The 60948-nt window shown below is 37.1% G+C and overlaps 9 protein-coding genes across 12 annotated transcripts; 6 read left to right on the top strand and 3 right to left on the bottom strand.

Annotated features, from left to right (window-relative positions):
* Positions 1-282: 282 nt before the first annotated feature.
* On the top strand, positions 283-3788 carry LOC123864203. Its single transcript, XM_045904479.1, has 4 exons — positions 283-293; positions 444-875; positions 2681-2870; positions 3363-3788. The coding sequence occupies exons 2-4, from the start codon at positions 624-626 to the stop codon at positions 3659-3661; spliced, it is 741 nt and encodes a 246-aa protein (XP_045760435.1). The 5' UTR covers positions 283-293; positions 444-623; the 3' UTR covers positions 3662-3788.
* A 282-nt stretch (positions 3789-4070) lies between these two features.
* Positions 4071-6415, top strand: LOC123864202. 3 transcript variants are annotated; one of them, XM_045904478.1, is made up of 3 exons: positions 4071-4597; positions 4978-5242; positions 6098-6415. In XM_045904478.1, the coding sequence occupies exons 1-3, from the start codon at positions 4361-4363 to the stop codon at positions 6397-6399; spliced, it is 804 nt and encodes a 267-aa protein (XP_045760434.1). In that variant the 5' UTR covers positions 4071-4360; the 3' UTR covers positions 6400-6415. The 3 variants fall into 3 exon arrangements, with proteins under 3 accessions (XP_045760434.1, XP_045760433.1, XP_045760432.1); XM_045904477.1 differs by having other exon boundaries at positions 4073-4597; positions 4972-5236; XM_045904476.1 differs by having other exon boundaries at positions 4076-4597; positions 4972-5242.
* A 2571-nt stretch (positions 6416-8986) lies between these two features.
* LOC123864200 lies at positions 8987-19239 on the top strand. Of its 2 annotated transcripts, XM_045904474.1 has the most exons (4): positions 8987-9033; positions 9630-10284; positions 17668-17839; positions 18597-19239. In XM_045904474.1, exons 2-4 carry the CDS (start codon positions 9775-9777, stop codon positions 18914-18916), a joined length of 1002 nt encoding a protein of 333 aa, XP_045760430.1. In that variant the 5' UTR covers positions 8987-9033; positions 9630-9774; the 3' UTR covers positions 18917-19239. The 2 variants fall into 2 exon arrangements, with proteins under 2 accessions (XP_045760430.1, XP_045760431.1); XM_045904475.1 differs by lacking the exons at positions 8987-9033; positions 9630-10284 and adding an exon at positions 12073-12501 and having other exon boundaries at positions 18597-19233.
* A 4499-nt stretch (positions 19240-23738) lies between these two features.
* LOC123864703 (ommochrome-binding protein-like) lies at positions 23739-24915 on the bottom strand. Its single transcript, XM_045905326.1, has one exon. The coding sequence runs from the start codon at positions 24886-24888 to the stop codon at positions 23956-23958; it is 933 nt and encodes a 310-aa protein (XP_045761282.1). The 5' UTR covers positions 24889-24915; the 3' UTR covers positions 23739-23955.
* A 2518-nt stretch (positions 24916-27433) lies between these two features.
* Positions 27434-37719, bottom strand: LOC123864700 (MFS-type transporter SLC18B1-like). The gene is made up of 12 exons (XM_045905317.1): positions 37155-37719; positions 36246-36486; positions 35709-35782; positions 35134-35350; positions 34537-34627; positions 33854-34088; positions 31203-31301; positions 31016-31111; positions 30448-30619; positions 29689-29884; positions 28459-28967; positions 27434-27649 (listed from the first exon to the last, which is right to left on the bottom strand). The coding sequence occupies exons 1-12, from the start codon at positions 37445-37447 to the stop codon at positions 27569-27571; spliced, it is 2304 nt and encodes a 767-aa protein (XP_045761273.1). The 5' UTR covers positions 37448-37719; the 3' UTR covers positions 27434-27568.
* Positions 37720-41262: 3543 nt separating this feature from the next.
* Positions 41263-48343, bottom strand: LOC123864701 (eukaryotic translation initiation factor 2A). Its single transcript, XM_045905318.1, has 12 exons — positions 48173-48343; positions 47951-48092; positions 46881-47016; positions 46489-46568; positions 46201-46379; positions 45349-45503; positions 44909-44993; positions 44091-44264; positions 43362-43539; positions 42671-42924; positions 41991-42166; positions 41263-41510 (listed from the first exon to the last, which is right to left on the bottom strand). Exons 1-12 carry the CDS (start codon positions 48195-48197, stop codon positions 41385-41387), a joined length of 1710 nt encoding a protein of 569 aa, XP_045761274.1. The 5' UTR covers positions 48198-48343; the 3' UTR covers positions 41263-41384.
* Positions 48344-49106: 763 nt separating this feature from the next.
* On the top strand, positions 49107-50238 carry LOC123864704 (armadillo repeat-containing protein 7-like). The gene is made up of 4 exons (XM_045905327.1): positions 49107-49138; positions 49239-49407; positions 49522-49692; positions 49923-50238. Exons 2-4 carry the CDS (start codon positions 49299-49301, stop codon positions 50183-50185), a joined length of 543 nt encoding a protein of 180 aa, XP_045761283.1. The 5' UTR covers positions 49107-49138; positions 49239-49298; the 3' UTR covers positions 50186-50238.
* Positions 50223-52321, top strand: LOC123864707 (hydroxyacyl-thioester dehydratase type 2, mitochondrial-like). The gene has a single exon (XM_045905329.1). It carries the CDS (start codon positions 50223-50225, stop codon positions 50697-50699), a length of 477 nt encoding a protein of 158 aa, XP_045761285.1. The 3' UTR covers positions 50700-52321.
* Positions 52322-53618: 1297 nt separating this feature from the next.
* On the top strand, positions 53619-58756 carry LOC123864706 (follicle cell protein 3C-1). Its single transcript, XM_045905328.1, has 4 exons — positions 53619-53771; positions 54494-54655; positions 55456-55635; positions 58542-58756. Exons 2-4 carry the CDS (start codon positions 54509-54511, stop codon positions 58713-58715), a joined length of 501 nt encoding a protein of 166 aa, XP_045761284.1. The 5' UTR covers positions 53619-53771; positions 54494-54508; the 3' UTR covers positions 58716-58756.
* Positions 58757-60948: the final 2192 nt, after the last annotated feature.

The raw sequence follows: 60948 nt of genomic DNA, 5'->3' as shown, positions 1-60948 counted from the left end.
AGTATGACACTCACACAAGTGGCGGAAAATCAATAAAGTTTATACACTACACACAGCTAATCGCACGCGATCGATGACCACCCCTCGTGACGTCATTCGATAGTATTGATTTAATCCACCCATATTCTAAAGTTTCTATTGTCCTGGTATCTAAGTATGCCGAGGAAAGCTTTTGGATCTGGAAAACTTAAGGAGCGGGTTGGAAAATCTTAAGGAATCAAGTGTCCCGTTCTGCTTGATGTTTCCAAACCTTGTTGTTTGTGTTCACATAACTTGCATGATTAGATACTAGTGTAAAAGCAGGTATACAGTCTATCGTAGTACTAGCTAGTAGTAGGTATGCAGTTTTAAATTATAATGATAGGGGACTGTCAAACAGTTTGATAATAATGTTTATGAAGGAAGTATTCACGCGTAGCGAGCATTATCAGCGCAGCGGAGAGATCTTCAATTGAGTGAGTGCGGTTCACTTGGGAATCCGCCTACGCCTCCTAAGCACTTCGTTAACTTTGCCTGTGTTAATCTGTACGACACCTCCAGCAGTGCATAGTCGCCTAGTTGTCCCGGTTCTGTTTATCCGAAAGTTTATCCCATTTTGTCCGAGTTAGACCCGTCTTATCAAAATGGATTATCCGCTTTTCTGTTTATCGATTGCACTTTGTTTAGGATATATTCAATGTTACGGTCAAAATTATTATTACGAAAACCATAAGTATTGTGATGATTTGTCTCCGTATTTTGGTGATATAGATTTGGATACAATTTCTGGAGTTTGGTATGGAGTGGAAAAAATTCCACACGCGTCTAAGGGTGAATATAGAATAGAGCACACCAATGAGTGCTTCCACATCGAAATAAAGGAAACTGATGTCCAGGTAATTATTTGCATTATTAATTTTTACTGAGCGAGCTGTATTTATTTATCTATTTTGAGTCTAAGTAGTTACATTTTTGATTGCCGTTGTGAATTCACGTAGGTACGAGAAAGTATTATTTTACGATTCCAATTTCAACATTAACGATCGAAATTAGATAGGTATTTGAATAAGTTATTTGTCAACGTTGTTATTTCACGAGTGTAAATTAAAAATTTATAACACCCCCTACAAGTGAAGGTTACAGTAACTAGAAAAGAGCTGATAACTTTCAATCGGCTGAACCGATTTTCTTGGATTATTATAGCTAAGAACACTCTCGATTAAGCCACCTTTCAAAAAAAAAAACTAAATTAAAATCGGTTCATTAGTTTAGGAGCTACGATGCCACAGACAGATACACAGATGCACACATCAAACTTATAACACCCCTTTTTGGTCGGCGGGGGTTAAAAAGGACTATAATTTTTAACAAACACGTAACGGGTTAATTAATTCTAAAATATTTTTTTTAAATCGTAAATTTTGTCAATTTTTAGATCTGGAGAGTGACCTCGTACCCAATACTCGTAGGCTACCGACTTTTTCCTCTCGAAAATCAAAGAGTTCCCACACAATTTTTGAAACTTAAATTCACGCAGTTGAAGTCGCGATTATCAGCTAGTCTAGTAGCTATCAGATAAAAGAAAAAAATTGCAAATACCAACTAAGTAATATTTACAGTTACAGATTTAGCAACAAAATAATTTTACACAGAAATACGTCCAAAGTACGGAACCCTCGTACCCGAGCCCGACTTGCTCTTGACCAGTTTTCCTTTTTCGAAATCGAAATCGAACGTAATCGAAGGTTGTGAATTTTACTCTAGTTAAAGTGAGAATATGAAATTTAATTAGTCGTTAGTAAACAACCCATTTTAAATAAACCGAGCCAAGACATCCACCGTTGCCATATCCGGAATCTGAGGTCATGATGAGTTAATTGGAAGTTAAAAGAGCGATGTAATAGTGTCATAGTAATACAGCACCGTGCTGAGAACCTTCAATTAAACGGTTGACTCAGCGTCTCGTACAAAAATTAGAGATCAAATATAACGTAGTGTCAATTGGGCAGGAAAATGTTAACCTATTTAACAGGGCTCTCTCCGTCACTCGTTTCATACAATCGTAATTCCAATTTCATTGGAATATTAAGCAACCAAAGTCCATGAAATTTTGCAGACATATTCTAAAAACTAATATCTGTGTCTGTGGTGTTTTAGATTTTTCTAAAAATATGTAGTTTTAAAATTACAGGGGCTCAAAGATTTGTATGAAAATTTTAAAGACCTCGTAACTTTGAAACCGAATATTTTAACAGAAATCTAGAAAACCACAGACATAGATATTAGTTTCTAGAATATGTCTGCAAAATTTCATGTACTTTGGTTGCTTAATATTCAAATGAAATTGGAACTACGATTGTATGAAACGAGTGACGGAGAGAGCCCTCTTAAATACCCCTACTTACTTCGCTCTCTAAAGTTTATGGTACGAATGTGAATGTCCAAATCTGCATCCTTCGATGGGGACAATGCTCTTTTAGAGATGTCGTATTTGCATTAGTACATATTTCATAAGGACAAAGCAAATGTGATTAAGAGTACGTAAAATTCGTACTGTACGAAAGTTTATTTAAAGAAGTTTGAAGATTTATTTTATTTATTTATTTAATTAAAGACTTAATAAAAAATTTGATAGATATCTAATTTTTCTTCGAATATTATGTATAGTGTATATATCATAAATATTCTTAATTCATTTCAGCCTACACCACCAACGCCGTATCCACCTCTAACAAACTACCCTTATGTTGATCGAACGTATGGATTGCCGGAGCAATATAGGATAAGGCACTTTGTATTGGAATGGCGCGAGGGGCTTTGGCAGGATAACTATCACATTCGAGTGAACACGTCCCATAAGGGATTTTGGCCCACAGACGTACCAGATAAATGTAAGCTAATCTTGTTATTGCTAAGAAGTAAGAAAGTAAGAATGAAACCGATTTTTGATAAAGTCGCTTTGGGAAAATTACCATCGAGAAATGCCCCATTTTTTGTTGGCTCAGTTAGTTAGAGTTATACTTACTAGATAACTTTTGTACCTTCTGAGCTAACTTTAAAAGAGAAAGGGAATGTGAAGCCTCGCAGATGATCACCATGTTTCATTTTCAAAAGCGTTTACTAAGATACCTAATTCAAAGTCAAAATTATTATTCTGTGCACATTCAACACTTTTTGAATGTATTGTCATTGCAGTATGGTAATTCTTTACGCCAAAGTAACAAGGATTCCAATCATGCCCAGAAACCTCAAATTTTATATTATCTATATCTATGTAAGAAATACAGGAAATCAGAAAAATTTGGAGCTTTCTATGCTTTGATTTTGATTCTACTTATGAGAATTTGTGATAGTTAATAATTTTAATGCTTCAAAAATTTCAGCCGTCGACAAAAATTACCGCTTCTTTGGGGGCGTCATCCAAGTGCTGAAGGTGGCACACAATCATCTGGTACTCAACTTCTGCATGCGATTGCCCAACTCTCAACTCTACAGCGTCGTGTTGTCCAGAAATGAAAACCAGCTCACTCAGGAAGATCTCTCAAGCATACACAGAATCTTTTCTATGAAGAATCTATCAACATCTGCCCTGAAACGTGTGTGTGAAAGTTCTAGGGCTAACCTCAATATATCAAGCGTTATGCTTATCGTTGTGTGTATGCTTATTTGGAGATCTCGCTAGTATTCAATTACGTATAAGATTTTTAATGTCATGTACCTACTTAAGATTTATTAGTCTGAAAACTAGAATATATTATGGTCAGTAGGATATATGAAATATTTATTAATAAAGGTATTTTTCTATCATGCCATCGGGGTTTTATACATAGTTGTCATTAGGAGAATCCTACCCTTTATATAAGTAGCAAGCTTTTGCCTCCGACTTCGTTCGCATATTCTAACACAAAGCACGTGGGAATAATGTAGCAATCTTTCAGTGAAAATGTTAAATTTAGTGTTTGGTGGAATAAATTGGTAGGTAATTAATATAATTTTTCTCCGTAATACCTACTATTCAAGGGCTATTTTCTGGAAAAATAAACGTAAGAAATCTCGTATTTCAAGATATATTCTAGACTGTGTGCTAGTGGAATGGATCTCTCCTAGTAAGAAAGGAGAGCTCTGCCCAGTGCAGCGTGGCGTTAAATCTTTTTAGTTCTAGACAGTGGAAATACTTCTTTTGTACCTACTCATAAAGATTGAGAGGCATATGGGTGTCTTCCAGTTTTGCCCAATCTAAGGATTAAGCATACTGATTCATCTTTCATACCTACAGCAATTGCGTAGCTAAATGCGGAATATTACCTGAACCAATTTGCTAATTAAATACGCTGCGACCGACGCCTTGTACCATACTTCCTGTGGTACTCTAAGCGTCATCATGTTTACTTCGTTACTACCGTATATCTTACTAGCCCCAGTTTTCGTGAGTCGTACGCAATGTCTCTGTGGAGAGAGTATTACGTGGTCCCATAGAGTCAATATGGATGATGTCTTCGGGCTGTGGTACGGTGTTGGATATGCCCAGCATAGTCCTAACATACCAAGCGAAGTTGGGTGCATCTCTCTGTTTATAACTGATGTTAACAAATATGAAGACAATTGGTTCGACTGGTCCGTAAGTATATTTTGTGCTAGCAATTCTTGTATGACTACTCATTACTACCTCATTAGAATTATTCACAGATTTATCTTTAATTTCAAAATAAGTAGGTACCTGAATTTATTGAAGGTATTTGAATGTCAATAGAATAACAAGTAAGTGTAAATAAAACGTTATCATTTGCATAATAAGGTCAAATCTATCATAATATTATCATTAATTATGCAGAAAAGGTTAGGTATACAAAGGAAATAGGTATATAAAAGAAGATGAATGTGTGTGCCAAGAAGCTGTGTTTATATGCTGTGGCATTTGAATAATATAATGCAACTGGTTCAAGAGCTCGTAATTATGATTATGATAGGTACGCACCCGACATATTTTTACAGATTCAGCGAAGTGGCTATTCACCTAGAAATAATTGGCGGTCTTCTAAAAGCAATCCTTGGTCAGAAAATGACATGGCGGGATCGTGGTTGGACGGTCGGTTAAAAAGACAAGTTAAAAGGAGCGTCGAAGGGGAAAAGCGTATACGTGTGTTATGGGATGAGGATGGTAATACGTCGGAACAGGTCTACGTATATTATGAAGAAGAACCTGGTCTTTGGACGGCGGAGCAGATGCAGCCATCGGAAAAAGAATTAATATCTAGAGGTATCGGTTTGTTTGTTCCTGTGATTTTTATTTTTATACAATATGGCATATAAAAATTACCCGCATATTCTTAATTAGATAGGTACATTAATTTCCTCTATAGGCTTTGTATCAGTTATCAAAGTTTTTTATAAAATGACTCCCAGTAGAGTACGAGGAATTTACGATTGTCAGACTACGATCATTGCAATCGTTATTAGGTAATATCAATATCATCACGTGCCCTGTTCGAAACGGTCATCATACGGAAAGCTTCTCTATTTAAAACCGCCCCTTTTTAACCCCCGACCCAAAAAGAGAGGTGTTATAAGTTTGACGTGTGTGTCTGTGTATCTGTCTGTGGCATCGTAGCTCCTAAACGAATGAACCGATTTTAATTTAGTTTTTTTTTTGTTTGAACGGTGGCTTGATCGAGAGTGTTCTTAGTTGTAATCAAAGGAAATCGGTTGAGCCATTTGAAAGTTATGAGCTCTTTTCTAGTTTTCTTATAGAGGTTTTTGTGTCGGGGTTTTTTTCAAATTTTGAGTTATTATCAGTTCGAATAACTAAGCCCTTTCCATCCCATTGCATCATCTAATACTTTGAGTTTTTGGCGACCTGGGGCTCGATTACGGTAAAATGACAGCTACAGTGTGATGATGGCAATCACCTCTGAATCGCCGACACTTGCTCATTATTAGCTGCAATGTATTGTTGCGACAAGAATACCATAAATACCGCCAATCAGAACAATTGCGATTATAATAATGATTGATGCAAGTTTTCCGGAATTGACCTACTGGAATCCCTTTGCCTTTCTTCCAAAAGTTCACCATGAATACGTGGCTTAAGAGTATCCCTCTCGTTGTATTTTGTTTCCAGACGTATGGTATCCGGACGATCCACCTCGACATCCGGGTGTAATCAGAATAATAAAGCTCACCCCACACATGCTCATACTAAACCATTGCTCCGAGGTTGGGAACGGTGGTATATTTTCTTTAATCCTTCGAAGGTCATCGACAACTGTACAGAGATGGGAGTGGTACCAGTACCAACAGCAGTTCTATAAATTTTACTTGCCTAATATTTACAGATTCTACGCGATATGTGCGGCTGGTACAGAAATAGGCTCTTTTGTTATTGTTTTATTTTGTTTTATAAGTTTGTTTTTAATATCGTGAAGTAAATGATTTAAAAGCAAAATTCTGTGCTTTGTTTTATTTTCTCCACGAAATCAGCAAATACATAGTAAAATTCTATTACTCGAATACCAGTAGGTCTGTACTGATTTGTATCTCAAGCTTTATTTGGCATAGCGCTACAATCCTATGCTTATGAGTATAAACTGCTAAAAATTCCTGTTCTAATATCTTAAGGTTATCGGAAATGTTCAACATAATAAGATACTAATTGGTTATACCTACTTTAATATATGTACATGAAAGATAAATAATAATTATACACACCACACTACACTAAACTGAAAATGGAAGAACGTACCTAAGTTCTTGGACACAACGCACACCTGCGGAGAAGGGCGGAGCTGAGGCGCAGCATCTTTTTTGATAACAATTTTTAAATAGCCTAACGAGCCACGTCCGAAAAGGTGAGCAGACGATCCAAGGCGAAGTGGGATCAACAAAGTCCTGGCTAATATCACATTGGAGATCAATGATTCTGTACTGTGTTGATGAGGGTGGCATAGTCTCTATCTACTGAAAGCTGTCTTATAAATTCTGACTGAACAGGTTTTTTGAGTGGATGAGGAAGGCGGAGGATCGTTTATGGTGGCGCGCTCTTGGGAAAGCCTTAGATGTCCAGCAGTGGACGCAAACAGGCTGATTGATTGATTGGGGTTTTTATGGTAGCTAAAAGAGTGTTATCAGAAAGTTGTTATCAGAAGTCGGTTAGAAAAAGATAACCTCAGCACTATACTCTGTTCTCTGTAGATATATGCGTCAATAGAGAAAAGTGCAAGTTGATTTATAAACTCACTAGATTTATTTATGACTAGCTTATGCCTACAACTTCATCCGCGTGGCCTACACAAATTTCAAACCTCTATTTTACCCCATTATTGGTTGAATTTTCAAAAATTCTTTCTTAGCGGATAGTCATAATAGCTAAGTATCTGCATGCCTTTCAGCCCGATCTAATAATACATAGGATCGGGCTGAAATTTGATTGATGTAGTCCAAATCAAAATCCTTTTTTCTGCAATTTGATATTGCATAGCAGAAAAACGTAACACGCAGTCAGTATAGGTAAATGATAAAAAATATAAATATCAAATACACGGTTATAGGTACACGGGTACTCACGACTTTTGCCGCTCTTCCCCACTACCAGCTTTCACTAGACGGGCTCTACCATTAATGTCTTCAAATTATCTAATTGATGCGCTAATGTTGTTTTTGAGGATGTAGTGCTTGACTTGCAACCTTTGATCTATGACAAGGAGGCTGGGTTATGCCTCTGTATTTCGGACAGGAACTCCCAGATGAGCAAATTATACCAATTAACCTAGTAGGTAATTATGACTTCAGATAATAAGAGTATTAAGTCGCTTCATCCGGTTTATGACTGTTAATTATTGTGCTTTATATTATGGGTTGGTTCCTACTTGTCCTTGTAGTTATCTAAAAGTCATCGGATTATTTTAAGTCTTATAGTGTCAGAAAGTAGACACCTATATGATCCTATGGCTGCGGTCCTTCAAAAGCCTCAGTTGTACTGGTAGAGTTTTTTACAAAACCGATTTCATACTTGACTTTTTTGCTATGAAGTCCGATTGTGGAACTCGAGATGCTCTGAAATTCTTCTTGAAGAGGCAAACAAAAGAAAAAAGCTCCTGATAGGTAGTATTTGCTTACAGCAATTATTTTATTTTATTTTCTAGTTATTCCTTTTACTTACACTAGCATTTATTTAGTATCACTTATTAATATAAGTATTTAATACCGTTTTTTTTGTTGTGTTCGTAATAATTGCCAGGTTAAGGTTTCTAAACGACATTTTTTGAAAGCTACAGAAAAGCGATTTAAAGTTTTGTTTTTCTATAAACAAATCATTGTAAAAACTACTGAGTACGTTTGAGTAAAATTTATAATATGAAGTGGCATTGTCTGCCAACTACCAATCTGCAGCCCGCGATTGGCCAGCGTGGTGGACTAAAGTCAAACCACGGTAATATTATCTATATATTACCGTGGTCAAACCCTTCTCAGACCCGTGCTCAGTAGTGAGCAGGCGATGAGTTGATGATGATGATGATGGATTAGCATTTGGATACAACACGGACCACGGTCTCTCTGTGGTCCAGTGGTACAACTTTGATTTGAGCATTTTGTAGGAACTCACGAGAGCCCCGCAGATTTAAACGGGACTTTACAAAAGCTTATAATTTTATTGTAAACTAAATGATACCCACGTCTTTGTTCGTGCAATTTCGGGTATTCGATTTTTCCGGGATAGTAATAACCTATACTTACTATTTATTGGGATGCAAGTTGTCTCTGTACCAAATAAATAATGCCAGACTCTTAAATATGGTTATCCAAAATTCCATGGGAACTCTTTGATTTTTCGAGACAAAAGTAGCTTAATATGTTCTTTCCCGGGCTCCAAACTATTTCTGTGGTACCTCTCTTCAAATTCTTAAATTCGGTTAAACGGATGGACCGTGAAAAGCTAGCAGACATACAGCTGCACTTTCGCTAATAATGTTTGTTAGTGTAGATTATTCTAGTGTGTTCTATTTTTTCTCAGATCGAACTAGATCTGCAAGCCGGACGGGTGGCGCGTGATAGAGTCGGGTAAGTATTGATACTCGTATAATTTATAAGTTAGATTTTTCTAAAAATTTGTAGTTTTAAAATGACAGGGGCTCAAAGATTTGTATGAAATTTTTTAAGACCGCGGAACTTTGAAACCGAATATTTTAACAGAAATCTGGGAAACCACAGACATAGATATTAGTTTCTAGAATATGTCTGCAAAATTTCATGGACTTTGGTTGCTTAATATTCAAATGAAATTGGAACTACGATTGTATGAAACGAGTGACGGAGAGAGCCCTCTTAAGTACTTGTTTGTATTGATGCCAGCTATTGATTAATATATATAGGTGTTATGTGTGGCCGCTATTTTGGAAAAAAGTTAAGTAGCGGACTACTAGGTAAGCCAAAATCTTCAAAGCCCTTTACACAAATGATAATATAGATACGTAGATAGATACCTAGTAGTTACAATTTAAACATAAGTATGGTCTACTCTACCTACCTGTTTATTTATGAATATGATTATTGTATTTATGCGATGGTTAAAAGTTTAAAAGTCTAAATAGATTCACGAGTATACTCAATATTAATAGATATATTTTTTAAATGGACATAAAAAATATTTCTTTTAGTTACAGCACTTTGACTGCAGCTGGATAACAGCAATTGGACGTAATTAGTTTACATCCCACTCCCATAGTAGTAGTAACAGTCGCACGCTATCAACCCGACTATCACGCGATACTTTGCACCCGAAAACTTGTCGAAAATTCGAAAATGTACCAAATATTTATATTGCTATCAATTTTTGCACTTGCCTATTCTGCCAGTTATCAAAGATACGACGATAGTTCACAATATTCGACTTACACCACGGCCTCAAATGGTTATAATAGCCAAAATCAGTTCCCATATAAGACGAACTATGGCAGTGACATCGGGACGTTTTCAGACTCTAGTAGATACCCAAACACAAACTACAAATCAGTGTATTCGACTGGAAGTTCAAACACTAATTATTACCAACCAGCGTACAGTACACCCAACTATGGTCGAAATTATGGATACGGCAAACAATACGGTCAAGGTGTCAGTCCATATGAAGTCCCGTTTGTGGGATATAACACGGATTATTGTGTGAACCGTTCGCCGCAACATGGAATATCTGTGAGCGACCTGGGTGGTATGTGGCATGGCGTAGAGATGATCCAGCACTTGTCTGGAGACCCTGGCGTCGATTATGTGAACAGATGCATCGTTATACATATCTCGGAACCACAAGAAAAGGTGAGAAATAATATTTTGCTTTTCTTCGGTAGGTTTTTTGCATGTCAAACACGATAATAAACTAAGATCACTCTTCCTTTTCTATGATTGCATCTTATGCCACTAAAACCATTTTCATCTTCCTATCTATAGGTATGCCTAGTAGGTATTTGTCTCACTTTCAAGTAGGTAGAACCTACATTTGGGGCTATTCAAAGGCTAGAAAAATTAATTCCTTAAAAGCCAGCAACGCATTCGCAGATCTTGTTGTACTAAAGATATTCATAAGCAGCATTAATTTATTTATTATATTAAATGACTCGCTAGCTCGCTATAACTATTTAAAAATCCTGGATTTACTATATGTATAGTTTACACAAACTAATCCAATGGACTAACAAATTCAAATTCAAATTCAAATTATTTTTATTCAATTAAACTTTTACAAGTGCTTTTGAATCGTCAAAATAATCTACCACTGGTTCGGAATGCTGGTTACATTTTGGTAATTGGACCGTTTGCCTCTCATTATTTTCACCCATAGTTTCAGAATATTTACAGTGAGATTGTTCTATATGTAGACGCTAGATAACCTTGACATGTGTGCGTGAATCATTCTTGTAAAATATTAGATATAGTAAACGCGATTCATAGGCATTAGACACCTAGGATATAGATGCGTTCGGCATTGTTAAAAACAATCGCAGAATTTTGTTTCCACTGGTTTTCTCGACATTTGACCAGCGTGGTGGACTATGTCTAAACCCTGCTCGTTCTAAGAAAAGGTTCGTGCTCAGCAGTGAGCTGGCGATGGTTTGATGATGATGATCGGCATCTGTTACATAAGCACCTATTGCTACATATGCTACACTATATTTATTGAAAATTTTGTAAATCAATCTATCAAAAATACAAATATATATATATTTCATCTTCATGTACGTGTGTCTAGCATAAGATGAAGCAAGAAAATGTCCGAACTTCGAGCTAACAATTGCAATTAGTTCACAGTTTGATCGTTGCGACAAATACCAATTTCAGCCAATGTTGCTATAGACTTAAAAAAGTACGATAGGCGGATAAAATTACTCATAAACTGTACTGCTGTAGTATTTTGATTGACGTCACTTTACCATGGTACTTTGTTACAGAGCCTACTTAATTATAGTATCAAGTATCTACCTACTGGCAAATAATAATTTCCCATGGCATCTAGGTAACTAATATAAGAAATATTATAATTTTTCACCACAAATTGGCTTAGTAAAGTAGTTAGGCATCCAATAGGCAAGACCTTTAAAAAGCATCTAGATATATCATCATGTAGGGATGCATTAACCTATGTCAAAGGGGCGACGTGCCCCGGTTTCACAGTCCTAGTCGGTGCAATTTACTGATGCAGAAAACGAGAAGTTTATTGAGATTTACAAAACTTCCAAATTTTCCGGGGGATTTTCCGAAACAGTGCTTTTATACACACCTTGTCCTAAAAAACAACCAAAATAATCAGCCAAATTTGGTCGCGCCGTGCTCAGGTGATAATCCTCCATACAAGCGGCAATTGACTTTTATTAATAATATAAGTAGGTATCTATAAACAATGCTGAAATTGTACGAGGATGCTGAATCATTCGTAATTGCCGTGTATTAGTTTTTAAATGACATATGGTTATTCTCAATTGTTAGAAATCCGTCTGTATAATTGTGTCATGACGTCATATGTGTCCCCAGGTAATTTTTTAAGATGAGTGGAACCTCTACGCGCCTGTTAGGCTAAGGGTCAATCGTGATAGCATCGGCAATGTGAGTCAGAACACAGAAGCGCCCGCGCATGCCTCTACCGCCAGTCTAACTCTTATCCGCGCATTATTTATACGCTCGTGCTATATGCCGATACAAAAATAATATTCGAAAACCATAATTCGCGATGTGTGTTTAAAATTTACGTGTGCAGAAATGGCATTACAAGGTCGCGCCTTGTTAAGACTTCCGTGGATATGTCTTCTGTTTTTGTACACGTGCGCGGACGAAACTGCTAATTCCACAAACGTTGATGATAAGGTGACCTGTGAGAGAGACCATGAGTACGACAGTTTGGATATTAGGAACGTGACAGGGAAATGGAGCGTAGTAGAATTATATATGCATCTGAGCAAAGAAGGTGTCAAGAAATACCAAACTTGCCCTACGATCACTGTGTGGGAGACCGATGAAATACCCCATACTACTACATTTGGGGTAGGTTTTTACGTAAATCAATTTAATGTATCACAATAGCGTTTATAATCTGTTTAGGATAGTAAATAAACGTACAGGTTCAATACTGAAAAGATAGTAAGATCTAACGAAGGATTAATTTTTGTAACGTTTGAATTTATTGAGTTCCAACAAGGTTCCAATGAAGAGAGAGACATACACATTCACATTGAAGGGTGTACATTCAAAAATCTTGTCTACCTATATAATTCCAGTTAGGTAGGTAGTGTTCTTACCAAACGAATTCTGTTGGGAAAATCGATGTTAAATGTAAATAGGCGGAGTGGAGTTGAGTCGGAGTTTGTTTGTAGATACTTACCTATGCCTAGGCTCATCGTTATGTCCTTGGACATGCCGCTGAAATTGGTATCATCATCTAAGCTATTGCCAGCTCACTACTAAGCACGGGTCTCCTCTCAGAATGAGAAGGGGTTGGGTGTACCACGCTTGTCAAGTGCGGTTTTGTAGATTACACACCTTTGAGGACATTATGGAGGATTTTCAGTATACAGGTTTCCTCACGATGTTTTCCTTCACCGTTAAAGCGAGTGATACTTTAATTCCGAAAAGTAAGAGCGGTGATGATAGCCTAATGTTGTCGGCCTCCTAGTTGGGAGGTCCAGGGTTCGATCCCGGGCACGCACCTCTAACTTTTCGCAAAATGGGTATTCTGAAAATATATCGCGAAAGACGCGCCTGTATTTGTCAGTAGCTTCAGACCTATTTACTAGAGGCTGATCTAAACAGTCGTGTAAACACAAGGCCTGACACAATTTAAACAAAACGCGTCTTCAATTGACCGGTCTGTTGCGTAATGTGAAGACGAATATCTTATACTTATAATAAAACTGTAACTGGACGATTTCTGTACATTAAATATATTTTGAATTGAAAATTTTTATTGGAGGAACTCAGTACACCCTTAAAGGAGGGTGTACCTGCACTGCATGCCACCGCAAGCAATTTCGCTCTCACCAGCTGGGTGCCTGGTGCATTTCGACCGCCCGTTATGCTCGTGGCACCAATTCCCTTCGGCGGTATTCCTACTAGATTTTCAAGTCGTAGAAGAGTATACTTATATACAAAATACCGCAATACATTTTTTTAAATACATGTTACACTTAGTGGAAGTAATTAATTCTATCAATATCATTTCTGTGATTCCCGGTTTCCCAGAGCGCTTGTTGATATGATTTGCACTATCCGGTAGGTGCGGCCCTCATATCCTTTCGAATGATACATGAACCCACGACTCCCTCATCATGCGCAGAATTTGTGCAATCGGTTTTGTATTTAAGTGTTATATTTAGCTCTGTTGCGGTATGATTCAAAGCCAAATCCATACTTAATATTATAAATGCGAATGTGTGTCTGTCTGCTACCTTTTCACGGCCCAACAGTTTAACCGATTCTGACAAAATTTGATACAGGGTTAGCTTATGTCCCGGGGACGGAAATAGGCTATTTTTTATCCCGGAAAGTCAAAGAGTTACCACGGGATTTCTAAAAACCCATCCGCTTAACCGATTTGTATGGTACCGACTACCGAGGTAGCTTGCGTCCCTGTAATTGAAATAGGCATTTTATCCCGGAAAATCAAACAGTTCCCACGGGATCTTTAAAAACCTTAATCCACGCGGACGAAGTCGCGGGCATCCGTTCAAAATATTTTTATTCAATTAGACTTTCACAAATACTTTTGAATCGTCAAGAGCATCAACCACTGGTTCGGAATGCCTTTCCTACCGAGAAGAACCAGCAAGAAATTCGGCGGTTGCTCTTTTCAAAGATTTTATATTGAAGGACAAATCCACGAACCACAAGCAACAAACCAACAAACAAATTGTAATGGATGAAAGTGATGAAATATGGGCAGTGATAAATTGTAACAATCTTAACAACTAACACTGAAATAATATTGTATCTATAAATGTAGGTTAATAACTTATTAAACTTTGTCTAGATGGCAAACGACCTGGAGGTTAACCCCCTTCGCCCACGTAGGTTGCACTTGACTCATTCAGCAATGGATAGGTCAATATAGATGACCTACTTAATCTTGTGAAGCCAAATTAATATGATCTCTTTACGAAACATAATTTTGTTACCTACTGTATTTTCGTGTATATGTATCGGATACATAATATTCTGCTTAGATAAATTTTATTATCATACTGAGTGATGTGTTCAATTACATGCTGAAATTTTTATCCAAGTTTTTACGGGATAGAACGCTAAAAACCTTTAGAGAGAGACAATCCGAGTATAAATTCATACTTTAATTGAAATATTTTATCACATCCACTAAACTATTTATCAAAAATTAAAGTCGCTTAATAAGTCGAATATCTACGGAAATATCATCATCATCACCAATATCAACCCATCGCCGACTCATGAGCACGGGCCTATTCTCAGAATGAGATTAAGGGTTGGCTATAGTGCACCACGCTGACCGAGTCCAGATTGGCAGACTTCACATACCTTTGAGAACATTATGGAGAACTCTGAGGCATGCAGGTTTCCTCACATTTACACCGATTCAGAATTAATTGCTTCTTCTGAAGATACTTACCTGTGCACGATGACCCATTAGGTAGTTCATGTTCATGTGACATTAATTTATACCTACAGCTAGGTATATGCACGATAATTTCCCATTATAGTCTTGTTATCAGTGAATAGGTTCAAAGAATAACGATGGTTGAATAACTACTCCAGTCTCCAATTGACTCAATAAAGCTATGCAGCATCGAATCATATCCTACAATGCACTACGAGAGTTGAGGTGCAAAATATTTTCGTTTTGTCAATGCGTGTTTTTATTAATTTGTCTAAGTACTTAGTATTTTTTTTAAAGGCATGGGAACATTATTTATTGCATATCTGATATAATATACATATAGGAAATGTGGATTCCCCAATTCAATTACAATAGAGTTCGCATTACGTGTGAATTTCCGTATTTCCGGTGTATTTTCCTAGCGCGAGCTTCAGAATTCTCCATAGAAACCTAGTTTGGTTCCATTAACGTTTAGAAGGAAATTTCTGTGGTTTGCTAGATTTGTGACCAGGTACAAAATTTTATTTAGTTTGATTGGTTAATATTCAAATGAAAACCAAACTACGTTTGTAGGTACCTATGAAGTGTGCTACGAATAAACTCCTACCTCCTCTAGCTCTACTGATGAATAATATAATATTATCATACCTACAGGGTGTTTGGTAATTAGTATATAATGACGACACGTACCCATGCTACTTTGATCTGATAAATACAATGCTGAAGTAAAATGACGAAATAAAATTATAAAAATTTCCATACAATTTTTTTTTATGACCAAGTTTTCATGTGCCCTAACTAACTGAGATCGTTGGCCTCGGCTTATCTAAAGATGGCCAACGATCTCAGTAAGTTAGGGCACGTTAGGGTCATGAATACTTTGACATAATTTTTTTTTTAAATTTTGTATTTAAATTTTTATAATTTTATTTCGTCATTATACTTCAGCATTGTGTTTATCAGATCAAAGTAGCATGGCTACGTGTCGTCATTGTATACTAATTACCAAACACCCTGTATGAATGGAATTTTTCACTATCAGCTATTTTGGACTTATCGGTGTCCATGTGAACATGTTCATGTGGTTTGTGTGGTAAATTAGTCGTTGTAAAATTTTATAAGTACTATTATGTATATTTTATACAGTAGCCAGGCATTTCAAACCACGCACTACAACATAAAACATTCACCTAGCAGGTAAAATGATTACCTAGGTACATTACGATTGAACATTGTTCTGTTGTTGTGACTGTGCGAATCAACGACGTTAATTGAAGCAGGTATTTTATTCCATCTGCTCTCAATCAATTTTGATGTATAACAGACAGCTGCAGTAATAGACAGATAAACAAATAGGTACCTATCTATTACCACAGCTATTACCCGCGTTCGTCCGCACGGGTTTAGATTTCTAAAACTCCTGTGGAAACTAACTTTCCGGGATATAATATAAAAGCCTTATGATTTTAAGCTCATTTCGTGGTTTAACAACATATTATATTATATCACGGGTACAATGTGTACATACCATGATTAATTTGCTGACTTTATTTGTTGATATTTCGACCCAGTTATGGGTCGTGGTCAGCAAATTAATCGTGGTATGTACCCGTTATAATATATTATAGAAGCCTATGTCTCTTTCCAGAACTATATTCATGCAAAAAATCTCGTCAATCCATTGCACATTTGCGTCATGGTTGAAAGATAAACCGACAAACAAAGAGTCTTTCGCAGAATATTAGCAGGATTTTTATACCTATCCTAGGTTATTGACTGACTTACACATCTTCATCGTACAAATCAAACTGCTAGGTAAAGAATCTTAAGATTTTGCATACAGGTTCCTACTAATAACGTCGACTTCCATTAAAAAAATTGTTGTTGAAATTCCGCCCTAGTGTGAGCCGGTCAGCTAGTAGTAAATACCAACTAGCTAAACTCGGCCACGTTTAGCTGTGGATCAGTCTAATATTATTTAATTATTAATAGGGATGTAAACAATACGCGTTCCCGTGGGAACTTCGAGATAAAAAGTACATAAAACACTCTTACGAGTAGGTATTGGTATTATACAGTACGACAAGGCTCTTTTGGCACTTGAATGAGGGCGCTGTTGTAGCTTTATGCCGACACAGTGAACTATCAATCAACAAGTGCACTTTTCAAGATAGCGGCCTTAGTTCCGATTTTGACCACGCGCCAAAAGAGCCTTGTCGGACTGTATGTAGAGACGTTGTGTAAAAAAATGTCAATCCATTGACTACTTTTCGTGTTTTTCGGGCACAAACAATGAATTTTTAACCCCCGACCCGAAAAGAGGGGTGTTATAAGATTGACGTGTGTATCTGTGTATCTGGCTGTGGCATCGTAGCTCCTAAACTAATGAACGGATTTTAATTTAGATTTTTTTGTTTGAAAGGTGGCTTGATCGAGAGTGTTCTTAGCTATAATCCAAGAAAATCGGTTCAGCCGTTTAAAGTTATCAGCTCTTTTCTAGTTACTGTAACCTTCACTTGTCGGGGGTGTTATAAATTTTTAATTTACACTTGTGTTTTATATGTAGATGTTTATCTTTATTGTAGCCTTCTACGGAGCACGTCCAACTCTATCACGTCCAGAGCATTATGGCCAAGTTCAACCAGCAGCATCGCCACCTGCGTTTGCTTTGGGACGAAAATGGACAGATGACAGAATACTCGCTATTCTTTCGCAACGAATCCGCTGGATATTGGGAGACATTTGATAAACAAAATGGTATGTAATGTTTTAACAACGTTAGTCGAATAAAAAGCTGGCACAAAGTAGTTCCCTACGCAATTGTCACGCTTGATAGAATATTATGCCGTAATAGGCCCGAATGAGAGGAAATCGTCGGTACTTGGTAAAAGTTGATTAATTGGGGGTTTTCTGTCTCTCTAATACATAGTTTACTTTAGAGTCGAGCGAATGGAGTTCAAGGCGCCACTGACGGCACAGACGCTTGATTCGAAAGTCCACTGTGAGACTTAGGTATCCCAATCTGCCGGGGGATTCAGAACACTCAATTCGGTAAGTTCGCTAGTAGGTATAACATCTTATCAAACGATAACGTACCGAATCGAGTGTTCTGAATCGCCCGGTTGATTTGATTTCAGCCGGTCCGGTTCGGTTTGATCCGGACTATTAAATCCTAATCATTTCGAATAAATACGTAGTTTTTTTCTAAATATATAAAAAAAGCTGACTTACTGACTGACTGATCTATCAACGCACAGCTCAAACTACTGGACAGATTGGGCTGTTAGGCATGCAGATAGCTATTATGACGTAGACAACCGCTAAGAAAGGATTTTGAAAATTCAATCCCTTAAAAAAATAGGCGTTTGAAACTTGTACCTATAGTCCAAGCGGACGAAGTCGCAGAAATAACCCAGTATTGTCTTAAAAAAGAAACAACAAAAACAATGGTAGAAAAGAGTAGATAAGGGAATAATAAGGGAATAATTGAATTCATTTTTGAAATGCTTTTCAGGGTCCCTAGCGTCCCGTCAACACTATCAACAATTTACCGGAACGGTGCAAGTGTTGAAAGCCGTGAAAGATCATTTGGTTCTTAACTTCTGTCAGCCTGCATCGAACGGGGCACCTCCTCAGCTCTACTCAGTACTTTTCTCGAGGCAACCTGGCACCATGCCGCAATGGGCCATCAACGCAGTCCATAACTTACTTCAAAACAAGAATTTGTCTATAGCCTCTCGTAGAATGGTATGCGGCAACGGCGCTACCAAACCGATTTTGAGTCTGTTTTTTTCTTTGATTTCATGTCTATTAGCGTATGTTAGTTTATCGTAATTCAGGAGCATTTATGAAACAAATAATACTTAACAAATAATGAGACTTTAATGACGTAGATATTATACCTAATGATATTAAAATGTTCAATTAATATAGAATTGGTGCCTAAAATTAATATACTTATTGCTGCATATAATTTAGGTGCAAGAAGCTTGCTTGGTTTGGCTTTACATTTTGATAATCTGACGAGTGCTGACGACGCATTTAATTCCTATATAACATAGTATCTACTTAGGTACATTATTATATTAAAATGGAGTTGAAGGTATAACCGATATGTATAAATTATGTGTATTTACTTTAGTTTTCTTAATTAATTATATTTTATTTTTGTGGAAATAAAGATTGAATAATTCAAAAATATATTGTCTTCCCAAGAGAACTCCTGCCATTCTGTGATGAATGGAAAGGGGTCACGACCGTCAGCAATGAGGAATACGACTATAAAGAGAATTCAATGTAGGTATAAATTAATAACCGACTCACTTATATTTTACGAACATCGAACAATATTTAACATTACTACAGTACAAGTATTTTCAATTTGTACATAACTAAATGGAATATTTTAACTATCTACAAATCATCATGTTTAGTCGGAGATATGGTAGGTATCTACCGAGGTAGGTAGGTAGATATATTTTATTTTCTTGGTTTTGAAAATAGCTGTTGTTCAGAAAGGCAATAAACATAATATTGCTTTAGGTAGATTAAAATCTACAATCTGTTTACAGAAATAAATGATTTACTTTGTGATTTGCTTTGTGTAGATAATGGGTAGGTATTTGCTATGGATGCTGTATATTGTGATAACATTACGTAGGTATTTACTCTGACTGACAAAGCTCGTAAAGTCGACATAGTTCGGGCAAATGCCAAGGGCAGAGACGTACATATTATATACATTGTTACCTCTATGCCGAATACGTAGAGTCCTTACAGATTTGTAAGTTTATACCTACCTACCTACCCGTTTATGTATTTGTTTAAGTGCATGAATCAAAGGCCACTGAACCTATTGAATTAAACTTACTCGTTCGGCAGCATAATAGGCTGAAAATACTGCACCATTTTTAATGAAAATAATTGGTCCAAGTATCACGGAGCCGGAAGAATAGATTAGAGATTTATTTATACGTCCACAGGTCCAGATTTGAACTAAGTAGATTTAGATTATAGTTTAGTGTACAGAGATAATTAGTAAGTAATGAAGTTTTAAATATTTATAAAGAATTGGTTTTTGTAACTACTTATTATTGAAAACATTTTTATTTACTTATATGCAAATAATTTAATAATAAATTTTATAGCACATTTTTAATGCTATTTTCATTTCCCATAGATTATATTAAAGAATTTCATCTTGCTAGTTGCTACCCATTAGTTTTCTCCCAAGTATATCCAATTACTTACGTGGTTGAAACTACCTAGTCTTTGAGTTGGACGGCAAATGTATTTACCTGTGATCCTCCCACGCGGCTTTTGCCTTTTACCGGCAAAGTATAAAATAAATTATTGGAATTTTATGTTGAAAGACGAAAACATAAGACAAACATACCATAACATAAGAGTGGGCATTATCTACTGATCATACTCAACCATATTTCTGTAATAATATCATCAATAAAAAAAATCCTTTAAAAAAACAAGCTATCATTTCAACCATGTACCTACATTACTTATGTACATGGGTTAAACTTGTACATTACTTATGTACATGGTTCTTATTTGAACGAATATATCAAGACAAATCCAACGATTCCAAACATGACGGAGTTATGTTGAGAAGTATGGCCTATGGCCACCTCTCGCCTCCATTATGAGACTACCTCCATAGACTATGTTGTAGCATTGTCATCGAAGTCGCATAGAAATATTTGTTCCCAGCTCAATCGTTTGGCGGGAACTGATCTGTAATTCAGTTGCAATATTTAATCACATATCAACGCGGCAAGTTATAAAAAAGCTGCTCAGGGAATAACTTTCATAATGTAAAAAATAGTACTTACCTATTAATTAATTATTCAGTGTTTTCGAAGAAAGGGTCTAGCCCGATAAGTACCTAAAGAGAATCGGTCTCCAAGTGGCAATCTATATTACGCAACTTATGTTTCAATATCGACGTTATTTTATATGAGTTTCAGATACATAAAGATTCCAAAGCTTTGATTTCTAAGTATGCGTTACGGTATGTCTACGCTACGCCTCTACGTCGTAGCTGTATTCAGAACTTGTAGGATATTAATATGTTCTGAAAAACAGCTACGCCGTAGCCTATTAGGGCACCATAGAGGGTTGTTTTACAGTACAGTTAAATCCCGAAATACGAAATTAAAAACTTTTCAGTAGGTATACCTGCGTGTTCTTATGATTGATATCTTGGTACTCTGGAGTAATACCATTTACACATTAAAAGCGAGAATCCAAAGAATGCCGTCTCGCTACAAACCCTCTCCCAGGGGGGCTATGACGTCATTACCCCAGTGCCTCTGACATTTTAGCCTTGGTGATACCGTTTATTGTAAATTGAACTTTAGGACAGAATCTTAAAGTTGTTAATCTAACGAATTTTGAAGAGACCTAATAGTGTTTAGTGGTAATAAATTGGATTACAAAATGCTTGTCGGATTAGTACTTACAACTCTCAGAAGCTTCGCGTATACGTGCTACGGACAGTTGAACTTTTGTTCTCGCGAGTAAGTAAGTAAGTACGTGAGTGTATAATATAATTCACCACCTTCACCACAATGGTCACACTACTATCTAAAAAACTGGTCAGGTTCGAGTTGGACTCGCACACGAAGGGTTCTGTACCGTCGTGCAAGAAATAACAGTTTTTATTTATTTTTTAATGTTTATAGCGGCCATTTTGTTATTATTTGTAGTTACAGTAGCAATATAAATACACATTTTGTGAAAATTTCAACTCTCTACCTCTTACGGTTCATGAGATAGAGCCCGCTGACAGACAGATGGACGGACGGACGTACGGACAGCGGCCCACTACTGAGCACGGGTCTCCTCTCAGAATGAGAAGGGTTTAGGACTTAGGGCATAGCCCGCCACGCTAGCCAAGTGTGGATTGGCAGACTAAATAAACACACACCTTTGAAATCATTATGGAGAACCCTCAGGCATGCAGGTTTCTGCACGATATTTTCCTTCAGCGTTAAAGCAAGTGATGTTACTTACTAGCTCCAAATGTTAGAGGCTCGGGTGTGAACCCCCGACCTCCCAAATAGAGAGCCTACTAGGCTATCATCGATTTTTACATAAGTAAGTTTTTTATGTAAGCTTTAAACGTAATTATATAGTGTAAATCGAAGTGAAAGTTTAAGTAGGTTGCGGACTAAAATCCATTGGATTTGGACAGCTTGACCATCGCTCTTGATGTACATTGACTAAAACTCACAGAAGCTTTATGATAGGTTGCAAGGTGAAAAGGACTATCACTACAGTATAAGGAGGCTAGAGAGATACAGTACTCCGACGCCTGTGATCTCGTGGTAAATGATGACCTTAACGACTCTAATGGGTAGGTCCCGGAATTGCTGGGGCCGGCGGCGTCTTGGATCGCTTACCTACTTACCGCACGATGCTCTGCCTAGATGGCTTTATCTAGGCAGATGTAAGGATGTAAGGATTTACAGCTCTGTGTTATTACTACCATCAGTCATGTTTGACATGGTATGACAATATTCTTTAAAGATCTTCTCTCTTAAAGGCTAATCAAATAATGTGGTCGAATAAGTAAAGGTCAGTACCTATTATGCCTATAGTATATATGTTCCTATTGGTCGGATAGTTATACCCGGTCTAATTAGAAAACTAGAAAAGAGCTGATAATCGTCAAACGGCTCAACAGATTTTCTTGGATTATAGCTAAGAACACTCTCGATCAAACCACCTTTCAACAAAAAAAAACAAAATCAAAATCGGTTCATTCGTTTAGGCGCTACGGTGCCACAGACAGATACACAGATGCACACGTCAAACTAATAACACCCCTTTTTTTGGGTCGGGGGTTAAAAAATATGACTTCAGTTGCCTTTCGTTACGTGTAAAAATAAAATAACCATTCTCAAACAAGTGAATTAGTCTGAAAAGTATTAGAGCATTGTGACATTGAACGGAAAAATGATTGTTTGAAATACACTGGATAGGGCTGTGTTTTACGGCCCTGGCATATCGAAAGGAAGTCTATGTCCACAATAAAATCCGATTCAAAATCAGTAGGACCACGTGAACAATTAAAATCACTATCATAATTCAAATTGAGCCTCGATAGCTCAACGGTTGAGGAGCAGACTGAATTCCGAAAGCTCAGTGGTTCAAAACCCACCTGGCACAAGCTTTACGCTTAGTTGGAGGGGAAAGGGGAATAGCATGCTAATCATGACTAATACTCCTCTTTTCCCGTGCTATGGCTTATATTCTTTATAATTTAAAAAAAAAAACAAGTGTTTGTAGCGATGTTAGTGTAAGTAGTATACGTTCATTTGATTTTGATTGTGATGAATAAAGAAGAGATGGTAATATTTTACTCTCATTTAGTTGCGCACCAAAAAAATTATCGATATCGATTACCCAGTATGTGATTTCAATCACTTGGAAATTGCCATCTCGACCTGTCGCAAACTCATTATTTTAACGTGTCCATTATTTTAGCGATAAGGGTTTCGTGGTTAGATTAATAATGTTGATTAAAAATAAAAACTCCGTTTCAGTTCTTAGTTATAAATAAGTTTAATAATTTAATTAATTGGGGTAATTTTTTTGTATGCTTCTAACTTAATCTCTAAGGAAAAGATATACATAGGTACGTACGTAGGTATATGTATAGGTGGGTAGGTGTAACCACAAAAAGTTTGAATAATAACATTCAATATTATATTATTGAATCGATGCTTGTAAATAAATCGGATATTTACAGCAACACGTAATTTACATTCGAACATTTTTTTAACATATACCGTTACAAATTACAACATAATTGGTACTTTCGAGCATTGAAGCATATATAATAGACAGACCGTTCATTTGCAACGTTCTGGCAATAATTTAATGATTTCGTACGGACTCGAGTAAATAATATTGTCATCTTTATCAAAGGCAAGACCAAAAATATTTTTCATACGGGCCACAATCTCCAGCGTGTTACTCGTTTTATTAGCAACATAAATACCGTCTTTGGCACTAAAATAGGCCACACCTTTATTGTTAACTTCAATAGCTCGAAAAATTGTAGGCTCTCCGTAAAAGATCCGATGGTCTGTATCATTCTTAATTCTATACAAGCCAGTCTCATTTGTGATGAAAGTATCATCATCCCCATCAATTACAAATTGATATATTTTTTCGTGAATATGTCTTTGATGTTCAGTTTCGACACCATGTTTCCCACGAATACATTTGTACAGATGCTGATTTGGATAGTTAATGAAGTAAAGATGATGCTTGAAGAACATGTCCCAAATATTATGATTGCTAACGATTTTTTTGACTGTACTGTTTGGTTTGAGATGTTGCTCATAAATACCATCACTGCCTCCGAAGAAAATGATATTATCTTTGTTGTCGACTGCGATCGCGAATCCATTTTTCACATCTGGAACGTCTTCGTGTTTTATATGATCTTTCTTTATGTAGCCAATTTGAAATGTATCTTCAGTGTCGTTCCCAATGTTGTAACTGAAGAAAACTTTGTGTTCTTTATGGTCGTAGGCTAGCTGATATGGGCGATTTAACCCCATGCCTATTACAATTTTTTTATGAGGTTTATTATTTAAATGTACTTCTTTACATTCGTTGTTTGCTGGATTTGCACGAACAACCACAATTAGGCACAATATTAATTTTACTATCATTGTGTACAGTTTTTTTAATATTTTTAGTGAATTATGAACTGAAACCACGTTCGCTGCGGCCCCACGATATATCACAATAATATGATACTCAATCGCAAACATGAGCCTGGGGATCAATTAGTTGTAATCGATTCAATGGGCGTCTGTTATGACATTGTAATTAGATAATGGAGGATTTCATAAGCATACATAGGTTATAACCGTTTCAGTATTCTGGAATGATTTTCCTACTCTTGTACGCCATTGTTTATAATGCCCGATTTATATATTTTTTTATAATTCCTGATTTATATTTTTGTTTATAATGCCTGATTTATATCGTTATATTTTTCCTAAATACTGCTTAGATGATAAAAAAAGGTAAGTAAGTTAGTTAGTTATTGGCCACCATTTGTAGAATTTTCTTTTACCGTAGCAAATACCAGGATTTCATAAGTGAGAGGAGTTTGGTCGTAGGCGGAAGAGGAGGGAAGGGAGGGACCGATTTTACTCCATTTGTAAGAGGGTTGTTCCCTCTCATTGATTTCACCCTATTGCTACGACACAGTCTAGGAAGAACAGTCATTTATTTTCATATTAATAATAATATGTCGAAGCGAGTCATGAATTATAATCATTGGTCATGAATATTTTTAATCAGTCCAGTTATTTTTAACAGGTAGGTACTTATTTTATTGGACGCGACATACTTAAGTAAATTTTGTAATATTCGTAACTCAGTTAGTTTGTTTCGTACGTTCCTTTTTTATAATAATTAATTAATAATTATACATATGCAGTTTGACCAAGTGACGCGAGGTCTCTTAACAGTAAGTAACTGTGCCCACCACATCATGACATCAGCGAAACTGACCTAGTGGTAACTTATAACATTAAAGAAAATATAAATTCTATTACTTGTTCTATATGGTACGTAGTTCTCTTAATTAATTATAATTAATTATCATATTATGATGGCGATGTAAAACGCTGTTGTGATGCTCATTTTTCTACACTGTTAATATAAAATTCCTTTTTGTTATACCCGTAAGCTTCCCATTGGGTGGAGTTCTGAGCCGTCTATATTTGCGAATATGCTAAAAATATAATATAACACCCACTTACACTTATTTTTATAGAATGTTTGAATTTATATATAATATCTAAAATATTATATCTTATGGGAGAATTTGTGACGCTACACAGTTGTCTCAAACGTTTAACCATTTCTTGTCTACTTTCTTAAAAAATACCTATATTAATTGAGTATTATTCCTTATATTGTTAACTGGTCCTTTAGGAAGTTTTCAATGTATGCCTACTACGAGCTTAAAATCGATCTACCTTTTATATAAGTACGTATACAAATTTGGCTTTAGCCTTTTAAAATATTTTTTAATACAGTTGCTCAAAAAGTGGCGTATTGCAGGGACGTATAGCGTTCGGGATGTGGGCTATTACATACTCGTGCTTTTTTTTTGCCTTTCCCGCACTCGTGCTTTTTCTTTCCCAACTGTCAAAATATTAAAAAGAAAAACCAACCATGAAGTTTTTACTAAAAAAAATCATAGAAGGTTTTATGATTCATGCAAATACGTATATTTCTAAAAAGAAGCTACTAATTTGTTTCAATATCAGATTTAATGATTTGATTGAATGAGTTTGGTTAGGTTTCATTTCATTTCATCTCATTAAATTTCATTTTCATTTCATATCAATAAAAAACTTCTACTGAAGACTTGGCTGTATGGGCATAGTTACCTTTGCCTACCAGAATGGGTGAAGAAAAAAAAACTCTGCTTATATTCTACGGTTGGCGCCATTTTTCAGAAATTTTCTTTGCAAGTTTAGTTGTTGGTTGCCTAAAATGAGTAATTTCGACATTAGTTTTTTATATCTATTAACAATAAAGTTGTTTTAAATTAAATTAAGTTAAGTTAGTTGAATTTATTGTGTTTTTATTATTTTATTAAATTGCTTCATTTTTTCGCAACTGTATTAAAAATAGTCGTTCAGTACACGTGCGGAACCGTCATTGCAACTCGTTCCGACTGTCAACCCTCGCCTTCAGCTACGCCTCGGCTCGGGTAGACATTTGTCGGAACTCTTTGCAATGACAGCCTTTCCGCACTTGTAATGAAATATACTATTTTGGCTTTAGCCTTTTACAGTACAGTCGTAAAGATCGTTGCTTTACCTAAGCTTTAACAAAGACCGCGAACAGTGGATGTACAGCCTTCCCTCCCTTTATGATATTCTGGTAACTGTATTTTCAATAGGTCGTAGCCTCGTAGCAGGGCCCCTTAAGCTCGTAGCAGCCTGTAGTATGACGTCGACAAAGTACAAAATCGGAAACTTTCAAAATGAAAATTATTTAGAGTGGACAACGGTCAAGGCAACCATGACAATGTATGTCGGGAAATCGTCAGCGGAGGTCGATTTTATTCGGAAGACATGACTTACAAGGAAGTGAATCATGCAGCATCCGTGAAAACCGGTGCCTTTTCTGCGCAGTTGCGCAAACCAAACATACGAACATTTGCAAGTCGTCCCTCTTTCCCACAAATTATCCCGTTTCACTATGCTACTTTCCTGGTGATTGTGAGATGTGCGAAATATTTTTGCTTTTCGAAACCGCCAGGCGAGGGAAAATTAAAAATTAAAAAAAAAAAAGTTGAAGTTATTTATTTAAAATTATCACTGAATTAAAATCTTTATGTTATTAAATTACACTATGAAATTAATTACTTAGATTAAAATTTAAAAACGTAGACTAGATTATTGTAATGATGCTAGAATTAATTTAGACTTCACAGGCTCCTGCGGAAGACACTGTGACGGTTCCCCTCACGTACGTGACGTCGTCGCGGCATTCGCAACCATCCTAAAAATATACAAAATATAGGTACACTAAAATAATTATTATCACTAGCTGCTTGATATCCGCGATTTTTCAAGCTAATTTTTTTTAGCATAAAATGACCTTGGGCCCTTCGAAGATAAAAACCGCGCTCAAAAGGTCAACAGAATTTGCAAAAGTCTCTTGACTTTGTCAATGACGATGACGTAAGATTCAAGCGTATTTTTGCGGACGGAATTGTATGGGAAAGGCTAATCCATATACATCGATGTCTCCAGGATGAAAGTTGTCTTAATCTTGCAAGTGCTACTAAAGTTATTAAAGGACAAAACAACATGGTGCCCTCTAGATGCCATAATTATGTCAACAACAGAGTCCTGAGAGTCGATGGACTATCAATGAAATAAGATCTTAGAATAATTTTTCATTTAAATGACCATTTACGATTTTCAAGGGTTCAAAGTTTCATGGCGCACTAAAAACTAAACTAGTCAAACTTTAATGATTTTGCACTAACTGATATCTTAGTCTTGCGATTGATACTAAAAACACCAAATTAGTGTAAAAAAAAATATATGGCGCCCGATACACGCCATTATTGAAGAAATAAAATAATAAAAGTCGATGGACTATTATATAGCAAATGAGGTGTCATTGAATAATTTTCTTTAAATTTCCATTTAAAATATTTGATACTTTTAAAGGCCATGCGAAAGAGCACGCACACATTTTCAGCCTCCTATAAGCCTGGTCTACTCTACCTTCCTAGGCGCAGATACCTAATTATATAAATTACAACTAATATGCGTGTGGTGAAAATGAAGAAAACTTACAAAAATATCGTCAAGTGTGGTACACTCAGGACTCTGTTCATAGAAGTGTACTTTTTGGAGGTTATGTTCAATGATCTCATCTGATGGCCGTTTCACATCTTCGTGTGTCACTAATTTTGCGACGAGGCCCTTATTGTTGCGCTTAATAATAACATTCTCATCATTCATATCAATCACTGGACCGAATATAGCTTTATCTATGTAAGAGCAGTAGCTGTCTTCATTGCTTTTGGATCCTCCATTTGCAATAATACCCTTAGAATTTTCATTTTTCTCTTCTTCTTCATCATTGTTCCCAAGATAATTTTGATATAACTGATCACTATTCGGTAATGATCTAGGTTTGGATCTATTACGGGATTTTCTAATTCTCACATACACATCTGTCAAGTATTCGAATTTGAGGAAATATGCCATAATATCTGCTATGCTAGCTGAGCCACTTTTTTCTCCCTTTTTGTGCAGGAAAAACATTTGGTTGGTGGGTGGGTTTCCATATAAATAATATGCTGGAAAAATACAAGTATAGGTTATTGCCGTGCATTTGCGTAATGTTTTATCTCGCGTTATCTCAAAACATTTGAAAACCTCAAAACAGTGCACTACATATTTGGATTAAGTACAGATGTTATATAATATTTCATTCACGAAGACCGTTTGGCTATGTTTGTGTGAACATTGTCATACTCGTAATGTGCGTGGCGCTCAGTTTCATCCGCGACGCGGTTTACGTTTCGCACGCAAATCTCACTCACTACTACAACCAAGGCTGACCGGTCATCGTGAAATAGAACATCCATACATAATTTCTAAGATCTCTAAGAGTGCCAACTAGTAATATAACCAACTAAGTAGGTAGTAAAACTACAATGTTGGCAAGTCAGAGTCCTCAGTGTCTTCAGAAACATGTCCATTTTACACGAATACGCGAACAGTACCTATTAGAAAGTACACACTACACACTACACACTAGTCTGACTCTGTAGTGGCGTCTTTGCGGTGACGATCGAAGGGCAAATCAGGTGTATTGCGAACCAAAAGAGTATGAGTTTAATGAAAACTGCCATAGCCCTTCCAGGTTAGCCCGCTACCATCTTAGACTGCATCATCACTTACCATCAGGTGAGATTACAGTCAAGGGCTAACTTGTAGTGGATAAAAAAAAACCTCACGCCAGAGTGCGTTGCCGCCACGACATACTGTAGATTGAACCTTTATAGGCATCGTTACCAGTTTTAGAAGCACATGAACAAGGCGTTAGAAGGGGAGAGTTCTCGGCAAGCTGACTCGCTGGCGCGCTCCGTGTCCTGCAGAAATGGTTGCTGTTCCAAGTGGAGTCAGTGTCCGGTATTGAATTCGAGGCGGACTCTGCTTCTACCCACTTTGATGACTCGCGCAGTGAAAAGAATGTGAGCGTAACCACGGCCTGGATGAAAATAATTAAGATATTATATTTGTTAGTTAATGTAAATCATTGTCAACTCTTCACCGGCCCACTACTGACCACGGGTCTCGCAGAACGAGAAGTGTTTAGGACACAGTCTACCACGCTGGTTCAGTGCGGATTGGCAGACTTCACACACCTTTGAGAACATTATGGGGAGCTCTTAGGTATGCAGATTTCCTCACAATATTTTCCTTCACCGTTAAAGCAAGTGATGTTCAATTGCTTAAAATGCACATACTCCGAAAAATTACAGGTTACATTAACCCGATGACCAACGACTGAAGCCTCCCATCAGACCAGACCAGAGACAAATTAGAAATAAGAAATTTCCAAATTATCCCTTGCCGGGATCGGACCCGGGAACTTTACTAAAATATTCCATTACGATAATTGGTGACTTTAGGCAATTTAGACATTAGGTATATATTCTCCCAAATTGTTCCTGCTGGGAATCGAACCTGCATCTCTAACTTCTAAGACCACAGCGCTCCCCAATGCGCCCGGGAGGCCTGTTTTTTAAAAACTTATTTTTATAACCTTACCATTATAAAACAAGCAGAAGCGCAGAGCGTGGCAGATAGCGGGAATCCATATCGTTCGGCGAGGGCGCCTCCCAGTGCAGGGCCCAGCACCTCGCCCAGCGAGTAACAGCACGACCAAACTCCCGCCACTGCGCTGTACGTCGCTAGCGCTTCTGGACATCCACCTTCGTAACTGAAATGGTTCGTAGTGATCAAGAAAACAAGCAGCAGCGCAGCAGATGCCCCGTATTTTACGGGTTACCCCGTATTTCAGGGCATGATAATGCAGAAACCCGCATTTACGAAAATAAAATACGGGGTAAAAAGCTCCAGTATTTTTTACTAATTCAGCCGGAACTGGCTGGCGAAACAAGCCTGGACGCTTTGTCTAGTAGAAACTCATCACTGTGCCAGGGAGGTCATCATGTAATATGTATTACGGATCATCTTTGTAATATTACGATACAAATGCAATATCAAGCTACCTATACTTATGGACATCGGTACCAAATTAAGTAAAAGTTTAGGAGGTAGTTTCATTAAGCTTTAAATAACTGTAAAATGCACTTATAAGTATTTAAGTACTCACATAGAACTAGTCAGAACTCCTTGAAATGTAGGTAAAAGTGTTAAGGCAACTGACACTCCTAAGATGGAAAGGGCAACCAAGTCCAACCATAAGTCCCTGGAAAAGACAACGGTTCCGTACGTTCAGTGGCAAACTATAAATAGATACACATTCATATTATCAAGGAAATCCAAAATATTTTTCTTACCGTGGAAGACCGGGTATAAATGGGCATGGACCAAGGAGTAATAGGCCAATAGTTGAGAGAAACAATCCCCATACCATCATACACCAGTGGTTATGAACCCTGGAAGTGAGGAAAGTTAAAGGTAATGTGAACAAAAATAAATAGTCTTACAAAGCAGTCGTACTAAAAACCGGCCAAGTGCGAGTCAGACTCGTACACGAAGGGTTTCACAAACCACAAATACACAGTTTCTGGATTTTTCCATTTACTTGTGCTATTAAATTCAAATTCAAATTCAAAATGTTTTTATTCAATTAGACTTTTACAAGTTCTTTCGAATCGTCAAAAGCATCTACCACTGGTTCGGAATGCCTTTCCTACCGAGAAGAACCAGCAAGAAACTCGGCGGTTGCTCTTTTCAATGATTTGATATACAATATTATGCCATGTATACAAGCAATTGAAGTCCTGCGCATTGCTGGAGCGAATCGAAGTTCAAATCCACGCTTTTTTATCATTTACATAATCTTCGATAGTATAATATGCTTTTCTCAGGAGCATATTTTTAATAGATTTTTTGAACCTGTGTAAAGGCAAGTCCAAAATTGACTGAGGAATTTTGTTATAGAAGATTATACCCATTCCCACAAATGACTTTTGGACCTTCCTGAGACGGAGCGTAGGAGTCGCAAGCCTGTTACGGTGTCTAGTCAGCCTGTTGTGTAGATCGCCAACCTTCTTGTAACTAAGAATATTTTGTCTTACAAAAATTATGTTGTTGTAAATATATTGAGAGGCTACGGTAAGGATACCTATTTCCTTAAATTTTTCTCGAAGTGAATCGCGTGGTTTTAAGTTATAAATTGCGCGTATTGCCCTTTTTTGTAATACAAAAATTCTCCCAATATCTGCCGCTCTACCCCATATTAAGATTCCATAAGACATAATACTATGAAAATAAGCAAAATATACTATCTTTGCGGTCTCCACGTCAGTTAATTGTCGAATCTTTCTAACCGCGTAAGCAGCAGAGCTTAGTTTGCCAGCAAGAGTTGATATATGGGTGCCCCATTGCAGCTTCGCATCTAAGGTTATCCCCAAAAATGTAGTAGTCTCTTCTATTTCCAAAATATCATTATTTATCATTAAATTAATGTTACTTGTGTTCTTAGTATTGGGCAGTGCGAATTCAATACACTTAGTTTTTTTTGCATTTAAAAGTAGATTATTTACAGTAAACCAGTGAGTTACCTGAGATATGGCACCATTTATATCGTCAAAATTGTCCTTATTTCTATCGACTTTAAAAATCAAAGACGTATCGTCAGCAAATAGTACGATATCGCAAATATTTTGGACTACATATGGTAAATCGTTTATGTATACTAAGAACATGAAAGGACCTAGAATAGAGCCTTGAGGAACACCCATTAGTGAGGCTGATCCGGATGACTTCACATCATTCACACATACTGTTTGAATACGATCACTAAGATAGGACGCAATGAGACCAAGCGCAGTGTCTTTGATTCCATAGTGGCTCAATTTAACTAAAAGAGTCTCGTGCTCAACGCAATCAAATGCCTTGGATAAATCACAGAAAATACCAATGGCATTCTGTGACCCCTCCCACGCATTGAATATATGCTTTAACAGCATTGCGGCCGCGTCGGTTGTTGATCGACCTTTAGTGAAGCCATACTGTTCAGAATGGAGTAGCTTATTTAAATTGAAATGCTGAAGCAGTTGGTTGAGCATGATTTTCTCAAATATCTTGCTCAGTGTTGGCAAAATTGAAATTGGCCTGTAATTGTTTGGGTCACTTTTGCTACCCGATTTAAAAAGAGGTATCAATTTACTACATTTCATGAGATCTGGAAAAGCGCCTGTATCCACAGACTCATTAAAAATTAAGGCTAGATATGGTGCAATAATATCAATAATATTGTTAATTATTTTTACTGATATTCCCCACAGATCTCCGGTTTTTTTGCTTTGTAAAGATTTGAACACTTTAACAATGTCATATGGAGTAACGTATTCAAACCTAAACAACACACCGCATTCAGTGACATTGGCCCTGAGAAGATCATAGGCTTCTGTTGGTGAAGAGCTAAGGGAACTAGTAGTGATGACTGGAATGTTCTGGAAAAAATTCTCAAATGTATTTGCAATTTCAATATTGGAGTCAATAATACGGTTATTAATTTTTAGCTCCAATTTATTGTTATGCACTTTTTGTTTCCCAGTTTCATCCGTGATGATATCCCAAGCTGCTTTAATTTTATTATCAGAATTAATAATTTTTTGCTTTATGCAGAGTGACTTTGCTTGTATGCAAACCTTTTTGAATAATTTTGAATAATTTAGACCCGCATACCCTCATGATTCTAGGGCTTCTAAGGCAACGGGAAGTACCGAAGTTTTTTTGACGGACACGACGGACGGACGGACCAACGGACAGACGAACAGACAAACAACAAAGTGATCCTATGAGGGTTCCTTTTTTCCTTTTGAGGTATATGGAACCCTATAAACATGACTGTCCTGAAAAAAAACACATTTGAAAATAGTACCGTGCAGTCGCCATATTGAATTTTTTCCCAAAAAATTTATAGCCGGTAGGTTATCACTGAAATTATGAGAAGAAGGTACATTAAAAAAATATTTACCGATCTGCGACCCATCCCCAAATAGGACTAAAGATTCCGTATAAACTTGAGAACAGTAGAAATATTAATCCAATTTGCTTCGTTGACAGTCCGAACTGACGTAAATGCGGCTCAAGAGTGGGATCAAGGAAGGCCCAGGTGTTAGAAACAACGACAATTACGAGACCTGTGATTATTATGGACGGTATTTGGAAGAGTCTCAATATGGAGGCTGTTTTTGATCCGGATACGAATTCTGAAAGAGTGAAAATAAAACAGGTTAACTACTGATAGGCCGATGGAATACTGCTCCTTTTTTATTCAGATACAAGTTTGCCCTTGTACAATCTCACTAGGTGGTAAGTGATTATGAAGTCCAAGATGGAAGCGGGCTAACCTGGATTTAAACGTACCTACTCCTTTGGTTTCTTATAATAATAAATAAGTATTTATTATTTAAAAAAAAGATTCCGGTGAATTGAAAAATCTCCTCCTTTTTTTAAATCTGTTTAGAGCATAACATAGGGTATGTTACACAGTCATAATAAAAAGTTGTAAGATGTGAAAATGCAACGATAGAAGAAGAACAGCGGGACCTTGGCAAACAAAATTGTGTACAAGTAAGATTAGTATATTATAAATTAGCGTTAACGATGTTGTATTATAAATAGCAACAGGTAAAAATGTTGATCAATAAAGCATACCCTCACAGTCTGCCAGCAAGAAGTAGTTGATGGGAACTGTCAATACCATTATGATTCCAAGACTGTAAAATGGTAGCCCAAATCCTCCAATCTATCTGGAACATACATTTAATTAAAATATTTCTGAACCCTGAATTTAAAGATTAATTCAGTAGTCTCCTTATTAAGTAGTAGGTAATTAGGTTCATATTTAAATCCGATGCGCTTCCATTATTCGAATTTCGAACGAAAGACTAGCTAGAACTTGTTGAGTCAATCGGATATGTACCAACGAGTTTGATGTCGTTTGTCCACCTATTGAGGGAATTTCAAACGCTGTGCTTTGCGGTGCGGACCATTCCAGGCACCTTGGGACCCCAACGTTTATCGGTTTTTCAAACTGTGTCCTACCCGTTACCACTTCCCGCTGAAGCTATGTCAGTTACTCTGGTTCTTCTACTTAGTGATTTTGAGCTTTCCTATAAGGCCCATTAATTGGCGACTGTCTCCATACGTAATCACTTTCACGCACTGGTCGAAGATTTTGTTTTTTTGATGCACTGATAAGGAACATAAATCTAGGGTAGGTAGGTAAATATCGAACAGTAAACTTCATACCGAATATAAAAGGCCTCCAATCGCGGGTCCAACTGACATGCCGAGGCCGACGAATGTCTCGAGGATGCCCAACACTGAGCCAATGTTGTCCGGGAAGGCGTTCACCACGAACACGTAGCTGGCAGTGGAGTACGCGCTAGCTCCGAGCGCCTCCATACCTCGCACCACGAAACATAGCACGGTGAATGTTGTGGGATCTTCCACTAATGCCAAGGTTCTGTAAAAATTCAAAAAATTCAAGTAGATAGGTAATGCAGCAATAATGTCTCGCACTCTCCGATACAGATTCTTACGGGAGATCGAGTAGGTACATAGGATAACTGTGAACACCACTGAAGTAGTTAAGAAGAACAAATCTAGGGTACGGATTAATTTATGCAAAAACGGTTAGATAAACATTATAAATCTTTCAAAATTGAAATTTAGCCAACTTTTTAAGCGCATACCAAAGAAAGATTTGACAGCAGTTCTGAATGCAGAATTTCTTGATACTTAAATAAAGAAGATTAGGCATGCAGAGAGATGTGGCAATTAAAATAGATACGTTTATGTACCTATTAGTTTGAGTAACTTACCCAAATATGACATTACATGAGCCAGCCATGAACATGCCTGCTGTGAACATGAACTTTGCTCCTATCGCCGGTAGCTGCAAACAATGAATGCTGTTGAAAAAGTTTAAATAGGTACGAACGAATTAGCAGGCTCGCCTTTTAGATTAACGGTCGACTACACTTAAAATTAAGAATCATATAGCGGAAAATACGAAGGTAAATATAACGGCATATAACCCAGATGCAGGTATAGGCACAGTCGTGCTGCAGGAAACGCGCATATTCATGAAAAAATAATTGTATATTATAAATATTAAGTAGTTGGTTTTTTTTCGGAATATAATTAACTATAAATTGAGCGATAATTACCAGATAGGCCTACCTAAGTACCTACCTATATAGTATATACACCCTCACCCTACGATTAAATAATATTTTTTAAGTAAATCTGGTCAAAGTAGCATCTCTGAACTGGGGTGTATGGGTACAGTTATGTCGGTACCTATTATTTTATTGTGCTTAAGAAAAAAATGCTTAAATTACCTTAAATACACTTACATATTTACCAAAAAACGGCGATGTGATGAACATAACAACCGCATAGAAGCTGAACACGATGCCGCACATGGTCTCCGAGAGGCCCTTCTCCGTGGCCTCTCTGGGGAAAAACGGGGCCATAATGCTCATGGAACAGAAGCTCATGAAGTCCACGAGGGCCAGCGACGCCAGGGTGAAGCGCTGGTGGCGTGACAGGTGGCGTACCGCGCCTGGACGTAATTTGGCCTGCGTACGCACTAACCTAGAGATATTAGCGACGTTAGACATTTTTCCAGACCTAACTTTACTTTTTTTTGCCTTAGTAAAAAAAATAAAAGTTAAAAAAAGCTGTGATAGCCTACTGGTTAGATCGTCCGGCTCCTAATCGGAAGTCGGGGGTTCAATCCCGGGCACGCACCTTTAACTTTTCAGTTATGTGCGTTGTAAGCAAATTGCATGCCTGAGAGTTCTCCATGTACTCAAAGGTATGTGAAGTCTCCCAATCCGCATTGGGCTAGTGTGGCAGACTATGGCCTAACCTCTTGTCACTCTGAGAAGAGACCCGCGCTCAGTAGTGGGCTGGCAATGGGTTGTTCATGATGACGATAAAAAAAAATTATCCCTTAAATTTCGATCCACGTTTGCAGCGAATCAAAGCGAAATTCTAAAATTATAAAAATAGTAATTTGACCTTTATTTCTACCGTGTAAATAACGAACTAGGTATCTACCTAGTTTGTGCTGGTGAAAGTACCCACTGGAGAAAAAAATAACTGAATTGTTTTTCTCGACACTGCCGTTACGAAGCAAAAGTTCGAATCCTAAACCATTTCTAAGGGATTCCTATCCTAAACCATTACTAAGGGATAAGAACTAAGTTAAAATAAACGCTTCACAGTTCAAACTAAGTATGAAAGTTCTTTAAACATACCGTTCTCTCAATATCCGAATTTCTGAGGCGCCGTCATCGGGAGGGCCGCCAGACCACGAACGGGCTCTCCTAAGCCGTCCAGAAGCTCCCGAGTCGGGAAGGGAACCTCGACCGCCCCACGTGGCGGCAAGCTCATCACTATGCGTCGAGGTTTTCATGAGCTTACTATCAAACACTATCGATTCGGACGAAGACGCCATTGCACCACTATTCCCATACACTCTTGGAACTCTATTTCGTTCATCCGGACTGTTTAAAAGACGCGAGTTCTCATCGGCATCCTCACTGTTCATTATAAACAATTAATACGCTGGAACTAAATAATCCGTAAATAATCACGTTATCGTCAAGTGTCACTACTCACTATACGACTGAGCCACTATTAATTGCCTACCTACCTTCCGTATCTTATCAATATCTTTATCGAGTGTAAATAGCAACTTCCGAAAGGATGGGGAGCATATTATTACATAATGTTATTGGTCTGTATCTGGTGCGATAATCTATTTTTCCCGTATTATTAAACTTCTGATATTGTTAAATCCAGGTTAAATTGACGCAAATTAAAGAATTATTAGGTACCTGACGGAAACAAATTTTATTGAAGGTAGGTAGTTACACAAAACTTTTTGATTGGCTGATTGGGCATGAAAGAATTATTCCTTTCGCAGATGATAATAACCTAGGTGCATGAGACGGGTCTGCCCGCGAAACTCAAAATGAATTTGGTTTTTCGCAATTTATAAACTAGTACGACAAAGTAGGCTTATGGCATTCTAATTCCGACAATGGCGGTATCATCTTCACAGGATTACATAAAAATCTTTACTTGAAAGTGTTCAGTTTAAGAAATTAGTCAAAATAATGAGTTTGACTTGAGTTACTCACAAATTAGTCGATACTATAACTAATTTCTTGAACTGGACCCTTTTAAGTAAATATCTTTATATAAACCTGTGAATATGATACTGGCATTGGCGCAATTAAAATGCCATAAGCCTACTTTGTTGTGTTAGTTTACAAAGTGCGAAAAACCAAATTAAATTAGAATTTCACGGTCAGACGCGTCTCATGCACCTTTTTTTTTTAAACAATATTTAAATTTTTTGTTTGGTTTACATCGACGAGCACGTCGCGGCACAGTTACAGTCTGCAAACAATTTGTTTAGTAAATCAGTATCGGTAACATAATATTACTTTTGACTATCTAGATTCTAGGTATTTAGAAAAGTACCTACTACAATATTATAATCGCTGCTTGTATATTTACAGCACACGTATCGCTGTCAGAGCACAATCATCGGTATCAGGTATCGACAAGTGTAAATTAAAAATTTTCAACACCCCCGACAAATCATTTTCAAATAAATAATTATGTATATCTAGGCAACGTCCATCTTGACAGCTTGACATTTGTCAATTGACACTTGAATATTATGAACCTAAGGGTTATCTAACCTTCTTTTCTACAAGAAAACTAGAAAATAGCTGATAACTTTTAAACGGCTGAACCAATTTTTTTGGATTATAGCTAAGAACACTCGATCAAGCCACCTTTCAAACAAAAAAAAGTAAATTAAAATCGGTTCATTCGTTTAGGCGCTACGATGCCACAGACAGATACACAGATACACAGACACACAGATACACACGTCAAACTTATAACACCCCTCTTTTTGGGTCGGGGGTTAAAAAAGCATTACAATACCTACCAGGGAGATGAGAGATGTCGCGTCGCTCTGCCTAGAGACTGCTGTGAACCTATTCGTAATTCGCATTTTTGGATTGAAAAATTTAGGCACGTTGGACGATTTTGGGACGGGAAAAACTAAGGTTGCAGTACCCACATGCTAATGTTAATAAGTATAACTAGTTCTCAGAGTGCCGATAGTGTAAAAAGTTAACTTAACTAATATCAATGGTTTTAATTTACAAATTAAGAAATTTTTATTTCTGACTAGCTGATGCCCGCGACTTCGTTCGCGTGTAAATAGGTTTTTAAAAATCCCTTAGGAACTCTTTAACTTTTCGGGGTTAAAAGTAGCCTATTTTAATCCAGGGTATGATCTATTTCCATTCTTAATTTTAGCCAAATCTGTTCAGTAGTTTTGTGTGAAAGAGTAACAAACATACACACATACTTTCACCTTTATAATATTAGTGTCATATTTCAGTAAAATTATTTTAAAAATCCAAAAAATACCACTGGTTTTTCTGTCGGCACTGTCAATTTTTTACTAATGAATAATTTCGTTGTATGCGGCTTGGCTTGTATTGTGTAATGTGCAATTAGCATAAGGCGTCGTCTTTGTATTCAAATTCAAATTGTTTTTATTCAATTAAACTTTTACAAGTACTTTTGAATCGTCAAAAAATCTACCACTGGTTCGGAATGCCGTTCCTACCGAGAAGAACCAGCAAGAAACTCGGCGGTTGCTCTTTTCAAGTACATGTTTAATTTAAAATACCCAATATGCCATACTGTATACAAGCAATTGCAGTATCAGTCGAGAAGTCTGCTGTGACGACTTCCTTAAGATCATCCTGTTCGTCTAAACCAGTCTTAAACTCTACAAATGTCTCCCTACCACTGACCTTTGTCAATACAACTACGCTGGACCTGCGACTGCCGACCTGTTTTTGAAGCAAATTGATTTTCGCTATCTTGCGTGCATACTCGAGCGAGCGTACTCAGAACTAAATGTTACTGTTGAGAATCTATCAACATAGTGTCAACACGAATACCATTTAACACAGTATCCATTTTAATTCCCAGCACGCTCCGTGAGGCACTTTCAATCGGCACAAAAACCGTCATTTTTCAAACTCGTCATTTTTTATGGCACATTTCTTCCAGCGTACCTACCTGTAGACCTAAGTTCACTTCCGCGTTCTCAAGGTGCGTTTACAATGACAAGTAGGTAAATAAAAAAAATATTCAATAGTTTTTAACTTTATTTTAATGATCTGTACTTCTATGTAACATCAACATTTTATGAGAGCCACATAATCAAAATGCAATATAGTTTTCAATTTACATTAATAGTTTTGGAGACTAGAATACAATGTTCAAAAAATACAGCTCTAGCCTAGATTAGTAAAAAAATATTTTTCAATAAAATTTGCTTTTACATTTTCAATCATGATGTCATTTTCTTGGCATCCAATACTTGGATTGTCTGTTGATACATATTCGCACAAGTTGAATTCGTACAAAAACGCAGCCAAAGTGCGGTTGAGCGCCGCGACTTGTAGGTATCTGGATAATAAAATTTACACTGAACTGATCGGACTTAAGAAGGGTCTCTCCGTCACTCGCTCTATTCAAACGTAGTTCCAATTTCATTTGAATATTAAGCAACCAAAGTCCATGAAATTTTGCAGACATATTCTGAAACTAATATCTATGCCTGTGGTTTTCCAGATTTCTGTGAAAATATTCGTTTTCAAAGTTACACGGTCTTAAAAATTCACATACAAATCTTTGAGCCTCTGTAATTTTATAACTACATATTTTCAGAAAAATCTAAAACACCACAGGCACAGATATTAGTTTCTAGAATATGTCTGCAAAATTTCATGGACTTTGGTTGCTTAATATTCAAATGAAATTGGAACTACGATTGTATGGAGTTAGTGACGGAGAGAACCTTGTTAAGTAGCGGACGTAATCTTGAGACTTGAGCGGTCGTTGAGCACTCGGACGTCCGATAAATTTCTGATCCGCTGGATGTTTTTGTCTGTACACACCTATCTGTCGCGGCTGCCAGCCGCAGCTTACGGACACGTCTGATAGTTTGTTTTCGCCTTTACACACGTCAAGTTATGACAGAACTGTCTTTAACCCATGAGGGGTAATCGTAATATTTTTTACTTAAACAATGATCCGTTCTAATTTGCGATAACACCGACGCTTTGATTAAACTTAGGGTTAAAAATGCAACAAAAAATTATTATATAATATAAATTTGTTTCATTTACATAATATATACATAAATCTTCTAGGCAAGCGCGCTCCAGCCTAGACCTTATCATTGCTTTTTATTGTATGTCTGCCAATCCGGACTTGGCCAAAACCCTTCTCATTTAGAGAGGATACCCATTCTCAGTAGTGGGCCGGTAATGGGATGACGATGACGAAGCATGATTGTCGTCAAGCGCAAGCTTATCTCGCAATAACAAAAATTTAAATATTATACATTTTTTTTTAACGTACAATTATGTATTAGATCATAATTTAAGTTGAGCTAATTCTTGCAACAGTGCGGCTTCGCTGTCGATCTTGGCCTTTTGGTTGAGTTCCAATTGCTTGCCGGCCGCCTTCTGTTGCTTTAACTTTTCTATATCGCTTAGTTTCTGCAAAAAAAGAGAGTAGAATTAAGGTACAGAACAAGACTCATATGAAACATTTTTTGGCACTTTTTTAGGAAAATAGATGGCGCTTTCCGTCATTAACTTGCAGTGTTGCACATGAGTGTTGAAATAATTTGAACGATTTTCTCAAGCTTGATTATCGCAAGTCTAAAAAAACAAAAGTGCAATACCTAGTAGAAGCTGTAATAGCCTAGTGGTTAGAACGTCCGACTCCTAATCGGAAGTCTAACTTTTCAGTTCTGTGCGTTTTAAGCGATGAAATATCACTTGCTTTCATGCAAACATCGTGAGGAAACCTGCATGCGTGAGAGTTCTCCATGTTCTCAAAGGTGTGTGAAGTCTGCCAATTCGCATTGGACCAGTGTGGCAGACTATGGCGTAAACCCTTATCACTCTGAGAAGAGACCCATGCTCTAGTGGGCCGGCAATGGGTTGATTATGATGGTGATGATGAATAGTTACCTTATTAAGATTTTTGATCTTCTTGTCTTTCTCCGGGTCCCCTGTGGAGACGAAGGGCGCTCGCGGCGCGGCGGCGGGCGGCGCGGGGGACGCGTCCTCGGGGCGCTCTTCCGCTTTACGCGCCTTTCGCGCTTCTCTCTTCTCTTTCTGTTTTATAGCTTGCTTTGATGGTGCGGCTGCGAAAATTAGATCTGCTAAGTTACAGCATAGAATATAGTCCACTAGCTGATGCCCGCGATTTCGTTCCCGTGGTTATAGGTGGATATAGGTTTTTAAAAATCCCGTGGAAAGTCACTGATTTTCCGGGATAAAAAGCAGCCTGTGTTAATCCAGGATACAATCTATCTCCATTCCAAATTTCAGCCAAATCCATCCAGTAGTTTATGTATGAAAGAGTAACAAACATACAGAAACACTTCCGCATTTATGATATTAGTATGGATGGATAGTAATGGGATAAATAACTAAGTAGTAATACAAACTGAAACATTTTTGGATTTATAATAATCTAACAATATTTCGAATACCAAACCGTCAAGAGTCTGTCCCAGTCGACGAGGTGGTTCCTCACACCGGGCGGCCGGTACGGCATAGGGGTGGCATTTTCTGTGCTTTTAGGCACAGACTTTAATAACCTCAACAAACAGAATAAAAAGCTACCAATATTTCACATGTCATACCGTCAAGAGTCTGTCCCGGTCGATGAGGCTTCTCGTGTTCATGCAGCGTGAAGGTGGAGGGGCGGTTCCTCGCACCGGGCGGCCGGTACGCCCCTGTGGCCTTAGGGGTGGCATCTTCTATGCTTTTAGGCGCAGACCTCGATAACTCACTCTTGGGGTACGTGCCGGGCTGCCAGCTTATTGAGAGTAAGTTCTCTTTTTCCACACATTCACGCTTGTGTATTAGTGCGCCAGAATAGTGCCAGATTTTGTATCTGTGAAATGAAGTTAATATGTAGTATTATAAAACAAAATGATTTTGTTCTGAACATGTACCTAAATTTTCATCGTGTATTTTGTTAACATGATTAGCTTATACCTGCGACTCCGTCCGCGTGGACTACACGAATTTCAAGCAACAATTTCACTTTCTTAAAGGTTGAATTTTCAAAAATCCTTTCTTAGACTAGTATTTTCGAGTATCGACTAATTTGTGAGTAACTCACGTCAAACTCATTATTTGGACTAATTTCTTAAACTGAACACTTTCAAATAAATATTTTTACATAAACCTGTGGAGATGATACTGCCATTGGCGCTATTAGTATGCCATAAGCTTACTTTGTCGTATTAGTTTACAAATTGCGAAAAACCAAATTAAATTGGAATTTCGCGGGCAGGCCCGTGTAGTGGACCTTAAGCGTTAAGTTACCCATTGCCGACGGTAAGCCTGGGGTACGTGGTCGCGGTGAGGAAGGTCTCCCCCCGCGGGTCCCACTGCAAGCTCGTGGTGTCGGGCGCGGAGCACTGCCCGATGTTCTTGTACCCGCGCACATCCCACACGGAAATGTGTCCCGTTGCTATGTTACCGAAACCGCCGAGGAGGATAAGTGCAGTGGAGTTAAGGAACAATTAACCGATCCATACTAATATTATAAATGCGAAAGTGTGTGTGTCTGTCTGTGTGTCTGTTAGCTTTTCCCGGCTCAACGGTTTAACTGATTTTGATGAAAGGTACAGAGTTAGCTTACATCCTGGGCAAGGACATAGGCTACTTTTTATCCCGAAAGATCAGAGTTCCCACTGGATTCTTAAAAAAGCCCATCTGTTCAACCGATTTATATGTTTGGTACAGACGTAGCTTGCGTCCCGGAAATTGACATAGGCAACTTTTTATCCCGGAAAATCATAAAGTTTCCACGGGGTTATTATATTATATTTTATTTTCATGGTAGCCATTTTGAAATTTTTAGTATTTGCTGTCGTAGCGGCAATATAATTTTATTTCAACTCCCTAATTATTACGCTTGACGAGATACAGCCCGCTGACAGGCAGTCGGTCAGCGGAAGCTTATTAATAGGGTCCCACTGGCATCCTTCGGGTACGCGCATCCGTAAAATAGGACGTCAACCTAAACCCAAACCTATATTAAAAGGATATTATTTCCCTCCGGCGGGTAGTAGATCGCGTTCCATGCGCCGGTGCCGAACTCGAAGAGCGGTTCGCACTTGGCGTTGAAGAGCGTGGCCTTAGCGGGCGCGTGGCCGTACACCGCCGCCCACTCGTTCCAGTTGCCTGGGTTCCATGCGATCGCGTGGATCGGACCTTCCTTGCCTAATTTACAATAACAATAAAAAATCGGTCAAGTGTGTGTCGGACTCGCACACGAAGAGTTCCGTACCCATCATACAAGAAATACCACTTTTAACTTTTTTAATTTTCATTTTTTTTATGTACCTATATTTATTAAAGTTATAGAATATACAAGGCATTTTTATTACATTCAGTGCTAAAAAAACCAACCAATCATGGCGGCCATTATTATTTGTTTTATAGCAGCAATAAAAACACATCACATGCTGTGTAAATTTTAACTCTACCTATTACGGTTTACGAGAACAGCCGGCTGACAGCCAGACAAACGGATAGCGGAGGCTTAGTAATAGAGTTAACACCCTTGTATGGAAGGTAATAGGCATCTAGGCAAGCGCACTCCAAGCTAGACCTAATCATTGCTTTCCATTAAGCATGATTATCATCAAGCGCAAGCCTATCTTGCAATAATAAAAACATTAATAGCACAGCGTAAATATTGACTTTATGGTTATAGTACCTACATCACTGTAAATAAAATATATGCCCGTGAACGGCGCGAACAACTACCAACTATCTTTCACGAAATTTCACGCTGAAATTCGCTCGCAAGTGAAGAGCAGGCTTTAAGTTTCATATCAACTAATGTTAACTTTTGTACTTACTGAAGGACATGTTCCCAGCATTACCCTTTACATCACCGTAAGATAATGATTGTTTTCCATAATAAGAACTACCCGTTTTGTCTACCTGTAACAGGACAGATTACAATTTTTCAAAAACAACACACATGTCGACAAAATATTTTAATTTTGTCTGAGTACTTAGAGGATGGGTTCTAGATTGACCAATCATGACTGATGATAAATTAATAGAATAGAATAGATTTTTATTCAAGTAGACTTTTACAAGTGCTTTTGAATCGTCAAAATAATTTGCCACTGGTTCGGAATGCCGTACCTACCGAGAAGAACCAGCAAGAAACTCGGCGGTTGCTCTTTTCAACTGTTCAATTTACAGTAATATATGAATGAGGGATGAATATGTGTTAGGAAATACACATGCAAGAAAGGTACTTTAAAATGACAGCCTACTGTTTACTTACCTCTGTTTGTGTCATAGCAAAGACATTGGTCCCCCGTCTATTCCAATAGAAAGCAGCTTTATCAGCTTGAAAAGAAGACCTGCTCACTAGTGCCTGTGATACTTCAAAGTCGGGGTATTTGAATACACGCCAGAAGGATGGTTGACCTGATTTGCCTAAAAAGTTTTTATTTAATATTAGCTAAATATGTAGAAGATAAAGCTGTGTGCTGGACCTGCGATAACCGATTTTTGAAGCAACTTGATTTTCGCCATTTTGGCGCTGATAGCAGCAGTGAGCGTCATGTGACCATACTTGGAACTCAATGTTGGAACAATTTGGCAAATAAAATATTTTTATTTATTTATTTAGTGATGAGACATCTGTCATAGTGTCAACATGAAAACTATTTGACAGAAAGTGTTAATTTTAGTTCCCGGTTCGCTCAGTAGGGCCATTCGAATCAGCACAAAAAATAACTCTATTTTTTGTATGGCATACCTGCAAATGTTTAGATAAAGGTCTCCTAGAAAAATAACTATCTATTTATATAGTATGCCTGCGAATGTATAGATAAATGTCTCCTAATATCTACTCGAAACAAATACCTACTAATGCTATCTGTAGTCGACTGCCGTGAGAGAGCGAGATGTCGGACACCGCGCTGTTAGATATGGATCAACCTTTACTAGATTTGAATTATCTATGAGAGAGTGTGATAACATAATAACAATGTTGTGGTTACATTTGGTATCCACAACATTAAGCCAAGTTCAGCCATTTCATTAGCACAAATGTATATTGTGTTTAATATGTGTCTGATCAATGAACTAAACATACTCTTTTCTAATTGAAAATAAAATATTTTCATACCTAAAGTAAATATTGAGAAGTAGTATGCAGGTGTTGTACTCGGAGATATGCTGAATGACTGCAATTTCTCAGCCTGGATGCTCTGGGTGTATCTATCCAGATTCACATCCTCATAAATGACGACTCTGTTGTTTACGAGCATTGCAAATAGCTTTTCATCGGATGACCATTTTGGTTCCCTGGGCAAGAAAATATTAAATTTCATAAAATTTATATGTCCATAGTAACTATTATTTTAATATTTTAAAGGGTCACTTTAAGATAACTCTAATAACTCAAAACACTCACCATCCAATCTGATTTTTCTGGATAAACGCTCCAACTCTTTCTCCATTTGTTGATCGAAACACATGTAAGTTGTGTTTACCCTGAAAAGTTGTTATAGAAATTATTAATAATTTGATTTTTTAAAGTAAACAACTGACTTCAATTATTATTATTTTTATTTAAAGTAAAAAAAAAAATTATATATGCATATTATATGTTGTTTTATGTGTGACCAAAAAGTGTTAATGTACTTTTTGGTAGTCTTCACGTGTTAGGACTTGCAGTCTTACACTGCACTGAATGCGAGTGATTTAAGTCAATTGAAGAGTTCCTTCATCTCTCATTTCCCTTCAAATGAAGAATGAAGTTTTTTTTCAGGCTTTTAAATTCGTATGTACAACATACTTTCTTACCTGAGGATTATCCTTAGTTATAGCAAACATTTCCCATACAATGAAGTAATTGTCCAGTGGCGAAAAGAACATCTCTTTGTAGTTGCCATCGATTGATGCTGCCACCGACCAATCAGCACATTTAACTATCTCTGCTCTAAAATATTGATATATTTATAGCAAACATATTATATTTATCAAACTTCAGATAGGCAAAGCTCTATTTTGTTTTAAAAAGTTAAACCAAATTGGTATGCCTGTGTGTGTAACACATACACATAGTAACAGACTACATCAATATTGGTGCATGGTGCAAGGTTTATGTATCCTTTGACACATACATGTGCTTGAAAAAATGGCAGCCCCTGATAAGGATGGGTTTATGCTTAGACTGATAAGAAACATTTGACAGCGAATTTTGTTAATCGGGAAATGAATAAAGCAGGTTGTGGAGAAGCTGATTTCAAAAGTACTTGACAGTGTTTACATGGCACAGAAACTAGCTTTACTTTCCTGAGCCATACTAATATTATAAATGCGAAAGTGTGTGTCCGTCGTCTGTCTGCTAGCTTTTCAGGGCCAACAACCAACCGATTTTGATGATGGGCTACTGTTATCCGAGAAAATCAAAGAGTTCCCACTGGGTTCGTAAAGGCCCATCCGTTTAACCGATTTATATGGAATTAGTTACAGAGGTAGCTTGCATCCCGGAAACTGACAGACAACTTTTTATCCCAGAAATCAAACAGTTCTTACAGAATTTAAAAAAAACCTAAATCCAATCCGACAAAGTAGTGGGCATTATCTAGTAATGTATAAAGTGAATAGGGTAAAGAAAGTGGTAGGTACAGAAACAGAAGTATAATGGCCTGTTTTACAACCGCCAGATAAACTTAACAGATAAACTTGACATTTTAACAGATTCCCAATACAAAACTGTCTTAACTTCAAATTTACTCGCTAGATAAGTTTATCTGACGCGACATTGGTGAAGTAAATTGTGCGGTGGTGGCGCAACAAAAAGCCACTAAACCAAGAAACAACAACAAGTTTATCTGGAGGTTGTGAAACAGACCCTAAATATAACTCACTTTCTATCTGTCCTGTAAGCTAAGTAGGTGCCTTTAGGACTAAATGTAATACTGCGTATATTCGGTGTCGTCTCATCTCTGAGTATTATCTCCTCGTATGGTTCTTGAAATTGGATTCGAAATAAATTGCGATTTGTTAGACCTGTAAGAAAAAAAACTTTTGTACCTAATTTAGTTTATAAGATATGTATTATTTTCTTTAAGTAATAGATCCATAGTTACCGGCGATGGATGGAGTAGCACTCATTTTGAAATTAATTAAGGTTTTACTTTAAAACAAGCTTAATTTAATCATATCTTTCTAAAAAATTAAGAATTCTTTAAATTGAAAGTTTTATTTGACCACACGTCAAAAACACGCTATAGGTTAGTTTAGTTGACACTTGACAGTTGAAGAATTCTGGGGGATTCTGTAATTCTGGCCGACAGATTATAAAAAGATCAAGAATTATGTATGTCATGTTGTATTCATATCACAGCCTTGTGCTTGTGTTGTATCGTTATCTTGTCCCAGTCGTGTAGCTGTCATTTCACAGTCTTATCGCAGTCGTGTCGAAGTCTTGTCGAAATCATGTCGCAGTTATTTTGCAGTCTTGTCTCAGTCGTTTCGCAAACTTGTCGCAGATTTGTCGCAGTCGTGTCACATTCGTGTTGCATTCATATCGTGGTCATGTCGCAGTCTTGCCGTAGTGTCACTATCGTAGTGCAGCATCAGAATTGAAGAGTTAGGAATTCAATAACAAAGTCTGTGCTCGGCATTTACATCACTGTCGTGTCTCTATCGTGTCGTAGTCGTTTCACTGTCTCGTGTCGCAGTCGTGTTGGAGTCGACATGATAGTGATAATATTATATTCCCGCAGAAATTGTTCTCATTTTATGTTAAAAAGAAAAATATTTGTCGTTTACGCCTTGCGACGTCATTGATCGCCTTCCGTACAGCGTGACGTTCATAATTAAATTATTTTGAAAATATATGAAAAACATGATTTCGCAACAAAATGCCCCTATACAAAACATCACATCATAAAATCATAAAATACGTCCATGTGTCCAAGGTCTAAAAAAACTAGTACATTGTATTATTAAATAAATAATACAATGTACTAGTTGTCATGTGTCAATACGTTGTGATTAGGTACAATGTAGGTACATACTCTTTGGTGACAATTGACAACTGTCAAATATTGGTCAGTGATGTGAGATGTCTGTGATGTCAAAAAAATAGCAAATAAAAAAATCAAATCATTTTGACCTTTCTAAATTAATAAAGAGTTTTCAATTTTCCAGTGTTAATTTGTAAAAGAAAACGAACTTACTACCATGGAAATTTAATAAACTTATTATTCAATGTTTAGTAGTAAAGTGCAACTTCAAAAACGAACTCCTGAGAATGGAACTGACCGCGAAAGCTATTTAACATTATTAGTGGATGAGTACATCAATAAGGAATCTACTGGTATATTTTTCAGTCATAACTATATTTTAGACAAAATCAAATTTCAGCCCATGTGCCGAAACATCAATTTAAGAGTTATAATGTTAGTATTATAAACAGAGCTTTCTTTTTCAGAGTCGAAATGCCAAGTGCTAGCAAATCTAGCTAATTTCGCATATGACCCGATAAACTATGACTTTATAAGAGATGTTGGAGTTTTAGATATCTTTATACATGTGTTAAAGAATGAAAATAATGGCACTCTTCTTCATTTTGCAGCCGCTGGATTATCTAACCTATGCATAGGTAAATCTCTACAGTTAAAACTTCAGCTTTCCACCCATTATTTTTTCTATAACTTCGTATCTTTTTTGTAACATTTTACAATGCCCACAAATAAGATCCTCAGATTTTCGATTAAATCAGTGTCAAAAAAAATAATTCTTCATTTAAAATATTTATTTGATCAGGCTTTTTTAAGATTTTTATGCAAATCACTTTTATAACATTAATTTTGTCTACGTTTAAAATTCTAGATCCAGAAAACGTTGAATATGTTCTAAAACATGCAGATCTGAAGATCATCAGCACATTACTGAAGTCAAGTCACAGCGAAACTGTAGCGGAAGCAATAACAATATTTATCTATTTATATCACAGCCATGCAAAATCTGCAGTGGAGAGTTTAAATATTATTCAAGATATACAGAGTTTAACAAATTCTGAGAACAAAGTTATTTCCAATCTCGCAAATATATTTATAGATGATGTAAACAAAGGCCATTGTGCTAACAATTGAATAATTTGTACGAAACATTTGGTGGATTATAATAAATATGAATAAGATGCTGTCAAACAGATTTCCCTATATAGCAGTCAATAATAAAAATTATCAAAAGATATGCAAGATTCACACAACTTCATTCAGCCGAGCTTCATTTAAAGCAGGTGATAAAATAAGGATACAAAAGACCTTAACTCAAAAAGATCTGGATACATTCTCGAATCTCACGAGTGATCACAATTACCTTCACAAAAATAGTGGGAATAAACGGCCAATTGTTCATGGAGCATTTTTAAATGGTTTGGTAGCAGGGTTGATCGGTACTCACTTACCAGGACCAGGGACAGTTCTAGTTTCACAGACTATGAAATTTCCTAACAAGTGTTTTGTTGGCGAGAAACTGACCATAAGTGTTGAACTTGTGGATGTCAGAAAAATCCTGAAAGTGAAGTTTTTCTGTATTGTCGAGGAAGAGAAAAAGGTTGTGTTTGAAGGTGAGGCCAAATTAATGTTGGCCAAAGACTGTTGAGATTATTTATACACATAATTTATGTTTTTTACCATAAAATTACTAGGTATAAGTTTTATTTTATATACAAATCTGCTTTGAATATATGCTAATTCTATGTTAGTGTAAGCTAAGATGTCTTTGTGAATATATTGCTGTGTTTTGAAGTGACAATTTTGCAAGAGAACAAAATTCATTTAAAAAAGCAATTTATATTAAAAATATTTAAAATTGTTCACTGTCCATTATGTACAATATTATAGTCAATAACCTCTCGAGACTGATAGCCTTTAGAATATTATTTATTTAATAATACAATGAAAAATATAATATTGATTTAACTGTGTCCAAATAAATTTCTTGTGTATTAATAATTGTTATTCTTAAATGAGAAAAATCATTCAGTTCAGTTTTTACAAAACGAAATTGCTGGCAGGATTGATGAAATGCTACTTGTTAATTCTAGAATATAAGATGGTGATCCAGTCTAAGTAGGATTTTCATTTCTAGTGATAGATTTTCTAATAATTAGAATTAAAGATACATTTAGTATTTGCTCAGGTTTGTAGGTTCTTGGTTTTCAATTTTTGTAGTGTAGTTCATTTTGTAATTCAGAAAAAATATTGGTCTTTACATTATAATAAGGATATAGTGTAGGATTATGGTAGGAGCAAGCAAAATATTGCTTTACCACAATCAATTAGTTAGGGTTAAACTTTTAAAAACAAGATTCTGTGATTAAATATTCCTAAATTATCAATAATTAACATTTATCTATTGCACCATGTTATTATAATTTGGGGGATTCTTATTTAAAGTCTAAAAACCACATTCAATATTGTTTGGTATAGAATATACCTAAATTAATTTTGATTGCTTGCAATTAGAATGAAATGCAAGTGAAGTAGAAAGTAATAAAGATCTTTAAAGAGTAATAATAATTAATTTATCGATGTAATTATATTTTTAGGAAATAAGCAAAGCAACACTTTGTCAGCTTTTAGCAGCGCTATTTGCTAAGCGCGCAAATTGTTTTCAGCGCTGATGCAGTGTCACCTTTCCACTTTTATCGAATTCAAAAACCGGTCAAGTGCGAGTCGGACGGACACAAAAGGTTCCGTCCCTTCATACAAAATGTAACTATATCTACTTTTAATTTTTTTTAATTTGCATGGCGGGCATTTTGAATTTCGTCATTTTTATTATTATTTGTTATAGTGCCAATATCATAATACGCTGTGAAAATTGCAGCTCTACCAGTTACGGTTCATGATATACAGCCCGCAAACAGACAAACGGATGGACAGTGGAGGTTAATTAGGTCCCGTTGCCACTCTTCGAGTATAGATCACTAATAACGAACGACGCCAGCGTATTAGAAAATAACTCTTGATAATAGGTTTGTTTTTGGAGATAAAGCTCTTGTGGCAAATCTTTTATGAATTTGTCTTGTGAACTACCGAGATTTGGTCCCAGTGTGCCTCAGTCGTCAAAGAAAGCATTGTTTATTGTTATTTATTTACGCTAAATCTTTCCTTGTGATGGTGTGTTCCTTTGTATGTATGTGTTTGTTACGGCCATTACAATAATAACAATACAGTATTGTTTCCCAGCATTCATTAAATGATTCATTTATAAAATGATACTTGTAGTTTAACTTTTTATATTTATTAAGGTGTGATATCTCGTTTGTTATTATTATTTTCTAATCCCAGGCGCAACCTCAGGCGCAGTGGCGTGACTCGCTTCATAATGTAGAAGTTTCGAGTTCGAATCTCGATTTGTTAAACCTTAAACCTAAGTTAAAACTTATGTGATAATACGTCTTGTACTGTATTTTTTAAATTCAGCTACAAGTTAGCCGTTGACTGCAATCTCACCTGGTGGTAAGTGATGTTGCAGTCTAAGATGGAAGCGGGTTAATCTGGAGAGAGTACCTATGGCAGTTTTTATTAAACCAATACACCTTTGGCTTCTACACGATATCGTACCAGAATGCTTATTCGCTTGGCGGCACGGCTTTGCCTGTAGGGTGGTAACTAGCCACGGCCGAAGGCTCCCACCAGATCAGACCAGAGATGAAATTATAAAATTTCAAACCCCTGACGGGAATCGAACCCGGGACCACTAATAAGACCAGCGCTTATTACTGCGCCAGGGTAGCCTTCGAAACCTTAAACCTAAGTTAAATCTTAGGTGATATTACGTCTTGTACTATATCGATATAACTGTCAGATTAGGTACCTATTCAAAATAGAATAAGTTTTATTGTAATTCTTTTTAACCCCCGACCCAAAAAAAGTAGTGTTATAAGTTTGACGTGTGTATCTGTCTGTGGCATCGTAGCTCCTAAACTAATGCACCGATTTTAATTTAGTTTTTTTTTGTTTCAAAGTTGGCTTGATTGAGAGTGTTTTTGCTATAATTCAAGAAAATCGGTTCAGCCGTTTGAAAGTTATCAGCTCTTTTCTAGATACTGTAACCTTCACTTGTGGGGGGTGTTATAAAGTTTTAATTTACACTTGTGTAGGATAGTTTTGAAATGCGTGCACCTACTGATGACTTGCTCGTCACAACATGCAGGCGCCTCTGATACCAACCAAACCTTACGAGGTAGTTATAGGACTAGACGAAGCCTAATCATAAAATTTCATCAAAATCTTTTCAGACTAGCGATGCATAATCAGCTGTGAGCTTGGATGAATTTTTTTTTACAAGAATAAAAGTAGAGCATTACAAAATGCTTAAACATTTGAAAAATTTGCTTATTAGGTACATTTTCATATTTTGCCGTTTCCAAATTCCATCTTACAAGCCTTATCAATCGTTAACTTCGTGGAGGGACACGTATGAAATAGCTCAGCGAGTAAATGCGAGCAATTTGCACGTTTGCTTAGCTAGCACTTTTCACTGACGTACCTAGATATGTTATTAGAATTCTTTTTGTAACGGATTTAAATAGATGCATTGTCATATTAGTCTCATTTTCGTTCTATTGGTGATTCAGCAATGTGAAGGGTGTTACTAAGTGGCATCGTAAATTAGAGTTTAGAAGTGCCGCCTATCTACAATAGTTTATATGGTAATCACTATGTAAGTATTTTTTTAACGACTTTGCTTGGTCAGTTTTCGCTTCATTTATTAAAGCAAAAATATAAAAAGTCATTATTCCCTATTCCTTAGGAATTTTAAAAAATCCGATCTTATTCTTTGTCTTTATGGAGGGAACCTCTGTGCAAAATTCAGCTTTCAAAGCCCAAAGGTTTGGGCTGTGTGTTGATAGGACAGTCAGTGAGTCAGGAGTTTTATTTATATTTTATTTGTATTGATAACTTGATCCAGATTTAGTGAGTCTCTCCTTGGTCTGGGTTTGCATACAGTGGCAAATGCTACGCATTAGGTAGGCACTATAATAAATAATTGTATTCTGTGCATAATATGCGCATTCGAGGCAGCGCGCAGGGTAGCGGCATATACGTACTACCAACACTAGATAAAGCGAAGCCTGGAAAGAGGCTGCCGTATTGACCCAGCTATTTGGATGTTATCGAAAATGTAATTCCTCATGGTAAGACGACCAATCGTCCTACTAGTCAAGGATACGTTAAAGGGTGTGTGTCCCCACCAAAGCGGTCCCAAAATCCCCGGGCCAAATGCTCCGGTCATAATGGACGTGCATCAATCAGGTTTTTAAGGCATACATTGCCTCGGCCGAGCAACCCTAAACATTGGATAGGTACAACTTATAAATAGGTACTTTTCCATACGTATCCCTGACCCTGATATTTCCTTCCAATTAATAACATCTTTTTCAGATCATCAGCGGTACAATGATTGGTATCCGACGATGGGCGATGCTGACAGCCTGCTTGTGGTTAGCGACCACGAGCGAAGCCAGGCGGAAGTTTAAGCGAGAGGAAATGGAAAGCTCGAAATCGATGGAAACTGTTGATATGGATGACGAGGAATTTGATGAGGTACCTACTGAATCATTTTCTAAATGTCCCAGTTAGGTTTATATTCGGGGAATGAAATATGGCAATAGGTTTCTCGGCAAAGTACGACACGGGCCTGTGTAGATACGTGGTACCTACTTGGTACGGATTCAGGAAATTCTACTGAAATAACTCATAATCCATTTATTTGGCTAATTGGCTAGATAAGTACCTACATTAATTTCAGTTTACAATATTTGTATTGGTCTTTGTGGTGTTCTTTTGTTACCTGCAACAAGAACAGCTCGGACCCGGGGATTTTCTGGGCGTTTAAAGGAATCGATTATCATCTTCTAGATAATCTAATCCAAGAAAATCTGCGCTCTAATTTCTCGCTTATTTTTTTCGATGGCTTAGGTTATACTGAATCAACTAACATTTTAAAGTATTTAGATTTTTGATGGATTTGATAATAATAGGTCCCAAAACTAAAAAATACAGATAGATTCGAAGATAAATAATAAATCTATGATACAAATTGAGCTGTTTACTATTTAATTAAAAATTCTAATTATCTTTGACACGATCTCTTGTAAAATTAAAATTTTGCACGTGACTTACCTACCTACTTCCTATAAAGACCTACTTCCTACTTTGTAAGAGAGATCGACATAATTTTATTCCTTGTCTCAAAGAAGGCAAATGCCTGAGAAACAAATTAATGCTGACAGGAAACCGTGAATTAAGTGGATGAGACCAGTTTTTTGATCCTTAGGTATTTACCTACTCTAAAAATAAACAGGTTTGTTCGCCAGCTCCTTAATTTGTTATTTTATTTGCAGATAGAGCCATGCCAATGCGGGGTGTTCATGTCACAGCAGGTTGGCATCAAGGAGGGGCGCCGGAGCCGACCTCGGGGCCCGCCGCAGGGCGAGCCTGTAGTCACGTACGACACTGATAGTCCCAGCTTGCCGTGCGGTAGCTCGGGGTTCAAGCACTGCATCAGTAAATGCCTGGATGTGGTAAGAATTTCTTTCTATCTATATTCGGTGAAAGCCTCGACAGCCACGAGGAACGCCACTCTGAGGAACGCGACTGCAACATTTCAGCTCCCACGTGTTACCTACATTGTGAATACAACAAACGCTTATACTTAGAACACCTTAAACATCGACGACCTACGTTTACGGTCGTCTTGTCTTGTCTTGCAGCGTTATGCTAAATAGCTTTGAGAATTTTGACCCTATGATTTATGCACAGAATTAAAGCTTAGTATTAAACTGATTGTTTGTCCTGTGGGTGCAACACCCTAGCCAATCGCCTAATTATGCAATATCTACGAGTAGTACCTAGTACGTAGAATTATTTTGATAGACTTTTTCCTTTCTTTGTCAAGTAAACTACACTAAATAGGTATAATCACACATACCATAATAATTTTACAAAAGGTTGCCTGTATTATCAACCTTTAATTTAATAGTGTTATTACCATTAAATACTATTATTACCATTATATGATCGGAAATACTAGATAAGGTTAACCTTAGTCTCATTGAAGAGTTATCGATACGCCCAATATATCATAACTTAAGTATTATTAATTCAATTTTACTTGGTCTCAACCAATTTGACGAAGATGGTTTCAAGGTAAAAGAGTCTTCAATACTGTGAAAACTGCACATACTTTCTAGGCCTACTGACCTATTTCACAAGCTTTTGGCTCCGTGCTTTAGGAAAACAGACTATGATACGATGCGGCACTTCTCTTTCACGCGAAAGGGCCGTATCTTTCAAGTTTAAAGCACCTACTCCTTCAATTTCAACTACACTTTTTCTTCTTTTTTTATTAAAAGAACATCAACCATGTCTTTATAATACTTAATATTCCTTTTTTCTTTTAAATAAACGTAAGCTTGTGTTAGGCTTGGAGCAGAGAATAATAGTGCAATGAACCTAAGACGCGACGATTCGGATTTCAGTCATTTCTCATAAGCTATTGAGGTGCTACCTTAGTGGTTAAGCCCTCCTAGTCGATTCCAGGCACGCACTGCTAACTTTTTGAAGTTATGTGCGTTTTAAGCAGTTAAATATTACTTGCTTAAGCGGGGAAAAAGAACATCGCGAGACCTGCATGACTGAGAGTTTTCCATAAGGTTCTCAAAGGTGTGTGAAGACTGCCAATTCGTACTTGGCCAGCGTGGTAGACTATGACCAAACCTCTTTCATTCTGAGAGGAGACTCGCGCTCGTTAGTGAAATGGATATGGGTTGATCATGATGATGATGATAAAATGTAGAAAAAAAAATGTGCAATAGAAAAATTGAGGTGCTGACGAATAAAAAGGTGTATTGCATTTAATTAAATCTTACAGGGGAGCAATAAACTGAATAAAAGTTTACTGTAACTGTAACGTTTTGATCGAATTCACGATCTTTGAACTCAAGATCAGCACAGTTTATGAAGACCTCGCTGCGAAGTGCCGCGTGGAGGCAGCGCGGTTGCAGCGTTGCGGGCGCGTTGCTTTGTAAATCCATTTCCGGCCGCGCGGCCGCAGTGTGGGTGTAGCGCTGCAGTGTGCGTTTTCATTTATAATCATCATCATCATTATCAGCCTGTGGATGTCCACAGCTGGACTTAGGCCTTCCCTAAAGAGCGCCACCACACGCGGTCCTCAGCCTTCCTCATCCAGCCACTTCCCGCCAGCCGCTTAATATCATCGGTCCATCGTGCTGGAGGGCGTCCCACATTACGCTTGCTACAACACGGTCTCTATTCGAGGACTTTCCGGCTCCAACGGCCATCGCCTCTACTACAAGCATGACCTGCCCACTGCCACTTAAGCTTGCTAATAATTTGGGCTATGTCAGTGACCTTGGTTCTCCTGCGGATCTCCTCATTTCGGATCTTATCCCTCAGGGAAACTCCTAACGTAGCCCTCTCCATAGCTCGCTGAGCAACTTTTGAGTTTTCATTTATATGGATTTACAAAGCAGCGCGGCCGCAACACTGCAGTCGCGCTGCCTCCGCGTGGCACTTTGCGGCAAAGAAGGCGCCCTAGGCTGTTTCATTGTAATTCAGACTTGAGTACCTATGTTCGCTGCTCGAAATCACTAAACTCAAGTTTATCACAGTTTTAAGCTGTTTTGCTTGATAATGAGTTTAGATTGCTATTCAGTGGCCCAAAAAGTCCAGATTCAAAAAAATATCAATCAATAAAATCAGAAGCGTTTCTAATTTTCTTATTAAGTAGGTACATACATTGTTTTGTTAATACTTACAATAAAATATCCTTAGTTTCTTACTTATATTTTATACTCATTCGAGAAAATAATGATTTGTTGTCTTCATGCAAATGCCTGCCGCTTTTGTTTACACTTTACAATTAGAAAGTGATGCAGACCAACAATAAAACGAAGTGTGCGTCTTAGCAATCATTTCCCTCGTACATTTTCATTTTAATTACCTTCTCTTTACGGTTTCATTGCTGATTACTTGAGGAATATAATCAACATCAAACACCTAAACTTAGTTTATCATTAAATTAGCTTTATTAAAGATTTCGTCGGCGTTTTGTGAACCCAACAGGAACTCTTTCCGGTATGAAAGTAATCTACATACCTACGACTCTCGGATGCAAGTTATCTCAGTACCAAATAGATTATGCCCATGATTGTGATTTTATTCATGGGGACTTAGGTTTTTAATAATCCCGTGGAAACTCTTTGATTATCCAGGATAATCAAAGAGTACGCCTGTACCCGTCCGAGGGATGCAAGCTATCTCTGTGCTAAATTCGTTTGGTGGAATTTAGTCCGCTCCTCGACCGTTGAGCTATTGAGGCTTATTGCTGCACCACAGGTCGTCGAACAGCACAGTTGTGTATGCAATCAACCTTTATAAATTAAAAAAAATATCTCGTAATCTCCAGATACTGAAGTACCTGCCACGCGCCGGGCCAGTGATCTGCGGCGCGGTGGAGCGCGACGTGCGGCGCGAGAAGGCGTTCCTCTTCATCAAGAACTGCGGGGGGCAGTGGACCGCCACCAACTTCTCCGCGGGCAAGGAGTTCTGCTGCACTGACGGGCAGCATCATAAATGCTGATTTTATAATAAACAAATAAACTTCATCATCGTCATCATCAACCCATTGCCGCCTCATTACTGAGAACGGGTCTCCTCTCAAAATAGGAAGGGTTTTAGGTATTAACCCATAGTCTACCACGCTGGTCATGTGTGGATTGGCAGACTTTCCACACCTTTGAGAAAATTCTAAAGAACTCTAAGGCATGCAACCTTCAGGTTTTTTCACCATGTTTTCCTTCATCATCAAAGCAAGTGACACATTGCTTAAAAGTTAAAACACACATAACTTCGAAAAGTTGGAGGTGCGTGCCCGGACTCGAACCCCCGACCTCCCTAGTAGACGTCTTACTCTTAACCACTAGGCTATCACCGCTTAATGTGCTGTAATCCGCCAGAATAGATCTGTATGGTCCAACGTGCAGCATGCGATATGCACCACCCGCCCTTCTACTGCTAAACATGCAAGAAAAGCAAGTAATCTAGTGGAAGGTAGGGTGGCAAAATGTGATGGCATTGCTATCCTACGAAACTCTAAATTAGAGGAATGAAACTATAGTTCGTCTCTCATGGTTTATGGAATTAGAATTATGTACATAATTTAAACTTAACTAAGCATGTTACCTATACCTACTTGTAAGCCTAGATGCATCACATTTCAATTTTCAATACAAAATAAGTAAGTAAGTGTACTATTTTGTGACATTTTTTTTACATTATAGCTATAAGTTAATAATAGTTTTACATATTTCATTTTTTAAATTAATTCATTTTAATAAAATTAAAAGTTTTATTTATGAGTTTGAATTTTGGTTTTTATTGCGTAGGTATTTTTCCAAAAAATATAGGTAGGTAGGTAGATACTAGATAGTAACATTAGACGACGTTTGCGACTTCGTTCTTGAATATTTAGGTATTTAAAAATACCGTGGTATTTCTTTGATTTTCGGGATAAAAAGAAGCCTATGTCTATCTCCGGAATGAAAACTAGATATCTCTACACTTTTCGTCAAAATTGCTTGAGCGGATGAACCGTAAAAAGGTAATAGACAGACAGATAGAAACACTCTCTTATTTAAAATATTTAACGATATTATCTACAGAAGAGTTAGGTTATACTGTCATTGAGTTTGAATTTGATACATGTTGAATTATGTTCGTTAGATCGTACCTAGTAACATCACTATAACTACTCGTATTATAATAACATCATTCTGTCACGCAACCACTTAAAATTATCCACGCATCTCTATGACATGACTCAATACATATCATATCAACTCGTCCTATATATCACAAGGAGTGCCTTATCCGTCGACCGGCTTGCACTCGCTTATGGTGTCAATGGAGTTTCCTTATCAAGGAGTAAGTAGTATGGAGTACGGGGCGGGCGAGGCGGGGGACGCGCGGTGTGACCCGGATCGCGTAGGGTGAACAACCCCGACACGTGCCACTTTCTAAAAAGAAATGCGTCGCTTGCGCATCCTTGCGTGGACGACTGGATCTCTAGTACCTATGGACCGAGCGACGACCTACGGTTCTACGGTTAGATAAAATCTATCCCGGTAGAGTTCACTCTTTAGATAGATACAGAATTGCTTTCGAATTTATGTCTCCCAACTCAAACTATTTAGCTACGGGTAAGTAATCAGAAAAAATAACGATGCTATCTATTTAAAAACCTATTTGTTTGGATACCTATATATAGGTAGGTATTTATGCAATAATAATATAATTAAGTATGTATCTATAAATTTATAGGGTGTATAAATGTATACCTACATATTTAAAGATTTAGTCAGCTAAGTAGTAGGTAGGTAATCAAAGAGTATAGTATAGCTGTTATTAGCGACGTTACCTATTTGTAGGCTATTTACAAAAAGTACCTATTGGTAATAAAGAAGATGGAACTTACATGTTTTGTATTGCCTATTGGTACGTTCTACCTTAGATTGGAGTATCTCTAATTCTCGATACATTATATCTAAGAGTACCTACCCACTCTTAGATTATCCTATTTGGTACAAATGGAATATCTTATTTTAGGTGCCTTTTGTAAGTAATGAGGTTTTTAATCTTATTTTTCGAACTCATTTCTTAATTTTGTCCGATAAAACTGTTCTAGGTAGGTACTTAATTATACGAAATCCTACTAGTATTAAATAGTAAGATTTTTAAATGAACTAAACGAGATATGATTTGCAGTTTACCCTCTGATAGAGCCAATTAATTCTAATCGCATAAAATGGTATCAA

Source organism: Maniola jurtina, chromosome 4 (assembly GCF_905333055.1).
Source record: "Maniola jurtina chromosome 4, ilManJurt1.1, whole genome shotgun sequence".
In the NCBI taxonomy this organism is placed as follows: domain Eukaryota; kingdom Metazoa; phylum Arthropoda; class Insecta; order Lepidoptera; family Nymphalidae; genus Maniola; species Maniola jurtina.
This window is presented reverse-complemented; position numbering and strand designations above follow the sequence as displayed.

Bases quoted from the DNA above. Each gene is read 5' to 3' on its own strand.
- LOC123864202 (XM_045904476.1), top strand. From the start codon at position 4,361: ATGTTTACTTCGTTACTACCGTATATCTTACTAGCCCCAGTTTTCGTG. The intron at 4,598-4,971 runs GTAAGTATATTT...ATATTTTTACAG, and splicing joins ACAATTGGTTCGACTGGTCC to ATTCAGCGAAGTGGCTATTC. The intron at 5,243-6,097 runs GTTTGTTTGTTC...TTTTGTTTCCAG, and splicing joins ATTAATATCTAGAGGTATCG to ACGTATGGTATCCGGACGAT.
- LOC123864700 (XM_045905317.1), bottom strand. From the start codon at position 37,447: ATGAACAGTGAGGATGCCGATGAGAACTCGCGTCTTTTAAACAGTCCG. The intron at 34,628-35,133 runs GTATGAAGTTTA...TGTTCCAGATAG, and splicing joins TTGGAGGCCTTTTATATTCG to ATTGGAGGATTTGGGCTACC. The intron at 31,112-31,202 runs GTAAGAAAAATA...TGTCTTTTCCAG, and splicing joins TTTATACCCGGTCTTCCACG to GGACTTATGGTTGGACTTGG.
- LOC123864706 (XM_045905328.1), top strand. From the start codon at position 54,509: ATGATTGGTATCCGACGATGGGCGATGCTGACAGCCTGCTTGTGGTTA. The intron at 54,656-55,455 runs GTACCTACTGAA...TTTTATTTGCAG, and splicing joins ATGACGAGGAATTTGATGAG to ATAGAGCCATGCCAATGCGG. The intron at 55,636-58,541 runs GTAAGAATTTCT...CGTAATCTCCAG, and splicing joins TCAGTAAATGCCTGGATGTG to ATACTGAAGTACCTGCCACG.
- LOC123864707 (XM_045905329.1), top strand. From the start codon at position 50,223: ATGAATAAGATGCTGTCAAACAGATTTCCCTATATAGCAGTCAATAAT.
- LOC123864701 (XM_045905318.1), bottom strand. From the start codon at position 48,197: ATGAGTGCTACTCCATCCATCGCCG. The intron at 47,017-47,950 runs GTGAGTTATATT...TCAATATTTTAG, and splicing joins GCTTACAGGACAGATAGAAA to AGCAGAGATAGTTAAATGTG. The intron at 41,511-41,990 runs GTAACTATTCAT...CTTTTTTTGCAG, and splicing joins AGATCAAAAATCTTAATAAG to AAACTAAGCGATATAGAAAA.
- LOC123864203 (XM_045904479.1), top strand. From the start codon at position 624: ATGGATTATCCGCTTTTCTGTTTATCGATTGCACTTTGTTTAGGATAT. The intron at 876-2,680 runs GTAATTATTTGC...AATTCATTTCAG, and splicing joins TAAAGGAAACTGATGTCCAG to CCTACACCACCAACGCCGTA. The intron at 2,871-3,362 runs GTAAGCTAATCT...CAAAAATTTCAG, and splicing joins CACAGACGTACCAGATAAAT to CCGTCGACAAAAATTACCGC.
- LOC123864200 (XM_045904474.1), top strand. From the start codon at position 9,775: ATGTACCAAATATTTATATTGCTATCAATTTTTGCACTTGCCTATTCT. The intron at 10,285-17,667 runs GTGAGAAATAAT...TCTTTATTGTAG, and splicing joins TCTCGGAACCACAAGAAAAG to CCTTCTACGGAGCACGTCCA. The intron at 17,840-18,596 runs GTATGTAATGTT...AATGCTTTTCAG, and splicing joins GACATTTGATAAACAAAATG to GGTCCCTAGCGTCCCGTCAA.
- LOC123864704 (XM_045905327.1), top strand. From the start codon at position 49,299: ATGTTTAGTAGTAAAGTGCAACTTCAAAAACGAACTCCTGAGAATGGA. The intron at 49,408-49,521 runs GTATATTTTTCA...TTTCTTTTTCAG, and splicing joins CATCAATAAGGAATCTACTG to AGTCGAAATGCCAAGTGCTA. The intron at 49,693-49,922 runs GTAAATCTCTAC...TTAAAATTCTAG, and splicing joins ATTATCTAACCTATGCATAG to ATCCAGAAAACGTTGAATAT.
- LOC123864703 (XM_045905326.1), bottom strand. From the start codon at position 24,888: ATGTTTGCGATTGAGTATCATATTATTGTGATATATCGTGGGGCCGCA.